General features: G+C 40.9%; 3 protein-coding genes across 10 annotated transcripts in view; 2 read left to right on the top strand and 1 right to left on the bottom strand.

The window, feature by feature from the left end:
• Positions 1-15838, top strand: part of fam160a2 (family with sequence similarity 160 member A2) — a 17118-nt gene extending 1280 nt beyond the window's left edge. Inside the window, exons 2-12 of one of the 2 annotated variants that reach the window (XM_026376395.1) lie at positions 2705-3159; positions 5259-5663; positions 5838-6068; positions 8126-8371; positions 8838-9005; positions 9458-9537; positions 9906-10075; positions 10686-12056; positions 12445-12623; positions 13123-13285; positions 13477-15838. In XM_026376395.1, the coding sequence (XP_026232180.1) occupies positions 3031-3159; positions 5259-5663; positions 5838-6068; positions 8126-8371; positions 8838-9005; positions 9458-9537; positions 9906-10075; positions 10686-12056; positions 12445-12623; positions 13123-13285; positions 13477-13787 (3453 nt within the window). In that variant the 5' untranslated portion in view covers positions 2705-3030 and the 3' untranslated portion in view covers positions 13788-15838. Of the gene's footprint in view, positions 1-2704; positions 3160-5258; positions 5664-5837; positions 6069-8125; positions 8372-8837; positions 9006-9457; positions 9538-9905; positions 10076-10685; positions 12057-12310; positions 12371-12444; positions 12624-13122; positions 13286-13476 lie in introns of those variants that run through there. The other variant, XM_026376396.1, reaches the window with a different exon arrangement.
• A 14622-nt stretch (positions 15839-30460) lies between these two features.
• On the bottom strand, positions 30461-44355 carry ankrd50l (ankyrin repeat domain 50-like). 6 transcript variants are annotated; one of them, XM_026376530.1, is made up of 4 exons: positions 44166-44355; positions 40534-41330; positions 35049-35275; positions 30461-34475 (listed from the first exon to the last, which is right to left on the bottom strand). In XM_026376530.1, the coding sequence occupies exons 2-4, from the start codon at positions 40980-40982 to the stop codon at positions 30943-30945; spliced, it is 4209 nt and encodes a 1402-aa protein (XP_026232315.1). In that variant the 5' UTR covers positions 40983-41330; positions 44166-44355; the 3' UTR covers positions 30461-30942. The 6 variants fall into 6 exon arrangements, with proteins under 6 accessions (XP_026232315.1, XP_026232317.1, XP_026232314.1 ...); XM_026376532.1 differs by having other exon boundaries at positions 40534-41325; XM_026376529.1 differs by lacking the exon at positions 44166-44355 and adding an exon at positions 41422-41716.
• A 7473-nt stretch (positions 44356-51828) lies between these two features.
• Positions 51829-55453, top strand: hpxa (hemopexin a). 2 transcript variants are annotated; one of them, XM_026377396.1, is made up of 10 exons: positions 51829-51946; positions 52479-52588; positions 52694-52771; positions 52929-53086; positions 53229-53382; positions 53484-53696; positions 53793-53888; positions 53974-54101; positions 54184-54331; positions 54916-55453. In XM_026377396.1, the coding sequence occupies exons 1-10, from the start codon at positions 51888-51890 to the stop codon at positions 55143-55145; spliced, it is 1374 nt and encodes a 457-aa protein (XP_026233181.1). In that variant the 5' UTR covers positions 51829-51887; the 3' UTR covers positions 55146-55453. The 2 variants fall into 2 exon arrangements, with proteins under 2 accessions (XP_026233181.1, XP_026233180.1); XM_026377395.1 differs by lacking the exon at positions 54916-55453 and having other exon boundaries at positions 52479-52570; positions 54184-54393.
• Positions 55454-71767: the final 16314 nt, after the last annotated feature.

Below are 71767 nucleotides of genomic sequence, written 5' to 3'. Positions count from 1 at the left end.
TTTTACCTATGAAGGTGGGTTGAGATGCTGTTTGTCGTAGTTAGGGGTTGTGGTTACAGAGCGGTACAAGAGATCAGTAAACAGTCTACAGGAAATAATTCTGGTTTGAGACCAAGTTTGCAAATTGTGATTTTTAAAATACGTAAAGCAAACGCCCTGTGTTTGCTGCTGTGAAGGCTTTCTGCCTTTATCACTGCAAAAATGTGTTATCCATGTTCTTCAATGAAAGCAGATAGTGAGAAAATTGAGGAATGTGAGGGACAGAATTTTCAGAGACCTCTGCCTGTTTTCATACCTGTGCACACTTGGACAGTTCCCTGCAGAATGTCTAAGGAACTTTGGAAGCAGGCTTTCCTTGCTCTCAGTACGTCTGACATTTTGAGAGAGTATTTTTTGACCTTTAGACTTTGTGGTCTGAGATTATAACCGTCAAGACAAGCTGTGCTATGGCGTATTGGATCACTAATCTTTGACAAACTCTCTTGACTCTATGAAGGCAGCCAACCTTTAATGGAACTTTTAGTTGATCTTTGAACTAATTATGGGTGTTTTTATGATACTCGGCGTGTGACCTGAAAATAAAATGCATTCTGCATTTCCGTATGCAGTATAACCCACATTAGCAGAGTCATGGATGTGAGTATGTGAAGGTTTGAAATGTTGAGGCAGACTGACTGATGTGTTCTTAAGGTAATTACGTTTATGGTTAATTATACACTGAATCTGGAATTTCAGTCAATGCAACTCAGTGACTCAGTGGTTTCATCTTCACTGACATATTATACACTCTATTTTGAGTGAGCTTATTCTCAGAGTAATTTTACTGTAATTATCTCTGTTTAAACTTGTGAGTTGACTTTCCTTCTGCTTTCATGTCGACTTTTATTCATATATTTGTCATTTTAAGAAAAGAGTGAATATTTTGAGCAAATGCAACAAGCTTTGACTCATCTGCTGACAGCTTGTAAATCATAGAGGTGTGGACATTCTGTTTTATCTGCCTTTTTAAGTTCTACTTAAACAGCTCCTGTATGCAACATTCAGTGAAGAAAATCACATAGCCTTGTAGAAAAGTCATCAGATCTTGTACTAGCATCTGACCCATTTGCTTTTATTGAGAATCAAATGTGCCTGTTGCTTAAAATGTGGTTCTGAAAAGTTCCTTGCTTCATTATGAAGGACAGCAGCTGTGATTCAGTGCAAACATAAAAAAACCACTCCTGCAGCATAATCCACTCCTCCACTGTTGATCCATCTGTTCAGTCATTTCCAAATAATCCACATGATAAATCACTAAATACACAACTAATGCCATACACTTTTGGAGCTGTGAAGATGTCATAGTGCAACATGGTAGTATTGCATTTAGCGACAGTATACTGAGAAATATTTTTAAAACTTAGGTGAAAGTTATTTGTGCTCAACAGCATTTTTGAGTTTAGCGTACAGTGTAAAATCTTTTGTAATGTAAAGTAATATTTTGACTGACTTTTGGGGCCGTTTGTTGACGTTTGGGTTGGTTGGAGTAATTAAAGCTTTCGGTATGTCATAATTTATTAAGCTTGAAATGTTTGATCTTTTAAAGAAGCTAGAAAAGTGATAGTCAATAACTTCTATGTTAAGCAGGAGGTGGACTGGCTGTAGGTGGACTGAATGGTTTCCCTGGAAACAACATACTGTAGAGGCTGACTTATGTTTGTTTAGGAAAACCTAAAAACACAGCTCTTCAGTGCAAATCATTTATTACCCAATAAATGGATGCATTATAGAAGACAGCAGCTGTGATTCAGTGGAAAAAACGCATCAAAACCACTCCTGCAGCATAATCCACTCCTCACTAGAAGGTTAGGTTGGGTGGCAGGGCAATGCATGCTGACAGAGATTTAGCCAAACAGTTTACACTGAGGTAGCCATCACTGTGATGTCTGGCTGTGTGAAACCATGTCATGCTATCTTGGAAATGAATAAGTGCTTACTGGAAATACTGTACTTATTATTTATTTAATTCGTGATAATGTGATGAATGATTGTTTAAATATATAATGTGCTGTATTAGCTGAAGCATACATTCACATGTGGTTATTTTATTTATAAATGTGTACTTAATGTGATAGGTTATGGAAGGATATTTTATATATCCATACTCCTTCCCCAAGTGTTTGCTGTTAATGCTGAAATTAAAACTAAACTCATGTATTTACCTGATTAGCCTCAGACATGTAAAACTGTAGGTTAAAACACTGCATGAGCCCAGATTAATACAGAATCTGATTGGTATTGATTGGTTTGATATAAAAATTCTCTAGTGTAATGACCACTGTAAATGGACTAAATGGGCTGTATTAGTGCATTACAGTTTCTTCATCCTTGCCTAATCATTGGGAGCAGTTGGAGTTCAGTGTTTTCCTCAAGGACACCTTAATCCACTGTACCTGCTGAGCCACAGCTGCCCTGTGTTAAATGTATTAGAAACCACTGTAGGCTTAAAATACGCAGCGACCAACCTAAGTGGAGTAACTATTCCATTACATTATCAGAACTCAAAACATGAGGGAATTATAGTATGTTTTAATGATTTAAACTAAATACAATTATACAATCAGATATTTACAGCTTTGAAAGGATGTAAATAGTTATTTTATGTTATTAATTCAGTTTTATACATTGATGTGTATTTTGTGTTTTTATGTTTACATCTGCGCAGAGTGCCCGCCCTGACTGGCTATGGAGTGGTGTTGGCTTCAGACTGGATGACAGGGTCTACAGGGAGGACAGGGTCACTCAATTTCTAAGGCAGCAGTGGACCTTTCCTAGCTGTACACTCACTGACAGTGCCATCCCATTCAGCTGACCTCCTTCACCACCTCCTTTCGATACACCTTCCCTCCCCTTTATCTTCCTATCCCTTTCTTCCCTTCTTTCTTCCTGTCTGTTTTCTTTTGCTTCTATTCACTGACTTCTTAAGTGGAACGACTTTTCTCTTCTTTGAGTTCTTCTGACTTTTGTGACCTGCCTGCCACTGGGTCCAGTATGAGCTGGCTGAGCAGATTGAAACCACCGGGTTCCGGGAGTCGGTCTGGTCGAAGCGCCGCCCCTTCCAGCCCCTGCACTGCTGACCCAGAGACCTGTCTCATGGTGTTTCAGAACCATTGGAGACAGGTGAGACACACCTCTTCTCTTGAACTTAGTAAACACACATTTTACCTTACATGCATGATCAGAATGTCCTGTGTTTTTAATAACTGTACCTAAGTCCTGTTCAGACCCATGTCTGAAGGTGGTCATCTTTTTTTCTTTATTTGGACATGAATTCATAATATAATTTGTGTTGTCCTTACAGCCAGTCTGCAAACACTTTCTCTAACTCTATCTTATAACAGTAAGATGCACTAAGTTAGAATAAAGTACAGAGCAGTACAGTTACTGACAATAACACTGCACATCCCTGTCTTCCCCACAGGATATTAGAAAAGATCTTCAATAAGAATGTTATCCCAACCACTTAATTGAAAATACTTACTGGTGCTATGTATGCACATAGAAGAACATGTTGTCCCCAACAACTCCTTTCAGATTAATTGGCTTGGATCTTTATATCAGCAGATGAAGTGGCAGCAGTGGCTGTGACACACAGCTCATGAAGACAGTTTTGGTACTTGAATCTCTTAGCACCTGATGGCAGCAGTTTGCATTAAACATCTTGTTTCTTCTTCTCAAAGTCAAAAACAATCTGAGAGTGTCAAAGTGATCTGTAAGGTGTTGTTTGTACATCGATACAATGACAAAAATTGAAAATAGCTACCTATTCTAATAGGCATTAATAATTCAGTATTTCTTAACTGTTTAGAGCAGCAAAAAATAGCATGTTTATTTGTTTAATGGAAACCAGTGTAAATTTCCCACAGCTCAAGGTCTTGTAATTGCTTCTTTAGTCGTAAAGCAAAGAAATACATTAAAATCATCACATTTAAGAAGGTAGAACATATTGTCTTTGTTTTGGTGAACGATTATATATCCAGGCACCAAGTGTGGACGTTCACACAGTCAGCTCGCAGTGCCATTGCTGACAATAAGTGCAGTGAGTCAGTCCACTTTAACAGTGTGACTGGCTCGTGTCCAGTCACTGACTGAAAGTTTTATAGGTCACAGAGCCTTGTCACTGCCCAACAGTACAATTTGCTCTGGGGCAATAAAAGATATCTGAGTGATTTCTATTGGTCCACTGTGGGGCGCTTAGTGTGCTCATTCGAGACCAGACATGCCTGCATGTATGTCTGCCACTTATGTAAGGGGAATTTTGTTGTAGAGCAAGCGCACAAACTTAATGGCTTGCAATTTAGTTGCATTAAATCAACAGGACTATAAAGTACCTAACATGCACATATTCAGAGCAAAAGAGGAGTAGAAGACATTATTTCGAAATGTATGTGTTGATGACTTGTTATATCTAAATGCATGTGACAAAATAAAATAGATAAGTGGTGTGTGTGTGTACAAATACATGTACTGTATGTGTTGTTCAACACTGACCAAATTGGTTCCTAAAAAGTTGTCATTTCACTGGACTTCAAGCTGCTACAAAACAAAGAAGCACATTTCTTATCAGCACTAGTGGCTTGCTAGTGCTATCTGCCAATTCATCTTCGTTAAAGTCATGCTGACTAGTAGACCTCATGATAAATGTTGTGACACCCCGCCTTCTAAATTTCCTCATTTTGTACACCACTATTATGCAGCACATTCTATCTAAATATGTTAGAGGTCCACTAAGTGAACCTCTAACATATGTTGTTGTTTATTTTGTTAATTACAAAAATATAATATATATAAGGATAGAAAATATATTTAAAACATTTAATCAATGAAACTGCAAATGTTTGACTTTTGGCAGGAAAAATGTAATTTAATTAATATTAGTGGCAGCTGTGCTATTGTAGTGTGAATCTTTTCCATATTGGCTGTGTTCCAGATCACTCGCCTGTTCACTCTCTGTGGTACTCCATATAACATGTTGAGTTTTGGCACTTGTGTGTCAGTGAGCACCAGGATCCTGAAAAGAAAACAGCTGAATGAAATTTAGCCACCACTAATTTTACAGTTGTTGTCTTAGGTAAAAAACAAATAAAACAAAATCATTCAAAGATCAGTTTAACAAACCTAACCAGTCTCATCTAGATTCTTTTGTTATTAAACTCCTTACAGAGAGATAGCAGTGATAAGAGTTAAATGTTACACTGAAACACTGTTTGTTTACTCAGGTCTCTTGGGTGTTGGAGCAGCACGAACCTTCATCCTCTAGCGATGACCTGACAGCAGTGAGGAATCACACCGACCAGATGCTGTGTCTTCTGGCAGAGGAGCGACCCGCTGAAATCCCAGAGGGCAGTGCCAGCGCACCACCCATAGGGCCCATACTGGAGCTGGTGGTCACTGAGAATATTCTTGAACACCTGGTTCAGTGGCACCTCCGCCGCGGCCTGGACCCAGACAGTCAGGGGGCGTTGCTCAAACTGTTTGAGATGCTCATCGGCCAGTCCCAGCAGCCTCTGCTTCAGCACACAGCTATCCTTCACCCCCTGCTGAGGCTGCTGGGAGCTTGCGCTGACCCAGAACTTGGTTGTCCTTCAGCCCTGGAGAACAGCCTGGTCCTGCTGCTGAATCAGGTAAACAGAAATGTACAGTCTAAAAACAGAGACTACCAAAAAGAATGATTTCAGTTAGTTACACAGATGTTTCCATCCTAATCACTCAGGACATGATAGTTTATTTCTTTTTTAATTTTCATTTAATGATCTAATTGTATTACTTTTTACTGTGACTCTTTCAATCCCCCTCAGGTCTGCGTGTCGATGGCCCGGCAGCCGGTGGTGCTAGAGATGTTGTTCCGGGCAGCACCAGCCCAGCAGGGGTCCACCAATCTGCTGATCTTCTCCTTACTCGTGCCATTTATTCACCGGGATGGAGCCATCGGACAACAGGCTAGAGACGCACTGCTACTGGTCATGGCAACCTCGGCTAGCAACGAGGCTGTGGCGCGCTACATCGCTGAGAACTCCTACTTCTGCCCAGTGAGTGATGGTGCTTGAGAAAACATATTGTCATGGATTGTGTTGTATTTTAGATGTTAACAGCTTCACCATTTGGACGTGTGGGTCTGCATTGTTAATGTGTGTACACATAACAGTACAAATCCATCTTTGCTTGGTGAGACTGAGCCTTTGGTGTTCAACTATGATACCTTCACCTCTTAACTTCTTCTGTCACTAAGAAATGTCTGTGTTTGGTATAAATAAGAATCCTGGTGTCTTTGTTATTGGACAAACTAAGATGTTGTCACAGATTTCCCTCCTTTCTGAGGTTTCTTACATTTTTGTTGTTGCTTCTCTTCTTCTATTGGAGATTTCCAGCTGTTAATAGTTGTTGTTGTGACCCCGGTCTGTATTTTTTGTATTTCACAAGTTGTTTTCAACTGTTTTGCCAGTGTAGCCAGCAATGTAGAACTGATCTTGTTTAGCTGTTAAATAACTAACTCAAGAGAAAGGCAGAGCTCCAGTAATTTAATGTTTCTTTTTAGCTTATCTAACTTTACTCTAATTCATATCAAGCCCACCTCTATTATTTATAGCCAACTTGCTTGGCTCCTGCAAAAAAAAAAGGTCATCAGAATGATATACACATGGATGTGACCTACCCTTCTAATGATTTGCTATTTGAGGATAGAGGCCCTGGCTTGTTTTCAACACTGCTATTAGGAAAGAGGTGTGTATGTGTGCATGCACACGTGTGTGTGTGTATGCGTGCTGTCTAATTCTGATGCATCATTGATGCTGTGTGATAATGTAAGGGGAAGGAGATGGCTATGCACTCTAACCCCACCATTCATCCTTATCTACATCCGAACAGCTCTGTCTCAACTTAGAACGCTTCCTGTAGGCATCTTTAAAAAAAATCACCATAGCCAACAGCACACATGTATAATATTTAAAATAAATGTAGAAATTGAATGATCTTCTGAATCATACAGACTTTAAAGATCAGTATTTAAACCACTACTAGCCAGGCCAATCAACAGGTTTAACTAAAACACTATTTTTGGGGGGAGGTGGAGTTTTACTTTTAGATCAAATGGCAGAAATTATGTCTATTTTTTAGACTTGATCTGAGAAAAATCAAAAAAGGGGGTTGGGGTGGTTGGTGAATAAAGACCTGTTGTGCTGTAGTGTCCTGCAGCTTCCACTAGGTGTAATTAAAGAGCTGTATTTTTCTGATTATACTTTAAAGTGTTTTTACTAAATAGGTTTGTTTTTCACACAGTGGATTTAATTCAGATTGTGACTCAGTGCAATGCCTACATTTGTTCATCAAGGCCATGTTTCTAAATCCAGTCTTGGCTGTGAAAATCAGGTGTCAAATGACAGCAACTGAGCAACTTTTAGCTTTAAAACTGCATATGCATGTATGTTTGTATATCGCAGTTTACGGCTGTTGTCACTATTACTAGTACTTTTCCTTTGCTTGTTCACTCTGGTGTTAAAGAGCTGGCTCGGCTATTTTCTGCTTGTCCTACTTCCAGCAGGTTCAGTCTGACCTACTTACTGGTTAGAAGGACCAGTAGAGATGGCATCAAGAACCAAATGCTCCTCTCTGTCTGGGTCTTTCTACTTTCTACTCATATTTTCATAGTTGTGATATGGGTCCTTAACATAGTTTATACCTGGACTGACTATGTATATTATGAAGCAATTTGGTATATATGAACCCTTTCTTAATATTAATGTAGGTATCTAAGCTGTTGAACAGAAATAATAGCACATCACATTGTCCGTAAGCCTTCACTATTTGTAGAGTTTTAGTTGTAGATGATCAGTGATCTAGTGGTAATAATAACGTTTTAGAATTTATTTAAAGTGAAAACTAAAATCTCTCTCCAACAAAAGTATGCACACATTGAATTCAGTACATTTGGAAACACTTTGAAAAAGGGTACAAATAAGTAGTAGTAAGTATAAAATAAAGAAAAATAATTTTTAAATGAATTTAAACATTTTTATAATTCTCACAGCATGTTTTACTATCATTATGGTCACTTTATCAGCCTAACTGAAGTGTTTTTGTCTGAACTCAGGTGTTGGCGACAGGTCTCAGCGCTCTCTACTCCTCTCTGCCCAGGAAGATTGAGGTTCGAGGAGATGACTGGCACGCCCTACGGCGGGAGGACTGGATAGGCGTGTCGTCACTTGTGCTGTTCATGAACTCGCTGGAGTTCTGCAACGCAGTGGTGCAGGTTGCTCATCCCTTGGTCCGCTCCCAGCTCCTAGACTACCTCCACAACGGCTTCCTTGTACCTGTCATGGGCCCTGCCCTGCATAAGGTTGGAAAAGAATTACAGGGCGTACCTGCCTGTTGACAGTTACCTATTTATCTTTTAGAAAATAACCACCAAGATTTTGTTTTGCAATTTAAGCATAAACTGTATGAAGAAACGCCATTGAGTGCATGTGGAATCTTTTTTAAGCTTTGGGTAAATTGACCATTTAAGCAAAACAGAACAAGGTTGATGACAAGTTGTTTATCAGATGAATACTGATACCTCAGTAATATAATATAACTCGCTCCACAAGTTACTGGAAGACATTCTTTGTTGTGTGGTTAAAGTGAATTTACAGACTTTTGTGTCGATTGATTTGTTTCATAATACGAGTCTGATTCAAAGCAGTTATTTCATGTGAAGACGATTGTCTCATTGCCTGTTTTTCATCTTATTTCAAAATATTCATAGGACAGTTGTCACATTACCCTTCTTTGCAGTTTTGAAACAAACTCTTCTGTGTTTGTAGTCGTCGGTGGATGAGATGATCGCCAGCACCGCCTACCTGGACCTTTTCCTGCGCAGTGTGACAGAGACTTCCCTCCTCAAAACCTTCCTGCGTTTCATCCTGCTGCATCACCACGACAATGATACCATCCTGGACACGCTGCTCACACGCATCAGCAGCAATTCAAGGGTTTGTATATACAAGTGTGTGTTTGTGTGCGTGTGTGTGTGAGATAGAGCCTCGAGGCTCTCATATGAACTCGGTAGTGTGGGTGGCGAGTGGGCTAAGAGCAAACATTGACTGAATGTGACTCCAGCAGAACACAGAAGTATTTGGTTTTTCAGAACAAACATGGTCTGAAACATCGATTGACTGTCTTGTTACACATTGTTTGTTTGTAGTAAAGCTAAATCCCATAAATGCTTATTCCTCAAATAAATGAATTCTGAAGCAACCAACAAAAAGACCCATGACTGAATCAAGTTTCTCTGTATGAAAGAGGAGTTTAAATATCTGCACAATAAACTACAGTCTTTCATCATCTCTGTCATAAGCAAAACATGTAACTTAGCAGTGATATGCATTACCCATCTGAGTACTGGGAATCTTCTAATTGTTTTTCTAATACATGTGTGTTGTAGCTCTGCATGGTATCGTTGAGCCTCTTCAGAACTCTTCTTTCTCTGCACTGTGAAGACATCATGCTGCAGCTTGTTCTCAGGTATATCTGCATATCTCAGCATATTTTTCCAAGTGTTACTATTTTAATAGGCACATATTGTTGGTAATTTTGTCATCAGGACTAGAGCGGAACATCCAGCTGCTTAGGAATTTGGACCTCTTGGTGTTTTACCTTCAGGCTGTCTGTGACTCGTGGTTAACATGTTAACTAAAGTTTGAAACTGTGTATGACCTGGTGTCGTGTCATGGATAAATACTGTAATGTTAACCAACATTGCCAAAGCAAATGTGAAATCAAAATGACAACGACAAATTCCAAAATACTAAAGTAAAAGTCCTAAAGTCGGAATAAGCATTAACATGTGTAAATCCATATTAAATGGTTAGTTTTTTTGTCTTTGCTCCCAGGTATCTACTGCCCTGTACCCATGTAATGCTGAGTCAACGTCGTGCCATCAAGGAAACTGACATTTATGGAAAGTCAGCAGATAAGTTCCTGTCTTTGATCCCAGAGTGCTGCCGGATTAATGCAGTGCCGTCTGCTGAGCGGGACGAGGACGGTGCATTCTGGGGCAAAGGTGAGCAACAAACATCTGTGGAAGAGAAGGAATTCACACAACTGTGCAGTGGTTGTAAACATGAAGTGAAGAACTAGCTGTAAGCTCAAGATATAATGTTTCATATTTGTTTTATCTATTAAGGTCATCACTTTGTTTATTGTAAAGGAGGATCATTACTTATAGTCATAAACCAGTAAACCTGCCTGCAGATATTGCAGTAAAACTGCCTTGTAGATATTAGGGAACTGAAGATACTGGTTGTTGTTGCTGTTTCAGTCAGTGAGGGAGGAGCATTAGTAGCTGTGTCTTTTTTGCATAGTGATACTACATTTGACACCGTAGCAGCAGCAGGGGCCAGGTTTGAATAGAGCTATGTAGCCAGAGCTTTGCAAAATAAACTGAAAGTTGTAAACAGTTAATGCTGTAATCTTCAATAGACCAACTTTCTACCTAATGATTACAATATCGATCCAACACAAACTTGAAAGCTCTTTTTTCATCATGTGTTTCCTGTGAATGTGTTTTTAATATTGTAAAGCTACTATATGATATAAAATATTAACTTACTAAGTACTAATGGTATTTGAATGGTAACACCTGTTTGCATATGTGTGTTGTTATGCTTCAGTACTGAACAGTCCCAGCACAGAGTCTCCAGCCCCGCCCAGACCCAGCACCCCGTCCCGCTTAGCTTTCTTTATTCGCCAACAGAGCAGTGGAGGAGGATCGGGTGGAGTGGGTCCATCTACCCCCACCAGCATGGAACCACTGCAGGCAGGCCCTTCCAGCTCTCACTCCCTGTCCCCTGAGAGCCCAATGCACCAGCAGCAGACACACACAGAGTGTCTGGACTGGGATTCGGGTTATCTCGAGTACCTCAGAGATTCCAGGCGGGACATTGAGCTCTGTTCCTGGGCCTGCCGTAACTGGTCAGCCCCCTATGATGGAGAAAACCCTTCACCAAACTCAGCCCCTCCACCCCCACCTCCACCAACCTCCAACCCCTCCATAGCTATGTTCCCTGAGCACTTCTCCTTACAGCAGGGAGGAAATGGTAACACCCCTCCCGGCCAGCAGAGGGCAGCCATTGTGGCTGCAGCACGGTCTGAGTGGAGCAGCTCAGAGCGGGACAGTGGAGAGTGGGACGTTACCATCGGCAAAAACAACTGCATCAGCCTCACACCACGCTCCAAGAAACGTAGTCTGCAGAGGGAGGAGCTGCTGCCAAAACCTGTACCTCCTCTCATCCCGTCCACTTTGTCGTCAGCCACCCAGTTATCGACTTCCCATCCCGTCTCATCCTCAGCTCCTCACATTCCCTCCTCTGCCATCACTGTTAGCTACCAGGCCATGTATAATGGAACGATGGGACAGGGTGACGGTTGCTCAGACAGTCGTGATAGAGGACTAGAGGTAAAAAAAGTGAAGAGAGACTTGGGTGAGCAGCAGTATTTGGATGAGAATGCCAATCAAAATGGATCCCTTCTCACCTGCCCCTCCCAAAGCTGTACTACTCTCCCACAGCCCATTTTTAGCAGCAGTGACATCAATGATGCAAACTCTCTTTGCCCGAAACAGATTCACTCTCAGAGCTCCATTACGCAGGCAACGTCTGATGCCAAACTGCTGACCAGTGACACCTCAAAGTTAAAGTCAAATCTTACAGAAGACAATCAGATGCAACAGTCTGTAGAAAGTCTCATTGAGGAGCTGCTGGAACAGGCACCTGGAGACCCACAACTCCCTGGAGAGTCCAACGGTCAGGGCATCAGTATCGAAGCCTTCACACAGGAACTGAGGGAGCTGGAGGACAGGGTGAAGGAGCGCACCAGAGTGGCCTGCCAGCAGGAGGAACCTGCGTCAGAGTCTGTGACTGCTGAGCGGCAGGAGGATGAACAGCTGTCCTCAGCTGTGGAGGCAAAGCTGACAGGCGAAACCAAGGGAGACATCTGTAGTCCTGCCAGACCACTAAATCAGCATTCCTCTCAGCCATACACAGGTGAGCTCAACTTGAATTGTTGATATTGTTCAGTCATTTTTTTTTACTTGTGGAATAATGCTATCTACAGTAGTTTTAATGTAATGTATACCTTCTTGTGCAGGATGAGCTCAGTTAACAGGTTCTGTTCTATTTATATTTAGGTGTGCATATCTCCTTGAAATGGGATCAATTTGCAGCATCACAAATTAACCTCACAACTTAAACTGTCCCTATTAAACTAGTTAAGCAACCCTGCTGCCTATTTTTCACAGTACGGCGGCCTCCGCGCCACTTCACCTAATTAAATAAAAGCTGTCAAAGATGCCTAGGATTTCATCCTGCATGCAGGTCAGCTTGGATTGTTTTATCTTTCTGTTCAGTGATCCATTAATATTTCCCTGTGTAGGCCCATTCATTGTGGTTCTTTTTGCCAAGCTGGAGAACATGCTCCAAAACTCGCTGTACGTCAACATCCTGCTCACAGGCATCGTGGCCCAGCTGGCCTGCTATCCTCAGCCTCTCCTACGCTCCTTCCTGCTCAACACCAACATGGTCTTCCAGCCCAGTGTCAAGTCACTAATCCAGGTACACTACACTCTGCCACACCTTTAATATGAAGGTCTAAGAATGCCCTTCTTTGAGCTTATGTGTAGAAAATTGTTCAGGAGAAACTAGAGAAAATCGTAATGTATTTGCCCCAGAATTGAGGAATTTAATTGTTTTTAGGTTTTTAGGCCTACTTGTCCTTTTCCAGCCCACCTTACTTCTGTGCTTGCTTTTATTCCAAAAGCACCAGGCCCACAATGAAATTTACATAATTTATTTCCATATTCAGTTCCTGTACAGATTCTAAGTTACTGTAAATGAATATCTGGATACTTGAACTTATTGTAAGTTTTTGTAGAGTGATTTATTTATAGAGGTAAACGTCCACAATCGTAGAGTCAAATGAACATATAGTTAACATGTTAGTGTATAGTTGTAATAGTCTCTGTGTTGAATTGACTGAGCCAGTAATTAGCTAAAACACGACTGTCATTGATGATCAATTAAAAATCAAACTTTGTTCCCTAACTCTCTTCAGGTTCTAGGTTCTGTAAAGAACCGCATTGAGGCATTTGCAGCTTCCCACGAGGACTTCCCTGCCATGCTGAAGAAAGCCCAGCAGTACCTGGTGGCTCGAGGCAAAGTGGACTGGACTGAGTCACCAGCTGCTGTTCCCACCTTACGGCGCTCGGATTCTCTAGGTGAGTACAGGAACTGCTGCATTCATAAATGTAGGTCAGAAAGATTAGGAAAAGGCTGTGGTTGAAACATAAGTGTATTTAACAAAAACAAAACAAAACTCTTTCCCGTTTTATTCATAATTATCAAAACCTAAACATGTGAGATAAGTCTTTACTTCTTCCCAAAAAACAACGCTGTTTTGTTCTTTTAGTTAAGAGTCGTAAGCCGTCTCTCGGAGATCTGATCCTTCGTCATACCAACAGCCCGACACGAGCTCGACATGCCGCTCAGCTGGCTTTTGCACACGTACGGGACGGCGGCCAATCGCTGCACAGTGCACTGTTCAAGGGTGGTGGCGGTGGAGGGGCGTCTAGCCTGGAGAAGCAAGCCGAGGCGCTGCGAGTGAAGAACGCTGTCTATTGTGCTGTTATCTTCTGCGAGTTCCTCAAGGAGCTGGCTGCCCTGGCACAGGAGCACGCTGTCAGTCTGCCCTTCCCTCACAGCCAGGAGGCAGAGGAATAGACGGAAAACACAGACTCCTCAAATTTACTGCATCTCCCGATCACCATTTCTTTGTGCTTTGGCTGTCAAAAGGAGTTCTACGATTGTCCTACCACCAGAGGAAAAGCTGGAGCACTGAGACTTTTCTGTCACTGAAGCAGGTCGTCTGCAATCACAAAGACAAAAATAGGAGGAAACTGGCATTTTTGTACCAAAATCATTACAGGATATCTATAGGACTGAAATAATTATCCTCATCTGTAAACATATGATATTGTGCATATCATGTACTATATTTGCATTCTATACTCATAAAATCTCTGTAAACTTGAGATTTTTGAGCTTGTATATACACATACCATGCCATGGTATAGTGTGACACAGTAAAGCCACAGTTAAAAGAACTAGGCGCACATATTTGGTGCTAGTTGATACTCTATCTTTTTAGTTGAAGGGGTGCTTTCAGCTGGCACAGAGGTGAAACTAAATTCTAACAAACACCAAAAAAAATTGTTTGGGAAGAAAACACTGAAAATGCAGGTTAAGTCAATCAAATACGAAGGAATCCAATCAGCTTTGTCTGTACCATAAAGCTCATCTTTGCTTTCATCACAGAGCTTTGTGTCCTATCAAAGACTGGCCAATAGAGAACAGTTATATAACATTAGAGCACCTCAGGTGTCTATTTTGTGTGTGTTTTTATTTTTTTTGACTACACTGCTGCAAAGACTAGTTATCAACGATCAGGTTAAAAACTGGAAAACAGAAGTGAAGGAGAGTGGTACTTTCTGTCCTGTTGATCTGCTCGACCACCGCACATACTGGAAAAGCTTGGGAAGTGAATGCCATGTTAGAGTATTTAGTTTTAAACGTGTTTGTCTTTGCACCATATTCTAGACATATCAGCAGCAGCTGGGAGCAGTTGTGTCATTGTGTACGTTTATTTTAAAAGATGACTCCTTTTGTTGATGCCAGTTCTCCAGGCCATCAATAAGCCATTGACCTGTTGCCATTAAAGAGGGAATTTAAAAAGGCAACACTGCTTTACAATTCACACCGTTAGCGTGTCATTTAGAAGGGATGACATGTTTTTCTTGGGAGCGTTATTTTCTTTTACTTTGAACTGACATTTGAAAAAGAAATTCACTGACGTTTCTTTAAATAGATCTTTGTTTAGATATGAGGTAAAAATTAAGCTTGTAAAAAGCAAACTCCAAGTTAGTTTTTTCATTTTTCTCCATTATGTCTCTTTGTAGTGAGACAGAAAATTCATCTTGGAACCTAACATGCTGCTATTTTTTTTTTTTTTTTTTAAACAAACACTCATTTTTGTTGTGTAATAGTTATACTTGTTAGTTACCAAGTATAACTGAGTTTGTGAGGATTTGGAGGAGTCAGTGCCATGTAAAGTTATTTTATTGTGTTCATTCGCACAGTGTTAAAAGCTTTTGTTAAGACATCATAATCTTTCAGCTTGTTTCCCCAACATAAAGCATTTTTAGGCTTAGAATTGTTGTTGTTGGTAGTTTTGGTCTGTCTTAGTTTTCTGTTGACTCCCCCAGAAAAACTTCTGAAAATGATAAATCTGTAAAATGAAACATTACCGATTTAACCAGTTTTTCACCCATATTGTGATTCCCTCTCAACTATTAGCTGTTCACAAACTGCCTGGCACCCTGCAAAGTCTTGTCTTTGAAACTGATTTTTAGAAACTTTTCATCTTCTCTACCCGTCGAAGCCATAGCTGTGGTCGTCCTGTTGTAAATGTAATACTTCATTACTGCTATAAGTCACTTTTCTATGGAATTTCTAGACACATTTCGTAACACCCACTTGATATTTGTTTTTGTTTTTTTAGCTAGCATTAGTTAAGAGTTTTTGCATGTCAATTAAGGGGCAGGTTTATAACTACATGATAATTAAATACTGCATAGTAGATTTTGTGCAATAGTGCCAAGTTTAAATAAGCAGTATGTCTTAGTGGTTAGTGAGTGAGTCATCCCAGTTTCTGCACAGATCAGCAGCAACAAGAACCTGTTTCACACCAAATGCTTGTGCTTGGTTAATTAAACTGATAAGTCTCTTTTAAGATTTTTTTTAATCCACTGCCATCCGTATGTCCATCTGTTAACTTAGTCTTCTGCATATCTGTGTGTACAGAACAAGATTGTTTTCTTTGTACAGAAGAAAAAGGCCAGAGGGTCTCACTGCTCATCAGGTTTCATTACTTTTATAGTCAAGACTGTGATTTTTACCTAACCTGTTTTTATAAACGGTTCTTTTAAAGATGGGTCGTGTTCTGAGCATGACGGGAAATGCTCATTACTTGGTCAGTCACACTGTAACTAAGCGGTTTCAGTGATGTGTATTTATGTGACACGTTCATGAACACCAAAGACAATCTCTCAGATCCCTGTAACTTCCAGTGTCTCTATTTAAGCGATCAGTTTCGTGTTGTGCTTTTCAAATTAGCCCACAAAAAAACGTCAATGCCTCAACGCAAAAGATTTAACAGTCAAAGTGGCCAAATACAGAGCAAAGGTTATACTCACTAAGTTTAGCTGGTGTCGCAGCTTTGGCAGATGAGATGAAAGAGCTGACCTCAGCTGTAATAACCAAAATTATTATTTCAGCTGAATATTCTCGGATAGAATAAGGTTAAATTTGAAAATCTCAGTAACCGTGTGTTTAAAAACATAAATTGTTGGCAGTGATTCTCTGAGGCTGTACATGTTTGTGATTTGACATTTTTAGCTCTTGTGCACCTATGGACACTTCCTGCAGTCATTTTTCACTGCTCACTGTTTTTATTTTTTCAAGTACTTGCTTGTATTTCATGTGTTTTTTAAGGGATTATTTCATTGTGGAGTGACTGAAAGCAGAATATAACATACAACAACAAAGTAGGGTCCATTGCCAGGGGGACAACCTGATTTAAGTTTATATTTTTTAAAAGGGATTTTGATTTAAAACGATCACCACAGCTGGATTCTGAAACTAATGCAGAAACATCTTTAACTGCAGGTCGTCTATTGACCAGCAGAAAGAAAGAAAGAGGAAACCAATTAATGACCTCACTAAATCACTCAGCTGTGGTGGTTGTGAATTCCTTCTTTCATCTCAGCTCTACTTTTTTACTGAGTGATGTAGGGAGTGGTAACCCCAGAATTAAGCTTCAGATTTGTTTTAAACACTACAGCTGATCTTTCAATTAGTTAAAAACCTTCCAGTAGAAAATTTCCATTGATTTTTTTTTTTTTTTTTTTTTTTGCTAAACTCAGAACATGTGAGTTTCTGTGTTCTGCTTATTAAAGGGTACATCAACCTTACTGCAAGCGAAAGTGTTCAATTGTCAATGGCTTTGATTGAATTTGGCTATAGAAGCTCTAAATCTGAGCTTCATGTAGCAAAGCTGTTTGCCAGACAAGACTTCCACTTTTACTTTAGCAACATTTCAGTTTTCAATGCATGTGTGGTTAGATTAGTGATTTTGACTGAATATTACAACAGGTCATCTGAAGGCCTCAGTTTCTGACTAGAATAAGGTGACTTTCTTCACACATTGCGTACACTTTGTGCCATGTTTGATATTGATTTTTCATGTCTTGATTTGTAATGCTTATCGTGGGATGTACAATATTTTTCTCACTTATGACTTTTCACTAATGTTTCCCCTGTGATCTATGCAAAAGATGCTCCAATGTCCCCTTTTTCAAGCTGAGAAGATGATGAGTGATGTAATGTGTAAATACTGTAAAAAAGAAAAGAAAAAAGGTAAAAAAAAAAAAAAAAAAGTACTAGGTCAGACATGCAGAAGTATGTGAAATAACCAACAGGACAGAATGGAAATCATCCTAAAATAATGTAATGATGAATGTTGTCAGATATTTTTCTATATTTTGAATCATCAGAAAAAGGACAAAAATAAAAATAAGTGGGAAAGAACTGTCAGAAGAACACTACAAAGGGAATGTTTTTATTAATTTATAAATTCTTTGCCTAGCAATAACACTTTTGTCCTGGTCTCTTTTTTTGTTGTCTTGCGACTGTGTGAACTTGTCCCTGAGGTGAGTCTGTGAAAGTCTGTGATCCATTCAAACTCTTCCTATCAACCTGAGATGAGTTGTGCTAATCTCAAAGATATTTGGAGGCGATTTAAAAGGTGAAACCCCAGTATTTAACAGGAAATAAAGGGGAAGAAACTATATAAAAGCACAGACAGATATAAATTCTTAATACTATATATATTTCGTTTTTAAATTATCACAATGAATTAACAACCTGGCTGTACATAAAGTGGCTAAATTGACCTTTAACAGCTGCAACATCTAAATATCATAAATGTTTATACAGGAATGCATCAATAAGTATAATAGTAACAGTAATACCCATCATCCTGCATAATGAGCAGGCACCTTCTTTGGTGTGTTTTGATGCTAACCAACACTAACTAAAGGGTGAATGTCTGAATAGAAGAACTTAAGTTATTGTTGGATATCAGGATTTTGAAGCTGTTCTCTCCTTGAATTAATCTGAATATTTCACATTTCTGCAGGAACTTTATCTATGATGCACGTGTGGAACAAATCTTGACCACACTTACACATTATACAAGTTTAATAAGCACTAAAGAACGTATTAAAGCATGTTTGTATTAACTTGACTTCTACCTGTAATTGAGTACTTTTTAGGCAAGTTGGACACCTCTGCTGATAGTAACCAAGATACTACTCCAAGTGACAGCTTTTCCAGGTTACTAATCTTTTGCCTTTGATGTCCGAAGGTGTCTCATTGAGTCCAGTTGTGGCCTCAGCTACTGCACATCCACATACATGTATGTATCCTCATGAATAGTGTTTAGACCTGAAGCGATTGTCGAGTTTGCATGCACGGGAAACTGGAGCTTACTCTGTGGTCTCCTAGCAACAGCCAACAAGAGGGGAGACGACACAGAGGGAGGGCCAGAGGTTGATGGTAAAAGTGAGGAAGGAGAGGGGCATGTGGTGACGAAGAGTAGAGCATAGGGACATAGCAGCGCTGGTACCTGGCTACAGGTAAGAAACTAAACTGATGCGTTTTTCATCACTATGTATTTTAATGGTGCTGCAGCCTATCCCTGCTGTCACAGGGCGAGAGGCAGGGTAAACCCTGGACAGATCGCCAATTTGTTAATAGGCTGACATAAAGAGAAAGACTAACATTTACACCTCGATTTAGAGTCATCAATTAACCCTAAGTCTCAAGACTGTGGGAGGAAACCACAGTACCTTGAGAAAAATCAAAGGAGACACGAGGAGACTCTATAAAAACTATTGAAAATCATTCACTTTTAACATCCTTTTTATTTCTAAAATTTAACCTTTCGAGAAAGACGTAGTATTAGCATTGGGTTGTAACCTACTTATTCCGAGCACTCACAAGATGAGCAACTGGATCCTCCTTATGTATAATTTAGTTTGGTAACAGGAGTGGAAACCTGGACTGTGACACAAAGAGATGAGACTGGCACAGTGCCTCAGATACATACAATAGGTAATTTACCTCCAACATAAGTTCACTGGCCTTCAAAGACCTTCACTCCTTCATTTCTTTAATACAAGCAGCTGCACCACAACAAAGTTTAAAGCAAGTAAAGTCATTATTTTAGCCAAGTAAAATAGTTTCTTTCAGAAAGTTAAATTATTAATGTGTAAAGCAGCTTATACAGCAGCGAATGGACTTGATGTAAACCACTTCAGTGCTTGAATTATTAACGCCCTGGATACAAATGTCATGAAATCTAATATATTAAATTCACTCCCTTGGTTATATGTTGGTGCACCGAGATGCAGGTACTACAACCTCTGCATATGACTGTTCATATAATACAAATACTACTATAATTTACTGTCATTTGCCCCAAGTCAGCTATGTGCTAGTTTGTCTTTAGCTTTTTCTCAGCCTGTCCGTGCCCCTCAGTCCTAAGCCCATCCATTGCTACTGACTGTAAATGTGCAACATCATAAATACGTATTTTAATTTTAACAGCTCATTGAGCTCTGTGCCACAGTTTTTAGAAAATGCTACTCCAATTCAAAAGTAAATCATGGATTTGTTGGCAGATATTCATCCGTGGATTAATACACGTTTAGTGATAGAGTGGGTATTTACATCAGCAGCTCAGTGTTTGTGGGTTTGAGTTCAAATAAACTACAATGTGTGGGTTCATGGAAATGAAGAAAATCCAGTGTAGCTGTGTGACTCATAATGAGCTTTTAATTTAGGCTTTTTATCAACAATTAGAAGTAGGTTATGAAATGAAAAGTCAGTTAAAGGGTTAACTGCCAACTCTCACTAATATTAGACGTGTTCATTTTGCAATCATAAGGCTAAAGTTAAAACAAAATGAAAACATTGCAGTATTTTAATAGGTTCTTTTTTATACCTGAAGAAGAAAAGAAAAGTATTATACTAAATATTCACTGGTTATTAAATGTAACCATACCACAGCTAATATTTAAAGTAAAGTGACAGTATGTCACGGTGACACGGCTGCTTAATATGTGCCACAACAAGACTAACAAATGATTACTATGCGACAGCAGGCAACAAGACGCTGTAGGTGGAATTGAGGCATAATGTATTAGTGTTCATGTTAATGAAGTAACATGTGGCTCACTGCTGTATTTGTAGTTTTTAGAGGTACAAATTAACATCTCTGGTCTTTACAAAATAACCAGTTTCTTAAATTATTTAAATTAACCCCTATTTTTGAGCATTAGAAACTAATGCTCACAGGTAAAATGACAGTTTCGTATATAACATCTAACTTTAGCAATCATAATGCTATATCAAATGATAGCAACAGTATTGTCTTGTAAACATGTGATCCTCAAAGCTCACCTGTATGCAGATTGGCAGCTATGATTAACAACAAGATTTACAAAATAAGGTTACGTCAACCCGTGTACAAGAGATAAGGCCAATGAAATGATATAGTGCCATATACCGATAGATAAGAGGCGTACTGGCCACAGCCAAGTCCAAGAGGTCAGTGAGCCCCCTTTGTTTACACTTAATAGCTTTTTACAGATCACAAGTTGTGGCTGAATTGATATAAATGTTTATTTGTTAAAGCATTTTCCCCCTTTAGAAATACTTTTTTTTTTTGCAAAGTAGCACAAAAGCATTTCCCACAGTAGCATTTGTGCATATGACTATAACTATACCATTACTGTATTTTATTTGGCGTCATAAATTTGCTAATGTATTCCCGGTAAGGATGCTGCTCTTAGTTTATCATAGGATGGCTCTCTGCGGTTCCAGTATCATCACAATCCATCACACAGAGGACAGACAGCCTTCAGTGCCGTTTCTCAACATCACTTTGTTCTGCTCATGAATAAAATATCAAAGCGGGGCCTATTTGCAGATCTGGGGAGTTGAAAAGTATTGTGGAGTTGACATTCGGGCTGTCTCTTTACCTCCCACTCTGGATGCTTCTGGCAGTCTGCCACTATTTGAAATGCTAATAGATTTCTCCATGCAAAACTGAAAACTTTCCTCCTCCTCTGTGCTAGTTCTTTCTGCCCACAGCCCTGTCTCTCTTATGGCCTCCCTGCCCAGCTGTATGACCTTTCCATAAGCAGCTGTTCACTTGGCACCATAACAGTAGCTCTAATAAAAGAATCTGGTTTAAAAAAAAATAAAAAATAAAAACTAAAAAGCGGTAACTCATCTGACTTTGAGTTTACCAGATTTGAAAAAGCTACATTCTTTGATTTTCACACACTTATTCATAAAAAAAAGTCATGTTTGATGACAGACTAGTTTTCATTGTAGTAAAGGTTTTCATATTTGTATGTCACTACCAGAATGGTTAGCACAGGCATGCAACAGATATTGAATACTATACTACTGCAGTCCAATGACTGCTTTATATAGAGATTTTAGGTCCCATTCTGAAGACACACTATTTCTGGACCTACAGTTTATAAAATAAGAATAGGAATAGCTTACATGGGAACATTTAAAGAACTTGATTAATAAGAAAAAAAAAAACAGTTATTTATGAGTGCATTTTCTTCCCTTCTCTTTCATATGTGTTTCTGCAGGAATTAACATTATTCTTAAGAAAGAAGTAAAGATTCAATTATCATAATGATGTTTGTGGGAACTCCTTTGGATAGCAGTCTCACCTCCCCTGTCCCAGCCTACAGCCCCAGTCCTGATCATCAGTCAGACAGTCCTTCTCCTGCCCTCTTGCCTCAATCTGTTCCATGCTGGGCAACACAAGCACATTATGACCTTGCCCAAGCGGAGGCAGAGCTGCATCAACTGCAAGAACGTCATAAAACTGAGACTGAATCTGTTAAGCGAGGGGTGGAACGGGCCATCTTAGGGGCACGCAGAGAAGAGCGACGCCTGCTGGAGCGGGTGGAGCAGGACCATCGGGACACTCAACAACGCCTAGAGCAGGTCCAGAGGGAAAACATGGCAGCAGCCCGGGTCAGCCAATCCTTGTTGGACCAGAGGCTCCGTAAACTCTCCCAGCTTCAACAGCAAATCCAAGAAGTAGGTCAGCAGTCAAGCCTTGATCAAACTCCACACCACAACCCACTAATGAAAAAGGTCACAGAGTTCCTCCAACCTTGGGAAATATCTGTTTCCTTAAAGAAAGTGAACTTCAAGCCCAGTTCCCAACCTAACGCTGTCACCTTTGGAGACATTCGAGTGCAAGAGCAAAGTCTGTGTCTGCATGTAGGAGGTTGTGGACCACATGGGCGGATGTGTGCTCTTCATTCACAGGAGATGAAATGTGAATACACAAACCATCAAGGTGCTGAAGAGGAAAAAAGCACTCACGGACAGGGGTGGACATCACCAACAGGCAGGGTTGTTAGAAAGATTAGCCTCTCTGCCCGGAGTGACCTGGAAGCAGAGGAGGAACAAAAGCTCTCCTCAAAAATATGTCACTGGCTTCCAAAGTGTGACCAGTCTAATGAATGTGAATCATTCCAAGATGATGAGATTGAATCATCCTTGATTCAGCCACAAGGTGAGGATGTATTTCTGGCTGTTCCTACCATACATAAAAAGATTGAGACTGAAGGCAAGGAGCACAAGATGAATAGTAATGGGAAACACTACTCTCCCAGGAACCAAAGGAAGTCACTCGCGGTTTCTGGTAGAAAGATGTCCCCCTCACCTGAACGAAGACAGGAACATACTAAGCTGAGTCACTGCTTAAGTTTGGACAGTAAGAAAAAAGATAAAGGAAGTCAAGATTCCTATAGCAGACATTTGAGATACAGTAACAGTGCCCTAACAACTGTCAGGATGACGCCAAGAGAGACTCTGACCAGCCAAAGTTGCCTAGATCTCTCTTCCAGGGGCCGTCCTCATTCTTGCCTCAGCCAGTCCTCTGATGAACACTCTCTAGGGACACTAGGTGACTCTGGTCGAGCTCCGTCCCCGACAGACAGCCTTGACTCCAGCTATACTTTCATTGTTAGCCCATCTCACGACTACAGCCTGAACAGAGACTCTATGAATTACAATTGTCGTCGATCAAAGTCTGCAGTGGACTTGTCAAATAAGACACACCCTCTGATCAGCAGTGGAACGAATGAACCTGTTGAATTGTGGAGGGTGAAGTATAGCAACTCCAACTCAATGTCAGGCTCCTCAACAACATCACCAACTCTAAGTAGGAGACATAAAATCTCTGACATGGGACAAGTCCTTTCATACTCAAGAGGTCAAAATGTTTTACACCAGCAACAAAAAGAAATCACAGTGGTTGGTTCAAAACAATCTTGTGTGGCTAGATCCTTATCCATGTCTGTCATAGATGGTTCCTCTCTAGAATCAAGAAGAGGAAGAGGAGAGAGAGGGGAACCTGCCCTGATGGAAATGGAAGAGGAGGGAGACCTGTCAAAGACAGCTTTCAACCCGAGAGGGGTTCATCTCATCAGACAGTTTGGGAAGCAGGGTTCAGGTCGGGCTGATCTTACCCTGCCAAGTGGCATCCATTCGACACCACAGGGCCAACTCTTTATAGTGGACTGTGGAAATGCTCGTGTCCAGGTATGTGTTGTGAGTATCATCTTTCAGACACTTCAGTCACTACAATACATTTACTAGAACAAATTTAGCTGTCAATTATGTTGACAAATTATGTCAATGTAAACTCTGAAACAGGTGACTGATCCTCGGGGTAATGTTCTCCAGCAAGTGACCTCCCCAACTTCTGATTGCTCCGCCCGTCGATGCCGGAACTACTTTGACATTGCTGTCAATGCTAAGGGTCTGATTGCACTTAGCTGTGCAGCAGAGCGGGCCTTACTTGTTTTCAGCCGGCATGGGCGCCTGCTGCAAACCTTTGGAGGGTCAGGATTTGGCTTTGCAAAAGATGACCTTGAGGCTCCCAGGGGTGTGACGGTAACCAGGCTGGATGAGTTCTTAGTAGCTGACATACGGAAAGGTACACTCATCGCCCTGAAGCTTGACCCTAAGACAGGCTCCCGTCTCGAGCGCACAGTGGTGACTGGATTTCACCGCCCCTACTTAGTGGCAGCTTGCTTGACCTCAGGCATGATAGCTGTTTCTGAAAGGGGCAATGAAACCGGTCGTGTGCCTTGCATCAAAGTGTTGGAGCCAGGCTGGAACACAGTGAGAGTTCTGGGTGTATGTGCTGCTATGGGGCCAGTCCTGGCCTGCCCCTGGGGCATCTGTATAGATGCAGATGGTAATGTTTTTGTAGCAGACTGGGGAGAGCAGCACAGAGTTCTCTTCTACCCAGCACAGGGAGTGGGATGGCCAATAGTAACCCAGGGCTTGAGTAGTCCACGTGGCTTGACCCTGCTACCTGAAGGCCAACTAGCTGTGTCCGACAGCATGAACCACTGCGTTAAGATATACCAATACAAAGAACTTCAGGACTACAAAGAGTGAGTTGCTGTTTAAAAACAATGTCTACTAAAACTGTAGTGAGGTAACAATTCACACCGGAGCCCTAATGTATATGTTTGATCCAGGTTCTGGATCAAAGTGCACCTAGAATCAGATGCAACCCATGAGCTGACACTAAAAATGGCACTTGTGACATCTAGCAGCATGTAGGCTTGTACTGAGCAGCATCAGGTGTCCACTTAGATTTGTAACCCAAAGGATATATTCATTCATTCTAAAAGTAAAAGGTATTTTAATGAATAAATTAGTTTATTTTTCCAGGATATGCTACCTGTTTCTCTATTCCAGTGCTGCATTTTTATTTTGATGTGTTGAAATAGGACATGTTTGACTGTTTCAGTCGAATCTTGTCACAATTGGCTTCAGTAATTCCCACAAATTCTACATTTCATTCACATTGTCATTGATCTTCACTGACGACTAGAGCTTGGTGGCTTTATTCAGTCCTCCCACTCCCTTCTTTCACCAGCAGTATCTCCACCGCTCTTTGATGGATTCTGTATTTAACACAAGGAAAGACTGATGCTGGAAAGTACAGAGTGGGTGAATAATCTGCGGTAAAACCAGACTGTCATCCAAATTCGGTTCTGTGAAATGTGTCTGTTCATAGCAGATGTTTAATTCAGGAGGCCATTTGGGATCAGGAAGAGGTGTGTGAACCTATTGCATACAATTACACAAGTAAGCTATAATTGCAGTAATGACACTTCAACATAATATTTCGTTTTTTGGACACTTTCTACTTTTACTTTGTTTGGAATCTGCATGTGTGGTTACTCTTACTGCTCAGATTAAGATTGTTTTTTACTGTTGATCTTTTCTTTTTTTAATGAGTTTTGAATTTGTTCTAGTATTGTGGTACCGCTTACCTTTACTTAAGTAAACAGCTGGAATCCCTTTTAAACCACTTGCCTTACATACAAAATATTTCAATGCTCCCGACCTCTTCTAGATTAAGTCATATATATGTACAGCTGATATCCTAGCAACATGTGCAGCTGTGGGTGTGAGATAAAAAGACAAGCTGGTTCATCTACTATTTTTGTTTCCATGACTATAGGATGAAGAAATTGTTATTTAACAGAAAACATATTTATTCCTGGATAATCTACTGATGTGATGGCTTGTATGTTGATAGAAAATAAAAAACATGTTGATTAACATTTTGTAAATGTATTTATATCTTTCCCTCATTTGTCGTGACAAAAAAGATTTACTAAATCCGGGTTTTATTATGTCTTATTATCAGGAGCATCAGGAAAATTACAGGCCTACCAAGTCTTTACCACTATAACGTTAAATATAGTTCACACAGATCATAGTTTGTACTATAGAATTTTATGAAATATTTGAAAAGTATAGTTAATTGTGAATAGAGCAGTCTGAGTTTTGGTGTATAGGAATACAGCATGTACAAATTCAGTTTAAGTAATTTCATTTTCACCACATTATATCTATTATAGCTATTATCAAAGTCGGATGAAATACACAAGCTCAATATGCCAGTAAAAGTGTAAAGTGCAAATCTGTCCAGAAAAAAGTACTACGCTAATAAAAATGGTGTATTTTAAAGAATTTAAAGTAGAATTTAATGCTGAGAACTTCTCAAAGGTAAATATTATGACCAAAATATGACTAAAAATAGCAGTCAGTAAAGATGATTTCTATTGGAGTAAAAGAAGAGTAAAATAATAAAATGGATGTATTCCAGTAAAGTACCTCAACACTGTACTTAAGTGCAATACTTTAATAAATGTGTTTAGTTACTACCTTGTAGACGTACTGTCCCGTTCTGTGCACTTACTATAATAAAGTTTGGCGAGTTCAATTCTATGAAGTACATAAACCACAATGAGAAGGAGGTTCATGCCTAAAAAATGAACTATAGAATAGAATACCATAAGAGCTTCTAGTGCCTGTACATGTAACAGATTCATACAAACCTCTTCACAGATCAAACACCCCCTCACTACCTAAACCAGCCCCCCAAAAGCCAGCCATGAATCAGCAGTTCAACACTCACAGTCTGGAGATGTGATATGACTGACTGGCTGAATTTGACAACCTGCCTTCTGCTGCAACACACTCTGTACAGACTGAGAATGATTTTGAGGTGGTGTAGTGAATTCATTTGCACGGTCATGATCCCCAGTCATGCCAATTGGCCAAATTTGGCTCATGAACCAACAGTATTTTACCATGATTCTGTATATACAGCCTGGCCAGTTGACAGGCAACACTATTATCTATCATACTGTATCTACTCAGGTTAAACTATAGTACCAACTAGTGGTAGGAAGCACAACCACCATCGATCAATATCTGGTTCCACTAACCCCACTGAGAAACCTCTGTTGACCAATAGATACCAATTGAAGAATGCATGAATTTGTATGTGAGAGTAAGAGGAGAAGCCACTTCAATCTCAGTCCACGTGCACGCTAGAGCAGGTTATCTTCAAGGACCTCTCTGTATCTGGCTGCATTCATCCTTTACTCAATTCCCTGCAATGTCTCGGTCAGTTACCTGACCTGAATCAAACTGAGGATGCATTTCACTAGCTCAAGGCAAAATACTCCATAAACAAGCAGGAAGTCCAGACAGCTGCAGTAAAGGCCTTCCGAGAGCGTCAGCAGGTTCACGCAGTTATTGACAGCAAATGATTGCAACAAGATATTAAAGCTGACAATTACATTTATGATTATATTGGTTGAGTCGTAAAAACTGGATTCTATGAGTTTAAATGGTTTAATTTCTGCACATTTCATAAAAAAAAGATGTCAAGTGAAGTCAAGGCCGTTTTATGATTATTTAGATTTTATACTGTTTTTTCACAAGAATGGAAACATATCAACAGAACTGTGAAGGTGTTTCTCATCCATTCAGGAGATTCCTGTGTTAGTTGGTGTTCAAGTTCTTTCTGGAAAGGCTCGACATTTCCTAACAATCTATTTCTGAGAATTCATTTGCACTGGAAGACAAATTTAAGTACCTAGGAATCTGTGTTTTTGCTGGGATTGCTCTGAATCTCAGCCACCATAGAACGCACTGTCCCACATAGGTAAACTCATCTGTTGTTGATGACACAGCAAATCTCAACTCAGAAGTTTTTATTACAAACATTATCCAACGGTTCAGTCGTATCAGATACAGGTATTAACAGCTGCTTGAAACTTAATATTCAGCATGTTAAGTTTATAGCTCTTATTGCTACAGCTTCTCTTGGAGACAGAAACATACATGTAAAAAGGCAAATACGTCAGCTATAATTAAATAAAGAGAAAAAGGCCTGGCAGACAGTAGCGAGGGATGTTACTCCAGAAATAATTTATAACCAGTCCTCCACACTAACCATCATAATTAGAGTCAATGTTTGAAGGAGTATACTGTAGATATTTTGCAAACACTTACCCACGAAGTGATGTAAAATGTAAATTTAATTTATCTATTTACTCTAGTCTACTCTATGTATCTGATTGATTTTTAACATTTTTTTAATCTATTTTATTTTATTATCTCTTTCATATATTTCTATCATTCATCTCTGGCCAAAAAACATAATGTACAGATGAGGTGAACAGACAAGGTTTCTGTTGACATACTGTTATCCTGCTTTCATTCAATTCAGTTGCGGCTAAATTAAGCTGGGATAACTGAGAAATCCCGGTTTGGATGCACAGAATAAATCTCCATTGTAACTTGACTGGGTTTCATTTATTCTGCTTTTGTACAACCAAGTCAAGGCTAAGTCAAGTCAGAAATTCATACCAGTCAATATGTTGGAGCACTTGCTGACAAGGCATGTTTTTGCATTTTTCTGCCACTGCCACTAGGTGTTACCAAAGACACATTTTAGCAGTACCTCCAAAGCCTGGACTGGCTATCTTGAACTCAAGTTGACTCCAATTCCCATTCTGTGGAGATCTTGCATTTGCAGAATGCCTCTTTTCTCTGTGAACTGCACCACCTTCTTCTCCAAAGTAAATCTTCCTGTTTCCATCTCAGCAGATCCACCTGCTTCCCCATCAGCTGTTTCCTATCTGATGAACTATCCGGTTTCTCCATTGTTCTCCGGTCAGCAGCCTTCTTGTTTTGTAGCCCACTGGTCAATCTGTCATCCAGCTTTCCTTTTCCTCTGTAAACTAACCCCCTTTCCCAGTTCAAAGCCCCGACTCCCCCTTTTACCTCTTCTGTTATATAGTGAATGAGTTGGAAAATAATAAAACAAAGAATAAGAGCACTCTCAACAAACTCCTTAAGTAAAGCAAAATAAACTGAAAAGTTATTGAAATGATTTCATTATTCAATCAGCATGTTAAACATGAAATACACTTGTCAAACAAACTGTTAACTTCTCCATAAGCTAGAAACAATGAGCTGATTTATGTAAGAACTCATAACCTTGTGGTTGCTGCATTCATTGATGCTGTTGCTTTAATTCACACTCGAACTGTGGAGGAAGAATTATGGAAATGATCGGGCTCCTACGCACAAGACACAAGCATACATTTACCAATTTATTTACAGGGTGCATTTGTAGAATAAGAAGGTGTCGAGAGTTTTTCCACCAGCTCCTTTTGCCCTTTTGTTTGTGAGTCTGTGTGTGCACCTGGTGTTTACTGTCTACCATGCGGCGTATTTGATCCTTTTCGCAAATATTACACAAAGGCATTTCTCTAAACATATTTGGTTTTGTACTTACAATGTGCAGACTGATGTTTTCCAGAGAGATTAAAGAGATATGGAGCAGCTGAAAGCTTCAGTGCTGATCTCCCACCCATGTTCTTGACTTGCATGTGCATCTCTGTTCTTTGAGCTGAATATTGCATTAAAATAAAGTACACTCTGCTTTCACACCTTGTCATGGAAAGCCAACACTTCCTACCACTGAGTTTTTTAAAAGGCTCTTGAGTAAAGCAAAAACATTGATGGGTAATTAGCTTTTTTTTAAACACTGATGTATAGCTGTCAATCTCGCTGGACATATTCAAGAATTCAGATTTTAGCGAGTCTAAGGTGCAACATCAAATATGGACAAAGAAAGGTCCAATGCAGGCATTAAGCATTTTCATCTATGTATGATGCTGCCACATCAGAAGCTTTCCATGACATTTAGGTGTGAAGTGCATGAAATAAAACAAACTTAGTTACACAAATATGCAAGCAGAGAAGAGGTACGCAAGTTCATGGCACGGTTTGCCATTTTAATTAATGAATGTAATTACATAGTAATCCAGTGAAAAATGAACTAGAAATTACTTTAGGCCACATACAATTTTGAATTTAACAACCCTCCCACATCCACCCTCAGTTTTTATGGTCTGATTTTCCTTCCTGCTTGCTCACAGACACACTGTGAAGAATACTTTATCATAAACCCGACACTGGGTCAGGCTTTGGTAGCTTTGCTTTTCAGCAAACTGCTTTTGGTTGACCTATAGGGGATGCAGGACAGTTCTAGTAAATATCAAAGGCTCTAATAAAGATCAAGGCCACAAACGTAAAGCTCTTGAAACATGATTGTTGGCTGCTTAACACAGAATCTTTACTAGCAAAAAATAATTATAAATTAAAACACTGAAACACATCCATAACAGCGAGGGTTCAGTCTTGTTAATCTATGTTTGGCTCTAAACTCAGTCCTACAGGGCAAAATAAATAAAATAAAATAAAACTGTCTGTTTTCTGTGTGTTAAACTGGTAATGATCAAGACTACAATTTTACACTTTAAATGAACGCGGCCTTGTCTGTGAGAGCCCTGCTCTACACATACAACACACAACGGAAAAGCAGGAATGTAAGCTTTGATGCCATTCACATGGTTCTTCCTCTGGTTTTCTGCAGGATGTGGAGAAAGAGATCAGTTCCTCCCTCATCTGGAACCAGAAAGTCATTGTACGTGGTAAAACTCAAAAACAGCCTTCTGCTTGAACCACAAAACAGTCTACACCTAAAACAAAACTGGTGGCATTAAAATGATTTCTGTGAATTCTGATACCAAAAATAACTCTAATGGATATTTTCATAATCCACCAATCTGACACTAGGCTATTTGGATATTTGGCAGTTTTTGCTTGATAAATGATTTACTCTACTCTCTTGTTTTATATTGTATTTACTGTTAATGAACTATTTCAGCATTTATTCACATATGGTAACAAATAATAGAAAACAGTTTGTGAAGAAACTGTAGCCAACTTTAGTCTCTTCCTTGAATACCAGTCACAGCGGTGTCTCTCTCTTGTATAAGGCTGCACTGGTGGGGCCTTCAAACTGCAGTTTGATGGCCTGTTTCAAATTAAGCTGTGGGTCTGTGGTTGTCATAGTGTCCATGACATCCTCTGGCAAGGCACTGCTAGGTGGGACTGGGCTAAAATTGTAGCAAGCAGGTGACAAAATGTTCTTCTGGGGTACAGAATCCCAGGTTTCCCCTTGAAATGGGCTCTGTAGCCTATATGGGTAGCCTTGAGGAGGGCTCTCTCTGTTTTTAGCACCTACTGCAGGACTGTCTTGCCCTGGCATTATCCCAAGAGAAGCCATGACAGAGTACCATTTATCACCACTGTAAGGAGTCCTGTCTGTGTTTTTTAAGTTTGAGTTTAGTTTGACCATCTTGTCTTGATATTCGTGTCCAGATGACAAGCCTTTCTGAGGCAGTTCGCAGTTGTGCACCATTGCAGTGACTGTACAAACAGTGGGAGGAGGGCTGGCTTTGGGATGCCTCTGACTACTTCCGTGGAGGCTGCCCATGCCTGAGCTCCCTGGTGGTGGGAGCGTTGAGGGACGGCTACGACTGCGTGGCAGTGAATGCTGTTGGATCTGCTGAATAAAGCTGAGGCTGTCCGCCGGAACTGTCTGCACTGTGGCCAACGAGTGGCAGGTAGATGAGGTCTGGGAGCTCTGCATGGAGTGGAAACGTTCGGCAGTGGAGCCAGGAGAAGATACAGAAGAAGAGGAAGTAGCAGCTGTGACTGCACCTCCATTACTTTCTGACATGCCTGAGGAGAGGATCTTATTGGGTTTTGCAGGGGATACAGTACTAGAATTAGGTAACAGACCTAGGTATGGCTTAGCTCCATAGCTTTCCAACAGCCTGACAACGTCAAAGTGCCCATGTTTCCCAGCCACTTTAACTGGACTACGGCCATATTTATCTATATGATTGGGATTTGCACCTCTTTCCAGAAGCATTGCAACAATGTTTGAATGTCCCTCCTGGGCGGCAATGCTTAGAGCTGTTGCCCCCTGGTGGCAAGCAAGGTCGATATTGACACCACTGGCTTCTAGGAGACAATGTCCTACTTCAGAATGTCCTGTCCAAGCCACTGAATGCATTGGTGGTCTCCCTGCTGTATCCTGTGAATTGGGATTTGCTCCATGCTTTAAAAGTAGGCCTACCATGTCTATGCATCCCTGCCAGGAAGCCACATGAAGGGCTGTGCGGCCATCAGAGTCTCGGGACTCCAGGGGCACCCCTCCTTTCTCTATGAGGAGAGTAGCCATGTCAAGGCGACCCTCCAACACTAGGAGGTAGAGCAGAGGCCTTCCCTCTGCATCCCGTACATTGGTATCAGCCCCTCGCCTCATTAGTAGGTCTGCAACCTCAGCATGGCTCTCCAGGAGGGCAGCACTCAAGGCCGAATGTCCATCGTATGCCCTGTGGTCAATGGGAGATCGTCTGTCTAACAACAACCTGACGGTGCTCCAGTGACCTTCCTGGGAAGCCAGTATAAGAGGAGTGCGCCCTTCAATGTCCATCTCTCCAACACGTGCCATGCTGCCTCGCTCAGTCAACGCAGCACAAACAGCCCGATGGCCTTCACAAGCAGCTGCGTGCAATGGAGTCCAGCCAAGATCATCCCTGTGGTTCTCGTCCAGGCCTCGGTCCAGAAGGGCACGGACAACCTCAACGCTGCCTCTAGCTGCTGCCAGGCAGAGTGCTGTCCTCCCTTCGCAATCAATGGCATCCACAGCTGCTCCCCAGAAAAGCAGCCGGGACACTGTCTTCATGTGACCCATTGCTGCAGCTGCCAACAGGGGAGTAACAGCAGCTGCAGCAGTCACGCTGCCATCCGGCCCAGCAGTTTCATCTACATCAGCACCAGCTTCTAACAAAAGTTCAACTACATCATCGTTGCCCTCATAGGCTGCAAGAAGCAGCGGTGTCATGCCATCATTGTCTCTGTGTCCTGGATTAGCTCGACGCTCCAGTAACAGACTTGCTACCTCTCCATAACCTTTGATCCCGGCTGCTGTAGGGACACAAAGGGCAGCTACAGACAGAGCAGTCCGCCCATCTCCGTCAGCTAAGTCGACTTCTGCATTATGGTCCAACAATATCTCCACAACTTCATGATGTCCCATATATGCAGCAGCAATAAGTGGTGTACGACCCTTGCTGTCAGCTTTGTCAACTTGTGCCCCATAGTCCAGCAGGGTCAGAACAACTTCCTCATGACCCCCCCATGCAGCAGCTCTGAGAGCAGTTCGGCCATCACTGTCAGACCCATCCACATCTGCTCCTGCATCCAACAGAAGGCGCACAGCCTCGTTGTGTCCTCCCCAAGCTGCAGAACGCAGCGCTGTCCAGCCTTCACTGTCAGCATGCTCCATCATCTGCACTGCCTTTTCTGAGTCTTGAGTCTTCATCCATTCCAGGAGCACAGACAGTACTCTGACATGACCCTGCCTGGAAGCCAAAGTCAATGGCGTTTGTCCCTGATGATCACTCATTAGTGCATCAGAGCCATGTAGCAGATGAAGTTCAACTACATTTGCAGAACCATCATGGGCAGCACTGAGCAGTGTCTGTCTAACTGTAGAACCAAGCTGATTTACCCCACTGTCTAGAAACTTCTTCACAGACACTTCTCTTTCTAATGGATGCCGTAAATTGGTTGCTTCATCACCTGTAACATGTTTTCCAACACTTGGGTCTGCTGTAGAAACAAGCCCGCTTCTCATTAAAATCTGATGGACTGTATGGCTGACCAGAACAGGAAGGTGAGACAGAAATGTGGGAAGGGTCTGACTGCAGCTAGAAGTAAGAGAAGGTACGCCTGCCCATAGCATCCACAGTGCCAACAATGAAGGCTTTTCTTTATGGTGACCTGAGCAAACTAAATGTATGGCTAGCTGGCAAGTGTCCTCAATGTCCAGATGGGGTCCTTGCAGAGTCAGAGCCATGGCAAGCATACTGTGACCCTCTATTTTGCTACACAGGTACTTCTGTGTGCAGTACTTAACGTCGATTAGCCACTCTGCAAAGCTGGCATGAAAAAGTAGTTTGGTGCTTCCAGGACCATTGATCAGGAGTGGAGAGAGAGTTTGGAGCTTTTCCTGGAAGACCTGTATAGTCAGCGAGGTGTCTTGAGTCCACACTGCTGTAAAAAGCTGCTGAGGTGTGAGTGGCCTTGGGGCAGCTAAGAGCACATTGAGGAGAGGCTTGACATAGACAAATAGCCCCCGAGGGAACAGTCTTTGGCACAGCCAGAGGTAAAGTCCATTCAGAGTCCCAGGGATGTCCCGGATCTCCCGCAGACCTATCAGTGCAGTTGCCACACCATCTAGCACACGCTCGAGGAAGAGAAAGCAGCCGCCACTCTTGATGTGCAGTAGGTTAAGCATGTCAGCAGTGTCTGGGGTGAGCTGACGACGAAGGGCCCCCTCTTCATCAAGCCGGCAGAGGATGTACTGCTGCACATCACGGACTGGAAGGGGCTTTCGCAGATCATCTAGACAGATCTTACGGAAGTCTATAACACAAAAAGAGATCAAGTAAGTTGTTAAACCCCAATATAGTTTCACATATTCAACTCACATTATCAGTCTTACAGTAAATTATGTTATATTATATCAAATTGTTTGTTTCTTCTAGTGCTGTAATTCCCACTGATAATTCTAAATCTAAATAAATCTCATAAATAATACAATTGTTAGTACATTTACTTTGGAACATGTAACCAGGTTTATTTGCTGTAGTTGTAAATATGCTCTTGGAGGACATTCCTTGTCCTATGCTTAGTGAGACGATGGACAATTGGGTTTTAAAAACTTAACTCACAGTATCTTAAATCTGACATCATTTCACATCTACATCATACTACGGTATGACTGCAATTTTAGCAATTTATTAATTCGGCTCCGTCATTGCATTTTAAGCACATCAGTCACAGCAGTTATCAAAGTTCAGTAATGCAAAATTGGTTAGTGAGTCATTCAAAATCTAATTTCCATCACACATGTGCCTCAGGTGGTTTATGTTTATATCTAATCCCATGAAGGTGCAAATTAAAATCCTTTAAAAACTGTTTCTATTTTGCTTTCACCTGAGAACATCTTGCACACCACTTTGTTTTGACGGCGCACGGAACAGACCAGCAGCAGCCAGCCAGGCAGCAGGTGCCGATTGGCCGCCAGGAGTTCTGCAATTGAACCACTCTTCTCATCTCCTTCACCGAGCCCATATCCTACATCCACAATATCCAGGGAGTCCACAACCAACATCAGAGTCTGGGCAGGAGGAGGAAGGTCCAACAGCGGTCCTAACACTGCTCTACAAGAGACAGAGACACCCAAGGAAGAAATTACATTTAAAACAGTACTGTAAAATACTGAATAGGATGTACTTCCATCACTGATAAATGCATGAAATGAAATGTCTCTCTCAATGCTTCAGCTGAGGTTTTACTTTTGTTTTCCATGTCTCACATTTTAGAATCAATCATATCTAAGCTTGTTAGCTGGCACTGTAGTAATCTTCTTTACACAGATAAATGTAATATTGTGACAGCATTTATCCTAAAACCTTTAGACCTAACCTTTGAGAAACAGCTATGATTACGAAACAAATATGGAAAACAATCTCTCTTCTACTTTGATTAAACAAGGAAGCACCCACGCCCTGACGTGATCTGACGGTGACTCAGGTTAATGGAACCTCTTAAATTTTCTTGCTCCGCCTTGCACACACACAAACACACACACACACACACACACACAGGCCGGTATGTCTACACACACAATCCTAACATATTTTTATGTCTCTCTTCTCCACTGACTATAATTATCACGTGACCCCTAAACCTCCTTATGAGATGCTTGACCTTTGATTTATATTGTTCTCTCCTCACCTACGTTAGTTTAAATCTCTTTAAAATAATAATAACAGAATTTCTGCAATATTTTCTCCCATGCAGAGATACAGCCTAGAGCGGTTGAAATAACAATGTATAATGCATCAGATAGAAGACAGCAAGTCCGGTGTGAAGAGCCAGTGTGGCTGTAAAGATAGAAAGTGTTTTTAGAGTCTTATTCTCTTATTCATCAATCTAGAGTTACTGGAGAAAGAAATCCATAATGAAAGTGAGAGTTTTCTGACACGGCTTTGGCAGCGGTACAGTCATGCTGGTTATTACAGAAACCGTTGTTCACCCTGTTCTAACAGTGCCAATTTAACCCGGGAGAGCAGGTAAGTTGTAATTACTTGCATACCATGTTGTGGATACTAACAATAATTAACACTGGCAACAATAAATCTTATAATAAGTTCTGTAAATAAAGAAGCCTCAAGTGTCAAGTGTAACGTGAAATTAAGACTTTTATTAGACCTGCTTCTCAACAATGGGTTAGCTACCACTGGGCCAAAGTACAGCCTACCACAGCCACTAGCCTTTTGTCTAGTTTGTGCACATCTATGTTTTTGGACACTTTTCTGATTCAGTTGCCCTGTTTTATTCGTACCCTGTTCTCTTTAGGTCAGATTAGAGCTGCTTGGTTAAATAGGTGAAGGCTGGCGGACTGTGAAAACATCAGGGACTGTGATGGAAAGTCCAAGTCTTTGTTGATCTGTCATTAAATACTATTTAATAAGCTGCACTTTATAAACATACTGTATAAAACTGTTGACACTTCCTCATAGAACAAATACACACCACTGTACCTGCAGTGGCATATTTAATTATGAAAAAGAAACAGCATTTAGTAAATATGTTTGTGCTAGACCTACATTAAGGTTCTGCTTAGCACAGACTTTTACAGAGCTTCACAAACATACAGGGATCTTGTTTAGAGAGTGACAAACAATGATTAACCTGTGTCAGTGGTCTGCTGTGAATGGGTCACACAGAGGCTCAAGTCAATTACCCTGCAACAAACACAGGGTGTGTGCTGTTATTAGTGTTAATGTCTATGTTTAAGAATGACCAGAAGGTCCTGTCACCAGGTTTTCTTGAAAAAAAAAACGCAAACAAAAACAAATCAAAACCACAAAAAAAGCCTCAAAGAGCCTCACGACACTCTCGAATAACATGTGCAATGTTGTAAGAATATGCTGCAACCAGGAAGGAAGCAGCAGCAGTGTTTAGAAAACACTGGGAAGAGGTCACCCAAGCTGTAAACAGAGACGTTATACCAGAAATGCATGAAAATGTCAGGTTAATCTGCCTTAAAACAGACGCCTGTGAAGCTAAATTAATAAGCAAAAGCAGCAGTGCCAATAACCGAAAGTGTTCAATAGCAAAATATCAGGATTAATATGCGTGGGGAGTGAAGATGACATTTCATGATGATTAGACTTGGGTAGATATAAATAAATACATCTAATGCATGTGATTTGTTTGAGCTACTCTCACATTAATGTGTATTTGCCATTGTGCAACTCTGTGACACATGAACCCTGCTCTCACAGCTCACACAACCAGCCGCAGTGTGTGTGTGTGTTCCAAGAGACCATAAATTAATATATCTGTACTTGTCCTGTCGTGGTGTTAAGTTTTAGGAGTTGCTGTGTTGTTTACTGACAACCTGCAGGCCAGGTCAGGGACTGACCCCAAGAAATGATTCAGTTGAGTTGATAACAGCCCTAACACTACGGACAATGAACAAAAATCTACAAGGATTTAAAGAAATGAAAGAGGCCGAATTTCTGACACACAAAACCGCACATATGGAGGAGTACTTATCACACGTTGACCATTCCTTTGGTCAGTGGTTCATATCAGACTGGTTTAATGATATTTACAGACCAAGCCTTAGGATGTTTGTGAATCATCTCACTACCTTAACTACACAGTAGCCTTGACTGTTATCATTGAGCATTTCCTGCAAATAAAAGCAGCCTGAAACCCTGCCCTGGGTGACAGCTACATTTGGGTTACAACAAGCTTATCATACAGTGCAGTTAAAGCAAGAGCGGAGGAGGAAGTGTAATGGACTCTTTATTGTTGCTTAACGCTTTCCACTTCATTCAGCCCACGAGCAGAGCAATGTAGTCCTGAGCGCAGGTTTGCAGGTGACCTTTGACCCTCAGCTTTGGAGGCTGGTGGAGATCGTCTCTCTGCTGAACACTTATGTGACTAATTCTGAACTCACTCGCAGACGTCCAACTCCTCAGGTGGTGATTCCTTTGTCATGGACCTAGAATAAGATCTAGTGATGTGAGGTGATTTTGGTTCCTTTGGTCCTGTTCCAGCCTGATGACCACCCTCTAAACTGAAAACTATTTACTGTTAAGGTTGTGGTGTGAAAGAAAAGCGAGCCACCCACAGGATTATATGATAACAGATGTGAGATGTTAGTATTAATTAAAAACTAAACTTACTTAATATTAAATGTCAAACCCTGGGGATACAGTACAAATTTACTGTATCATATGCATACTGTCTACTCTAGATAAAGATATTAAAGCTACTTTAGTACCCTTGGTAACTTTAAAGAAGTGATAGGAAAAAAGGATTTAAGTAAAGTAGCAATACCATAGTGTAGAAACACTTTGTTAGTATGCATAAACACATATAAAGCTACAGTCTCTAACCTTTTTGAATAATTCATGTAGAGAGAGGCTGTCGAAGCCTCCTGTGATCCAGACTCACTCTGAGATATCACTTTCTAAAGGATTCCAACTTGCCTTTCCGACCAATAAGAACATTTTAATTAATTTAAATATATGTTTGCAGAATCATTTATTGTCATTTTAGCTGCTTAGGGTTGGGTTACTACCTGACGCTAAATAAAACAAAAAGAAAGAAAGAATTGCACTGATCTCGACTAAATCTACTTTCCACCTGTGTGTTTGCGCACGTGTTGTCATTTGGTATTTGTCTAAAAGAGCATTAGAGACCACACAGCAACTATCCCCTCATTAACATTACAAGATGCCTCTTTTTTCCTCCCATTTGTATCGTTTGTCACTGTCACCACCTATAAATCCGCTAACAGTCTTCACTAGATGCTCATAACCAGTAATTTCCTCCTTGGCTTTCAGTCACAGTCGAGAAGATAAAGCAGTGGATAAGTGATCTGTCAGTCCATAATATGACTCATGATATGTTTCTTCCTCTTGGCATGTTTGTAATAGGCTAGGGTGAACATGAAATTGACCAGAACTAATAGGCAACAAAATATAATCTCTTCCCAGACAGCCTGAGCAGAAGAACAAGTGTGAACACATCCATGTCAGTTACTTTAGTGTTTTATCATTTACTGTAAATTTAGTCACCGTTTTTTTACCTTTAAATCTGACTACAGACATTTTCAGTGAGAGCCAGCAGAACCACATAAAAGTTCAGCAAAGACTTGCGCTACTGATTTTTTAAAGCGATATGTCCCATGTGTGTCCTTTCACTGCCGATTCAAACCCATGTTTCACTAGTTTGTTGACGGCTGTTCTCTTATGGCAGCGTTTCGCTTCTGGCTGTGAGCCCGTCTGAGGGGAATGTGGAATCCTGCTCGGTACTTCACACCAGTGAAGAGCAAACACAGCAGGAGAGTAATAGGGTCAGACCAACTGCAGAGTAAACACACTAACAGAGAGAAGCGAGAGTAAGAAGGTCTTGGAGAGGAGAGTGACCTCGCTGACTGGTGCCGTGATGGTCACTGGAGACATTTTTCACCTCTTTGTTCTTTTATTTCCCCCGTTTTCTGAAAGGATGTTGTGTTGTAAATAACACAGTAGCATTCATTCACACTGGACGCCCATTGTGCGAGATGTGAATGGGCAGCATTATGAGAGGAGAAATAAATATAAGACAGGGAAGAATGGCTGCTGCTTTCTTTTTTCCTGTCACTGTCCTGGCTCCGTAAAGGCCACATACATTTACATTTACAGGCTTCGAGGCACTTTGTCTATAGTCACTCTAAACACCTGTAAAGAATCATTAAAAAAAGAAACGTAAAGCTTTTCCCACAGCATGTGCAACAGCTGCGACTCTCTCTCTTTCTCATGGATGTTTTATTACAGTGCTACTGACAGTGCACCTAGGGCTGATAGTTCAGTGTCATCATTTATCAACTTTTAGGGGTTGAGCAACAGGCTACAAATCTAATTCAATGGTATTCATGTTATAATCATCAGGCACCACAAAATGAATAATCAACATCCAAAACTGATGGACCAGGTGATTTCCTGTGCACATGGTTGTTGTTGTTTACTGATAACAACATGCTGGAACCCAGCAAGGTTTTCACCAGGTTGTTGTCACTGATGCTGGAATCTGATAAACCACTCGTTGCCTCCTGGCATTTGTAATTTTGTTTAGCTGCTCCTGCTTTCATCAACAATATCACCATTTACAGTATGACACCACACATAAATCTTGCAGAGTTGCTCTGGGAATGAGCCACACTCTTGAACATGCACACACACGCCGAGCGCCTACCTTTCAGCAACTTTTCTCTCCCTCTCATTAGGCAAGCTTGAAATTTCCCTAAAACCTGAATCAATAAAAAGTTACATTCTTCACATCAAGTGCACATCTTTCACAACCAAATCCTGTCCTCATGTCAAAGTAAAACCTTTCAAAATGTGATACAGACCTCCTGAAGGTGTCATCAGGGTCTCTCTGACAGGCGAGTGGATCCAGAGCAGACGACACAGTCGGGCTTTTGAGAATCTCTTTGTACCCAGGAGAGAGGAGAGGTGAGGCCTTCAGCTGCTCAACCAGGCCCAGAACAAACCTCCAAAGCACTGTACTCCTCTGGTCCTCCCTCTGGCAGAAATGGGAGGCCAGGCAGCGTGGTGCCAGCCCGACTGCCAGCCCAGCCTTTGAGGTGGGCCACACCACCTCGGTGCACAAGGCTGTCTTCCCAGCGCCAGGTCCCCCTATCACCAGCAACCCTGGCGGCTGTCCCGGCACGGAGCGCGCATCCAGGCAGCGGCACAGCTTGTCCAGGGCCCATTCCCGGCAGTAGAAACGCCGGCCCTGCAGCAAACTGGAGCTGCTGCCAAATCCACTGGGACTCATTTGTTCCTCGTGACCTGACATCCAGAGGACTCACTGCTCTGAACTCCACGTCCCATGCTCCTCCACTAATCTTACTGTGACTTTTAGGTGGAGCTGCAGCTGATGACAGCTGGGGGTACGTGACAGCTCTTGGCAATACCTGGGTATCTCCTCACACCACGAGTTCCTGAAAGTGTTGCATCAGGTGATTATTATCAGTAGTTGTCCGTCCCCTGCAGGTCTTGAGGTGTAAGGCTGACAGGAAGAGGTGTCAGGAGAAGGAGAAATCAGCTGCTGCTCCCGTTCATCATGTTTTGTAGCTGGGTTTGAAAAGCGAAGAGGGGGATCTGTGATTACCTCGGTTCATCATTCCTCTCTCTGAGAGCTGTACTGTCAAAAATCAAAAAGACAGAGAAGGAAATGAGCCAAGAAAAAAAACTGACAGCATGCTTTTCACAGATATAATGGCACTGTAGCTCACCCCGGACAGTCGTCCTCCGTCTTCCAATTACAGCTACGGTCTATCCTCCTCTCTGCTTCTATCCTGCTTTTCTAAGCATTTCAATCCCGAACTGCAGCTCTAGAATGAAATTCTCTTTTCCTTTCTCGTGCCTTTAGCTCTTTCCAAACCTCCCTTCATACCTCACACCTCCCTCTCTCTCTTTCTCGTCACTGTCTCTCATGCTCTCCGGTTTTTCTTGTTTTTTGTCTCCTCCCTCCCCTGGTGCTTCTCAGCATGTCAAGACATGCACAGGAGAGCAGAGTGAGAGAGCGAGGAGAGAGAGGAGAGAGGGAGGACCTGTGGCTCTGAGCAATTCCACTGGTGACAGGTGGGAGGGGTTACCTGGGGTCAAGGTTCAGTCACAGGCCAATATGACACCTCATGCTTTAGTTTTAGATTGTAAGGACACATTTTACACTAGTTTTGCTTCATGAAAACTATATTTTAAATCTTTTGAGCAGCTGCAGTCAGTTCTTCTGCTGTTACGTTGGGAAAGCATTTTTGTTTCCAATTTGTACAACATATAATTGGTTAATAAAGAACAACAATAATTTCATAATTAAGATGCTATTAAGTTAAGTGATTTATTATGATTTAATTTGATTTCCTTGTCTTATTTCTGGAACGTTATGTCACATTGTAGCATCTTTGTCTTATATCCTGTCTGCACATTACTAATTGAGGTGGTAATTGAGGGGATGTGACAACAGGGTGCACTCAGCACACAGAGCGGCTAAAACATTTATGATGAAGCTTCATCTAATGATGTGATTAAGAAAAAGAAAAAAGCTTAACAAAGAGGGAAAAGCGTCAAAGTACGATTAAACATCTGATAAAAAGCCTCGGAGAAATCCAGACGGCGAATGTTAAAGGCTCCTGTGACAAAATTAACATGCTGATGAGAGTGCATACTGCTCTGCATGTTGAGTCAATGACTAATCAAACATCAGCTACACTAGCATGAATCTGATTAGAAGTGTGATTTAACACTTTGAACCGAGCAGGAAAAAAAACGAACCACAGTGCATATCATCTACAAACTGAAGGCTTGATAACAGCATGATCTACAAAAGCTAATTGGAAACTAACGAGCTAATGTGTTCTTCACATGTGCAGCATAGTCGGATAGTTTCGAGATATACCTATGCTCCAGATGAACAACACACATTGTGCATTTCTACTAGAAGATGACAGCCAACAGCCACATACTGAAAATGAGAACATGTTGTTGGTTTAGCGGGTCAGTGATGACAGTAATGAGGAGAAGTGGCACCAAGCAGTGAAGTTGTCTACATTCTCATCATTACTTATGGTCTCAACAAAGCCCAGTAAACCTGGCAGGCAACCTGGTGTAAAGACGCTGGTGCAGCAAACGAAGCCAACAGCAACATTTTTATAGAGCTTTTTGTCAAATCAAGCCAAGGTAATTTAATTTACATAGCCCAAACAAAAGCCAGAAACAGTGACTTCCAGAATTGTTGCCATCACAGTGTTCATATTTACATGCACAAAGGAAAGCAGGTCATCAGGTTTAGCAGGAAATCACAGCTACACATTTACATGCACTGTACATCCGCCAGGATCAGATTTCTATCTTGCTCCAGACACTTTGTGTGTGTGTTAGTCATAGTATTTATTTTAACAGTTGCAATACTACATTTCCTGATCCTTGTTGCACAAATGTTTCTGAATGTAGCTGGAAAACATATTACATACATTCCACCACCCTGCTGCTACAACTAAGTCTGCAGAGAAAAATAAGAAGTTAATAGGTAGAAATGCCCACATGATGTTTTATAGAACGGCATTTAAATGCACAGAATGAAGGCAACTAGCAGCGACAGTGTACAGAAGCATAGCATTAAGTTAACTTAGCCTGAAGACTGAAAACATGGGGGTAACAGGCTACAGGATATAAAATCTCTGCAGGTTTTGCCTAAATGAATTAAAGAGATCTGGATGCTGGATTAAAACATGGCGGCTATTCACCCATTAGTGTCAAATCCTCTGAAAGAAAAAAGGAAAAATAAAGGTACTTTTGCCCTTTTTAAAGATTTATAAAGGTTAATGACAACAACTCTTTGTACAATGTAATTTCTGTGCAACAGCTCCCCCAGTGGCCACACTCAATGCCAGAAAGGGACTATATTAGCTTAGCATTAAGTGACAGTGTGTGTTGCTGGTTCTTTTCAGTCAGAATTATATGTTATGTGTTTTGTTAAGACAAATAGACTTTTCCACATTTTATTTATTTTTTACATCATTTATAATATGAAGTGTGTTTATAAAGCAGCTGAATAGATTTTTTTAATCACCATGTGATGATTGGTCAGTTTGGATCTGACTAATTGATCTTTTTTACCCCCTCATATTATAATTTTATTTACCTCCACATGTTTTCTTCTCCTAGAATCAACAACTGTGTGTTTCCCCACATCAGCACTTTCCCCGCAGGTGGCTCACCGTGGTCTCGGATCTACAGGTGATCCTGATCCTCTGCTGGGATTTCCACACACACTCGATGATCTACGTGCTGGTGCGTGTTTAAACTCAGTGACCTCGTTAATCAGTCGACGCCAGTGAAAACACAAACACCGTGAAGCGCTGCACACATCCTACTTTGACACGTTTGTTACCGACAGAGCCTCCAAAAGTCAGAAATACCCTCAATCCAACCCCAGATTATCGTGAACGACTTGTTCCTCCGGCGAAGACGGTCTTACCTGACAGACACGCTCCTCCATCTCCTCACCGACAAACCCGCACTTCCCCGCACTTCATCACTGCGCCCTCTCCGACCACCTCTCATGCCACCACATCAAAGGTGAACTGGTTATTTCTTCTGGGTTGTGCACGTTTCAAAGTGTCCTTTTCTCTCATCCCGTCTTTCAGGGGGCTGCTCTCTCTCTCTCTCTCTCTCTCTCTCTCTCTTTATCTGCTTCCTTGCTCCACCTTTAAAAGGATGTGGTGGAGGAAAGAAAATGAAGGACTGGGACATCCTCTGCAGGCCTGGTTTAACACAGATGTTAGACTGGATTACAGCTGCAGACTGTACTCTGCAAGTCTGTGTGTATGGAGGCCACGTGGTGCCAAAAAATGTAATAAAAAGAATTATAAATAAAACAAAGATCAAAAGAATGAAATCAAATATGCGAATATTATCCATTAAACAAAGAGACAGTTTAAAAATGAAACAGGCAAAGGGTCAATTTTTCAAGAAATTACATTCAAATTATTTTATTATTAGTTTTTTTACTTTGCAACAATTTGCAAATTGAACTACAGCTCTAGGGTGAGACTCAAACTCTACCTCCCTCCTCCTGCTTTGATACTGCACCACTGCCAGGCTGTAAAATCACTAACCTACTCTAATAACAAAAAACTAAGCAAGCAAATTATTCTTAAGTAAGTAGTAACGCCAGCAAAATAGTCTGATGAGTGTGGACCTTTCCATTAGTACTCCTCTGACGATTGTAGCAGAACTCACTGCCAGCTCGACTGTACATGCTGGTTTTCGTCCGTATCAAAGAAAACCCCGCTTTAAGCCACCAGCACGAACTCAAACTGTCCCACGATCGCAGCTGAACTCACAGTGAAATGAGAAATGACCTTTTCACCCTGTTACCAATTCTGCACATTCTCACATGCTCTTACAACAGACCAATAAATACAGAAAGTATTTTTTCTTAAATAGACAAAATTTACTTTACAACAAATGTTTTTTCACCTCCACCCCCCCTGGTTTCTCTCAGGGACATCTCTCATGTTGTTGTCAGTCTTCCACTATATTTGCTGGAGAGACATCTAGTGGTTGTTTGTGGTAATGACACTCGTCAAATACGTTCCACTGAAGATGAATAAATAATTTAGTAGAAGCAACATGTTCAACCAAATGAAGCTTATATGTTAAGACTGAGGCTTTAAATGAGCTACTGGATGTAGATTGATTTCTGATTGTATTCACTGCATGAAAATAGGACAAAGAAAGCTGTTGAAGAAAGCTCTTTACACCATCTCTCGTGCACTTTGTATCATCTAGGAGGGGGAGAACACATTTAAAATGTGTTGCTGATGTTCTTTACTACAAAGAAAAGACTACATGCTGTCACATAAAGGATGTGTTTTCCTTGTTGTTCAGCACAACCAACAAAATATGTATTTGCAACACCTTCCAAAACTCTATTATTCTTCTGGGTCTTCTATACTTAATCACCTGCTGTCGCTGTGCAGGTTCAGGCACAAATGCACTTGGTTCCAGTTTATGAAAGACTGCAGTCATGGTTAATAGAACCCAACATTAGTCTCGTGTCAAAGTCACATGCTCTATTGATCCATCCATCCATGCTAATAACATCAACAAGCTATTCCTGCTGTGTCAGACCCACATATACAGTGGGACTGAATGTGAAATTAGTCATTTTTATGTATGTATGTTTTATGTACTTGTATCAGCAATATAGCCAAAGGCCTTAAGAGAAAGTTTGAGAAAACCTCCTGCATAAATAACCCAAAGTTTGTTACCCTGTGCTGCATACGCTTCTGGGAATCAACATTTCCAGTCTGCAAGTTGCTCAGTATTAAATTTTTAGGTTAAAAAAAAGAGACTCAAAGTGAAATTCTGCAGGAATAGTTCATCCTCCTGTCACCAACGTATCTTCTGTCAGCTTTCATGACATTCAGAAATCTCAAACAACCTGTCTGCACCACGTGTCCCTTTCCAAAACCCATTCCAGCCATTATGTAACATGTTGGGTTTATGTTGAAATCATTTCTACCATCTCATGTCATTCTCAGAGTAGAGTAGTGTGAACTGTGGAGCAGAAAATCCAAACGGTGTCACCGGTCGTAGCAATCAATCAGATTATTTCATAACTTGTTTATGATCAATGCAGCATGTGTTGGTGGAATTTAAACTTCTGCAAAAGGTCATAGCACGTTCGGCAGTGTCCAGCTCGGTGTTCTTCCAACTACTACAACGAGATCTGTCCAACAGCCAGCTTCTTTGTTCCTTTTCTAGACTGGACCTGCTCAGACTTTCTGTTACCTGCTGTGTTGAATGACTTAAATCAGCATGAAATGCCCTGTTCTTTGTTGATTGCTGCCCTTATATCTGCTGTTGGGTACTGCTAACATATAATTTAGACTTAATTTAACCAGCATGGTCTCCTGTGTTTGAGTCTTTTTTGGATAAAATTGCAGCATAATTATGTTACAAAACACAATAAATCAACACGAAGAGAAAGAAGAACGAGGGGAACAAACTGTAGAAGTATGTGGCTGCAAGCATGACGCATGCTGTCAATGAAATGAAATAAAAAAAAGATTCAAATGATTCAAGTGTTGCAAGTAATTGAAAAAGGTATTTAAATAGACAAGTCTTGAAAATAAACATGAACTTGTCTCTTTGCATTGTACACACTGACAAAGATAACCCTTGTTATTCATGTTATTCGTTTGCTCATGAATGTCAGCAGCAATGAAGGCCATTAATCCGAGTTCAACCGAGTTCAGAGCTGCAGACAGAAATATCACAAATATGCTTCAAGATATTACTGGAGATCATAACTCACAAGTTACACAAAGAGATACTGAATGATTGTTATTATGTCTGAGTGATATTGTAAATATTCTAACATGTTTTCCAACGGGTAAGAGATGCCTTTTTGGGATCCTACAGTTGTGCATGTGATGACTTGTGCACCGTCCTTTATAATTTCCAAAATATTTGGTTTTACTTTTCTCCAAGAATTTTGAAATGACTGGTTTGAATAGTGCAAAATAAATATAGTGCATTTACTTTTTACGTAATAACCGTTATCAGATACTTAATGTACCTGCTCTTTATTTAAATAGCACTTCACACACAACACAAATGATCCAAAGAGCTTGAACCACTCAGGAAGAAATGCAAAGAGACACATTTCATGTCAAATTTATTTCAACACATGGAATAAAAAGTGATGTAAGACGGCACGTGATACCTCATCTGATTAAGAACTTAACCCTAAATGAAGTGTTGTGTACATTTAGAGCCAAAATAAAATTCAATGATATTATTTAGAACCACATTACCAACCAAACTATTAAAAATGCAGGAATGAGAGTTCAGAATCAAAAGAACAATCAGATAAAAAGAGATTATGAGGCACCAGAAATAATGTGTGCTGCTTTCCAGAAAATCCTCTGTATAATAAAAAAAGATACGATCATATAAAGATAAAAAAAATACTGCACAACCATAAATATTCAATAGAAGAAAACATAAACAGGCTATGAAAATTGTCACTTACTACACAAATCGGCATGAGAATATATCCAGCTTAGAGGCACACAAATACAATCACAAAGTAGCTTAGGTATTAAAAAAAAGGCAATTTACTTTGTCTTGATTCAGAAAAAGATTCAATGTGTGGTCAGAGAAGGCAATAAATAAATCCAAAACCCCAAATTAGTGCATGCGTGCAGCTAAAGTGGAGCTGAACACAGCAGCCAATCTGGAAAATGTGTGCATATTGCTGAGGGGCCTGCTCATAGACTGGGAAGCTGACTGGGGAATAGAGGGCAGGTGTGCAGGCAGGTGATGCTGAGGTAACTGCAGAGCTGCAGGAAGAGCTGTAGACACTGGACAGTATGCAGAACCCCTCCCCAAACACGGATTGTCCAATCATAGTTTAGCAACTGTCTCTAGGCACAACAGACCTGTCAGCTTTAACATTTCTTAACGTGTTGAACTACTTTTCTGTCCTTTCCAAAACCAAAACTGCAAACTAGCGTTCAGCCCCTTAATGGCCTGGCACCCAATCTGTTCTTGTTGTGATCAAATAAGAAAACGTGTAGAATTTAATTATTTAAAAGAAAAAAGAGTGACCCCAGAGTCAATTAATCACAATCTGAGGACTGTCAACTTTCAAACACTCGGTTTGTTGTCTTGTGGAGACACGACTGTATGCGGTTGCACTCAGGATGCTGTATCTGTGCTCGCGCTCGAAACTTGTTCAGCTGCTACGAAACGGCCCCCGGGAGCACTGTGTGCAGATTGATTTTCTCTGCCTCAACACTTCAGTTGATAATGATCTTCCATAAATTACGAGCTATGATCTCATAACCCTGTGTGGGTGTGAGAAAGAGAAACTGAGATTAAGAAGTAGATTGAGAGTTCATCTGCAGGGAAAAACATTTTTTACAGGCTTATTTCCATGTACTGAATAATTTTTTTAATAATTAAATAATCTTTAGATGTTTTTGTTATAAACATCATTTTAAATTAGCTGTGAAATATAAAAACATAGTTCCGATCTGATGATCAGTCAGTTCCTACCATGCTGTACATCACCACACAGGACTTTAGTGAAATTTAACTTAATCCAAAGTCTTAACTTCAATTTAAGTTTTCATGCAAATGTCAGAGAGTTAGAATTTTACAGAGAATCAATGTTAGGATCCAGAATTCAGCAGCCACATGGGCCTGAACCAGCCTTTTGTCAAAGCAGAAGATACTGACAAACCTGTCAGCTGTCTCCTAACTTTGAGATCAGGAGGAGTGGTTTTTGGGATGGCTGTATCCTGACCACGATTTTACAGCACCTCTACACATTAGGATAAGCTTGGAGGATAATAGTCATATATCATAGACCTCATAAAGACTGACAACCACACACTGTCACATATACGGGCAATTTAGAGCCACCAGTGACCCTCAGCTCCACGACTCGGGGTGAGGAGAACTCACCCCAGCTGAAAGGTTAATTTCTGCTGAACAGTGACAGTCATGATTCAGTATTAATGGTGGCAGGAGTTAGAACCAACAGTCTGACACACAGGCTAAATTAGTTTACTGAACTATGATATAGATGATGATGGATTTTCACTACAGTAAACAGTGTATTCAGTTCAAGAAGATCCTGCTCAGTTTGCAAAAACAAAGCAAAACTATGTTCACAAGAAATAAAAAACTTCAAGCCTGCATCTGCAGAGGGTATACACTAAATGTGACAGTGATCGTAAAGAATAAACTTGTTATTTTATTTTATTTGTTTATATTTATGTTTAATATTAAAGAATAAAACAAATCAACTCTGTTAAAATACAGCCTCTGTCCTGCAATGACATTGCAAATATTAACATGGAAGAAAGTAAAATAAAGTGTTGCAGTTTATTGAAGGTGCACTTTCAAACCTTTGCTAGTCAGTACGTGCACAACGTGCCTCTCTTGGAGTATCGTATACCTCAGTCAAGGTTGAGGCCCCAGGCCCCAGTCAACACACTGATTACTCCTGTGTACAGATCTCTAAACACAGTCATTGCTCAACATGGCTCACTGAATGTTTGTATAGTTATTTCTGTCTCGGCGCGGCTGTCTGTAATCACTGGTAATCACTTTGAATTAAAAAAATTAAATCAAATGTCTGAGTTGGTAAAATGTTAGAATATAATTTATTATGTATATGTTTTAATGATTTTATGTAGAGAAGAGAGGAGTTTACGGAGCCCAGTCTAATACAAGGGAACTCTTTTTTAACAAAAAGGTATAGAAATGCACCTGCAGACAGAGGTTGATGGAGGGGAGGAGTGAGGGGGAAAAGGTGGTGGAAGAAAACAAAGGTGGACTGGGAAACACATGGCACATGGGAGGGGGTTCAGACGTGGATGGGAGGAGAAAGGAGAAAGGTGGAGAAACAGATAAACAGAAAGAAGAGTCGTTTTAATTCCAGAAAGAAACCTGCTAAACCGCATCGCTGCAGATTCAGACTGACTGAGACACAAACAATGTTTTTATGATAAACATAATAATATTTTCATCGGTCTGCTGAGCAAGAAATGAAGCGCTTCATGTCCTTTATGCAGGTTCTAAAATGTATACATCTCCATAACCAAACCCATTTCTGCCAAATGAAAACAAATCGGACTTTTAAAGGACATTCAAATGCAGAAGTTCTTAATTGAAACAGCATCTTTTATTCTGTATAGACACACTGAGGTCTGTCATGAGTAGTTGCTGCTATGAAAACAGTCAGAGGTGTCAGTTCATTATCCAGAGTTTTTTATTTAAAATAAACATTTCAGTACTTTGAATATCATGAAACAAATCATTGTGTTCTTAGAAGTCCATTCATAATCTTATTTTTAATTTAGCTTTACATACTGCACTTTGTACAGTGACACACTGTTTGTTTAATTGTATGCGCCTTTAGTTTAATGCAGCTCTTGCACGTGTTCACCTTCTGTTTGCAGTGTACATTGAGTTTATTGGAGCTGGAAACCAAGAGTGTAAGAAGAAACTGAATGGAGTCAAAACTACGAGCTAAAAAAGCAGATCTGCAGTCAGGTGCTATTTCTTAGCTGTATTGGCTTAATTCTGATTTTACTCTTTCTGGAATGTTCTTGATAATATTGACAATGCTAACACGATTAGCATTCATAAACACAGTAACATGAAGTTGAGCATCACAACCTCATAAGAACTGTTGTTGAGTGATGTGAAGCTTCTTTTCATCTCTATACAATCTGTAATTTCTTCTATGTTTATGACGCTTTTAATAGTTTATTTATTTGTACTTCCACTGGATCCTGTATACCAAGAACTATTAATGAACTGCAGCCAGCATGAATTCATGCCATACAAAGAGGCGAACCTTTAATTTCTCTGCTAAGTTTTACAGTGAAACCCACTATTCTCTGTTAATGTTCACCATACAAACATTATACAAGACTTGCTTCGAGGATTATTAAGTGCAGTGGTCAGCAGTTTTTATTTATTTTTGTCGGTTCACTGGGTTAGTTATCTTTCGGAGTTGGACCAGGTCCGTGGTACAGATCCAGCTTTGATTGACCAACATCTGGAACGTTCTGGAATAGTTTTTGATACAGATTATGGTAATAGTAATAAAATAGATAATAAAAATTTAAAAAATAATGCCTACTTTGTATTACTTGTGTAAAAAAGACAGTTTGAATGATGCCACTTCAATAAACTGCAGAAGAAATTCAGAAGTTCACAACCAGTGCTGCATAAAGAAGCTGCTGTATCTTGAGCTAAGTGCTTCAGTTTGAATGTGACAAATAAAAATATATACAGGTATTCATGCATTAGCAGAAAGTGTCATGTGAGGGGCACAAGATACACATCTATTGATTGGATTTTCATGGTGAAAAGAGAGCCTTCTCAATTCTATGAATCTCTTCTGCCCCGCGACTCACTTTCCTGGTAGCTGCTCTGAGCAGTGGAATGACTGGGGTAGAGCTCTCTGGGGCAAAGCTCTGGGGAAAACATCGCCAAACATCGTAGGCGTCTTTGATTTACCTAGTGCGTCTGCACATTGTCCACTCCTTCTTTGGTGCCCAACGTGACACGGATCACGTAAACTGAGCTACAATATAAATACCTGTTGCAGCAGCAGACAAGGTACCTTTTGCCCAGTCTCTCCTGGTCTAGAGGACTGCTCACCATGAAGCTGCTCGCCCACATCCTGTGTCTCTGCCTGGCCCTGTCTCTGTCATGGGCTGAGTAAGTAGTCTTACGCTTTACCTAGAGGGACAACAGAAAAAAAAAAGAACATTTTAAATGTTTAAAAGTAGCTTTTTTCCCTTGTAGGCAGCTGCTGCAGACTTAAAACTTCAGTTGTATTATTGTTGCCTTCAAGGCTTCTAAAGTTTCTTACAGTACTTAATATATGGAAAGTAACAGCTGCCTCAAAGGAAGAAAAACTGCATAATAAACAATAAGAATGATGAAAATACTACTGCCTACTCTGGTCATTTTCAGTAAATAGCTACAAAATTCAAATGTATTGTAATGTCTGTTTGATACAGTGGAAGCTCCATCAGTTCAAATTTATTTTAAACCCACAAGACTTTCATTTAGATTCTGTCAAATGTTGGATAAAGTGTAAAATAACGCACGAGAGATCAAGAGTTTGTCAGTTATTCAGTCTTTAGATGTTCAAACATTGCCGCCGTAGCTTTTCTATGTAAACAAACATGTTATACTGCTAAAACTGAAAAGAGAATAATTATTTTGTTCCATTCTGTTCATCCAGCCACCATGAACCTGGACAAGGACATGGTTCATCCAAGCACCCGGATCATGGACATGATCATGACCATGCACATGATCATGACCATGCACACGGTCATGACCATGCACACGGTGAGTTAATGTAAAGCATTCATGTTGACACCAGTGAAAGATTTGTCTTCATAAATGTTTTTATATAAAACTTTCTTTTCACTTTTTCGTGACTTGCACCTGCAGGTGGCCCTGACCGTTGCAGGGGCATTGAGATGGATGCTGCAACAGTGAATGAGGAAGGCATCCCATACTTTTTCAAGGGTAAGTTCACAGATTTTGTGGAGTTGTGGGTTAGATTAAGATAACTAAGTCATGCTTGTTGTGAAACCATGTGACATTCTGGTGTTACTGCATGAAATTTAAATAAAGCAGAACTTTTTGTGTTGTCTGAACTTGTGTGTTCTGTATTTCCTACCAGGTGACTATATTTTCAAGGGCTTCCATGGCAAAGCGGAGCTTGCTAATAAAACCTTTGCTGAGCTGGATGACCATCACCACCTGGGCCATGTAGATGCTGCTTTCCTCATGCACTATGAGGATGAACCCACTCATCACGACCGCATCTTCTTCTTCTTGGTATGCTGCACTCTATTCATGTATTCACTTAGTTTTTAGGTGTTGCTGGTGGTGAAAGCAGGAGGTTAACCGTTATGTAGCAGAGCACATTACACTACACTACACCACACCATTTAATCTGGTACTTGGTCTTTTGATGCAGGACAACCACGTATTCAGCTATTATAAGCACAAGCTGGAGGTAGGCTACCCCAAGCTCATCTCTGAAGTCTTCCCTAAAATCCCCGACCACCTTGATGCTGCTGTGGAGTGTCCCAACCCAGAATGTGATGAAGACTCTGTCATCTTCTTCAAGGGTTAGTGTATTTTGTATTTTCTTACCTTTTCCAGGCTGAGAGATAAAAGAAAAAAAGGTTCAGGTCAAACTCTAACACCGTGTATTTTTCTTGTTCTGTAGGAAACGACATCTACCACTACAATGTCAAAACCAAAGAGGTAACCGAGAAAGAGTTCAAGAACATGCCAAACTGCACCTCTGCTTTCCGCTTTATGGAGCATTATTACTGCTTCCACGGACACTCGTTTTCCAAGTTTGACCCAAAGACTGGGGAGGTGCACGGCAAATACCCCAAAGAGGCACGTGACTACTTCATGAGATGCTCCAAGTTTAGTAAGTGGGAATAAAAATAAACGGTGTCACTGTCAGTGATTCCTCAATCAAAAGATTGAGGAAAATAGATAAATTGAACACGCTTTGGTTGTGCAGGTGAAGACAGCGACCACGTGGAGAGAGAGCGTTGCAGCCGTGTTCACCTGGATGCCATCACATCTGACGACGCTGGAAACATTTATGCCTTCAGAAGTGAGATCTGACAGCAGACTACATATTCATTTGTTAATTTTGCCCGCTCTGTCACATCTCTAAGCCGTTTCATTGTTTTTTGCAGGTCATCATTTCCTCCGTAAAGACGCCAATGACACACTGACGGTTGATACCATTGAAAGCGACTTCAAGGAGCTGCACAGTGAGGTTGACGCCGTTTTCTCTTATGATGGTCACCTTCACATGATCAAGGTAAGGTGCAAAAGCAAGTGCACACACACACATTGATCCCTTTTCTCAAGAGAAAACTAAAATGTATTTATTTTCTCCTCAGGACAACCAAGTATACGTTTACAAAACTGGTGAGCCACACACCCTCGTGGCAGGTTACCCCAAGTCTGTGAAGGAGGACCTGGGCCTTGATGGTCCCATTACTGCCGCATTTGTCTGCGAGGATCATCACATCGCTCACGTCCTCAAAGGTAAAGACATTGCACAGTATGTATACACAGTATGTTCGAATGTCTAAACAAGGCTTATTGTAGAATATTAAAACAGTTCAGATGGTCAGAGGCACTTTTATCAAAGAACAGACACAAAACAGACCCAGTAAGAGCAGCTAATTAGACGCCAATGTCCTCATTAAAAGTTCAAGCAAGGTTGAGTTACATGGCTCCATGTATGTTGGTCCACCACTGTCTGAAATATCACATATTCGATGATATCCTGACCTTTTTTCAGCACCACAAGGTCAAATGTTTCACGTATCTTGTGTAATATCCCAAAGTCTAGTCTAATATCATGGCTTAGCATCAAGTTTTGCACAGTTTCAACACCATGCGTCCTAGTTTTTCATACCGGACTTGACTCTAGTGCCACCATGAGGCTGCGAAAACTGCAAAACATTTAGTGATGTTATGAAACAATCAAATACTTACCAAGTATTCTGCTCAGCCTCAGCTGAACTAGCACTCAACTCAAAACTCTCTCACAAAGACTGTGCTTTCCACACTTAGCAATCAGTCACTGTATCCATTTACATCTCTCGCTGCCTGCTGTCCTCCAGGTCACGACATCTATGATGTGGAATTGAAGGTCACCCCTCGTGCTGCCACCAACAAGCGCCCAGTTTCTGTCTTCAAGAAGATTGATGCTGCAATGTGTGGCCCTGGAGGAGTTAAAGTGATTGTGGGCAACCACTTCTACCACTTTGCCAGCACCATGGCGTTTGTGGCTAGCAAGGCCCTGCCTGAGGAGCACAAGGTATCACTGGAGCTGTTTGGCTGTGATCACTAAGAGGCTTACTTGACAGAACTGAACGGATTGAGCTGAATGTCACATTGCACACAATGAAACATGGAAAAACAACAGCACCAGCAACATCGTGCAGGAGGCCCTGTAATAAAAGGTCATGCTTACAGACAATGACGTGTCTTACCTCAAAAACCCTTCTGTTTTATTTCATTTTTGAGGGGTTCCTACTTTTCATAATTACGCTCACTGGTCCTCTATGTAAAGTGTGCTTCTAAGAAGGGTATTGCATGTTTTTCTTTGATTCATTTTGTACCATGTTGATATGAATAAAGAGGAGAGACAACATACAACACCGTGTCTTCTTTGTCTAGCAAGGATTTTTACAGTGCTGTTTCTAACCTGCAAAGAATGTGGACTGTTACTTGTTACTTGTTACTTGATTACTAAATTGCTTAAATAACTTCACGAATGTCTACAGGGTGAACTAGTTTGACAACATACAACCTTCTATAAAAAGAACAAGAATACACAAATGCATATTCTAAGAAGCAAAATCAATGGTCTCATTGGATAAGTCACCATACTGCCATCATGTGTGTGCAGCTTTCCACCAACATTTCCCTATGATGTATAAAATATTTGTTTTCTTACTATTGGCAACTTAATCTCATCACTCTTACAGTGTTGTTTAGAAATAACAATAAAATTAGCTATAACACAACTCTTTTTATCCATTTCCTTTTGGAGTGAAGGGGACATAAGAGACCTTTTTAAAAATGGCAGAACAAGCACAAGTTCTGGATTTTCACCATTAGAGGGCATAAGAGTTCCACTTCAGGAACCAGGTGGATTCTCATGAATGTTGTGATGGTAAAACCTTGGACTTTTTTACCTCTGTGCCTTGTTTCTTTCTAGCAGAGGAACACAGTTAAATCAGTGCGGGTGTGTTATCATCATGAGTCGCACGCTGAGACTGACATTTAAAATGTCCATTCTGCACACAACATTTGTAATCTAATCTGTAGCTTGCCAAGCCGATCATAGACAGCTAAAATGTTCTTTGCATGTTTCTGCAAAATGCTTATGATTTAACTTTCTAGCGTGTGATTGCTGTTGTAGAGCCGGGAGACATTTAAGGTCCACCTTGTAAGGATGGGAGAGGTTGGACCAGCAGAGAAAGATACAAGCATGGCAGTGAAACTTGGGGTTCTCCCTCCCGTCCTGCTGCGCATCACGCAGCTCTAAACTGAGGCAATGCGGTGATGTCAGCTTCATGACTGAGGCTAAAGTCTCTGATAACAGCACGCTTCAGTGGGCCACACAATCCCTTACTTCACCCCACTGCCTGCAGGGATGACAATGGAAGGAGAAACACTGAGGCCCTTCAGCAGCTCGTATATGATGCCAACACAACAAAACACATGCAACAAATCTCAGTAATGTATCTAATGAGAATAACATGAATTAACATAACCCAGTCTTACTTCCACTGAAAATAAAATCCCTAAGTTTGCAACTGTATTAAAATATGTAGTCTAAACCTTAACAAGCAGACAAGACTCTTAAATCTGTCTATCTGTCAATAATGAATGCATAACTATAACTATAACTACAACTATAACTATAACTACAACACACAAGGACATTGGACTGTCCGGCAGTAGGTATGTACAGTATGTGTGTGTGCGCGTGTGTGTGTATGGTAGCTGTCTTCCTGCCATTTGTGATGCTGCTTAATTAACTGGACTGGGAGGGTTGACGGACATCTGTTCTCAACCTGTCATTTAGGATAGCTTGACCCCCAGTATGTGTTTGTGTGTGTGTTATGAACAAGCAGGTATGGACATTGGCCAAGACTGTGCCAGATAGACGTTAGATCTCATGTCCAGATGGTGCCAGCTAACATCCCCTCTGTACACTGGTGACCGCTAAGAACACTCCCCCCAGAAGTAACCCGGTGCTCTGCCTCAAACTGTCAGAGAAAGCCAGTCTGGTAAAGACTCATGGAGAGGATAAACACACAAACACAACCAAATGATGTGACTAAAGCTCAGGAAAACAATCTAAATAATGGTTCCTGTGATTCAAAAGAAGTTGTCAATTAATATGTCAAAGAAACTGAAAACAACAAACTGCTGATTTAAATGATCTTCATCAAAAACAGAAAGCTAGTCCAGCTCCCAGTGCTATTTGTGTTTTGTATTTTTTTTTACTGTGTGCAGCTGCATGTGGACTAATCCCTGCTACCTATGGCTGAACTGTGACATGACCACTGAGACACTGAGACGCTGGATAAACACCAGACGATCAATAACAGTTACTGAATATAGTCCTGTCGTGTTAAAACCAGATGTGCACTGTGTAAAACTGTTTTCCTCTATACTTTAAAGTTAATGAAAGTCATTTGTAAACTTCACAACACTTTTGGCATCATAAACTTGTTTTTTTTTTTGGATGATGACGTTCACCCTACTTTCTTTTCCTCTCCTCCCCTTTTTACTCTTCCCTCTTTTATCCGTCTCTAAACTTTTTCTCGGCCTTACTGTCCACCTCAAACTGCTTCTCCCTGCTCTTGGCAGTGTGCCTGGTCTCTGCTGCTGTATTTGCTGCCTTGCTGTGAGCGCTCTACCCCCTCCTTCCCCTCCCTCACTTAAGTTGCCACCGCCTCCACATCCCTTATTATCACCTCTCTCCTCACCTGCATGTCTAACCTTCCTGCCCCTCCTCTTTCTCCTCATCCTCCTCAGTGTCTTGTGGATTGGGTTCTGCAGAGCTGTCAGTCCCTGGCTGGGCCTGCCAAGCTGTACATCCTGGCCAGAGAGAAGACCAGGGCAAATGGTCGGGGCGTCGTTGTGGGCCCGTCCAACCTCCCACCACTGAGCAGTGGACCCCCTCAACAGATTGAGCCTCCAGCTGGCCGGTACGGGGCCCACCACTGCCCCATGCTGAGGGCACACATGCCACAAAGCACAAATTCCCACTTGCACATGAACATGCATTCATACACTAACATGTACATGTACATACAAACACCAATCTGCAGTAAATGCACTTATTCACTGAAGTCGTTCGTGAAGTTTTGTGACTAAACTGGTATTTTTTTTTACAATATTTCTGTTTGTTTGGTGGAAAGTTTCTGGCTATTTGAAAAAAAAAAAGTTGTGTTATGACTAATAGAGAGTTTGGTTGAATTTGTGCCAATTCTTGACTTTACAAGTTTTAAATATAGCGATAAATGTGATATGTGATCACAAAGAAATGTAAAATTAGATGTGCAGAAATGTGATTGCAGAGAATTTAAGTGATGCAAACTAAAAACTAAAAAACTAAACTTATCCTAAATATACAAAGATGAGAGGAAGGAAAAGTGAATAGCTTGAGGAATATCACATAAAGTCATAAAATCATCACTGTTATTGTTCTTTTAAGTTCTGTTACTGTAGATTTGTGTTGTTAAGGAGCGACTGTCTGTCCATCCTTCCTCTAATTTACAGTTAATTCCCAGTTCGCCCTTGTTGAGTTCACTAAGCCTCTCAGCCAGGTGAAATTCTCATCCTATCTTCATTAGCTACACTTGCAGAGGGAGCTTACCTGCCTGCCAAGGCCCCCTGGGCCCCAGACACCAGTGCAGAGGCCTCCAGGGGCCGGAGGAGCCAGGCTGCACACTGTCGGTCCACAGTCTGTTCTCCAGTTGTGACAGTGAACACATCCTTATGATGACAATTAGTGGCTGTTAGAGTGCACAGATGAGCAGGGGAGAGAAAGAGAGGGAGAGGTTGGGGGAGGGGCAGGTGTTGCAAAAAGCAGGACACAATTAACAAACATGGGAAAAATACCCGCTAATGAGGATGGGCGAAGCTCAAGGGACCTGGTGAGACGAGGGGGGGGGGATTATGACTTTAACTCTACATCAGGCATATACTGTGGATGGGAGGAGGGGGGAAGCAAGACTTACTTTGTGACAACACACGGGTGAGACTGACAGACTTCATCGGGGGTCTTCACAGATCACATAGGTCCCTGATCTTGGACACGTGTAGTGCTGCAGGTCTCAGGTCTGTGTCACCATGTCTGAAACTTGAGTGGAGCTTTTATCAACTCAGAGAATAATGTGCTGTGTTAAAATAAAGACTGAACAGGCAAAATAGAGACTGGAGCACTGGTCTTTATGTCCCACAATGACATATGTTTACATTTGAAGCCCTCTTGCACCTGAAGTAATTATAAAGGAAGGAGGAGTCAGTTGGCTTCATTACAGAGACAGGAGACAGGAGACAGTGCTACAGTACGTCTGTATCCTACAAAGACCTGAGGTTCACACTTCTGGGAATATTTCTCTCAGGTTTTAATGATTTATTTAGGAGAAAAGACTCTGCAAACATTAAGGCCTGAAGCGATCACCAGTGTCATTAAGAAGGCACCTGCTTATTTAGCGGACAGGCGTGTTATCCGAATGGTTGGACGACTCTGAGGAGTATCAACACACATAATTACACTGTACAACAGGCTGACACTGCGAGGCAGAAATCACAGCCTCGTTAGGGCACAACTTATCAAAAGTCTTACTTGTATAAAGAGAGAAAGCAATATATTTCAACTTTGTAAACTATGTCATTCTCTGAATTAAGAGGGTTATGTCTAATTAAATTTAACTTTTCATTTGCAACAGGAGGTTTGTTTAATTTCTTCTTTCCAAGGTTGGTCTCACTTCACGTCCAGCTCGTCTCTGTTTTACTTTTAGAGTAAACTTGGTGCATTGTGTTTGATTCTAATGACAATGTGACACCCAAAGCACAGATTCTCTGCAATCCATCGTAGCTCTTCTTCTTCCCATGACCCACATCTACTGTAGTCTGTGTATGAGCCATGCATCATCACGCACCGCATCTATTGTCTCCCAGCCAACAATGCAAGGATTAATAACCTTGGGAGACATGTAGCTAAAACAACAACAACAACAACAACAACCCACAAAGACCTCCCTCCAAAAAGAAGGAGAAAGAAAAAAAAAAAAAAACGGTGACAATGATGCCATCCAGGGAACACAAGTCCCCCATTGTGGAGGGCTGACACGCCGTATTGTGCCTGGCAGACTACATTGCCTCATAGCAGCTGGGATGTGCTGGCAGGGGAAACAGGCCTGACTGTCATCAGCTGGGGGAGATACAGTGTGATGCAAGCAGCATTACATCACATTTGATCGTCCAGGCGATCGCTTCTACACCGTTCAGCGCCGCTTGGTGACCTTGGACTACTTGTAAGAGATTCTATGAGTTCATTTGAGGACTGAAACTCCACAACACTTGATGATTTCATCCTCACGAGTTCATCGACATGTTTCAGAGAAGCAAGAATGTAACTGTGTCATGTAGAAGCAAACGCCACTGTTACCACCAGACTTTTAAAGCTATTGATGGATGCTTTAATCAATTTTGTACCTTAAACACCTGCAAGATTTTCTTATTCAGTTTATATCGAGTCAGCACTTTTGCAGAAGAGAGTCCAACAGGACTGTGTAATTACAGCAGCACCACCCAAACTTCACGTAGAAATATGGAATTTTTTTATTCACATATTAATTTGAGAAACATTACGCACTATTCTATTACTACAAATGTTCATGTTTTCCTTTTTTTCTGAATTAATACTATTAATTATTATTATTATTATTATTATTAAGGTACATTTGGAAGTCCTCACCTTTCATATTCAGATTCTAGTCATTCCTTAAAAGGAACAAGTTGCATATGACCAAAGAAATGAAACTACTTTTATACACAAGCAAATAGTCAAAATTAAATAGTCTCAGTGTATCTTTGTGTGTAAACATGTCTGCTTAGATACGAACCTTGTAAAATACACAGAACTGAATGTCTACAAGTCAGGATGCAATTAAAATAATGTCTCTCCATTATCTGCATGCAAACAAAATTAGCTCTAGGGCTGTTCTGTCAGTTTTGAACTGATAAAAATGTCGTCCTTGCTGCTGTACTCGCCACACACACACACACACACACACACACAGATGCGCGCAGACACACACATTTTTCTCAGGCAGGTCCTAATTGCCTATAAATGTCAGTGCGAGTCAGTGTGCGATTGTCTTCTGGTAAATTAACTGGTGGGACTGGCACCTCCTCATTAGACAAGAGATACATGACACAGTGAGAACACAGCACACTGGTCAACACTTGGTTTGCAGCTAGAGGCCACAACCCTCGGCTCCCCTGGGATTCTATCAAAGACAGAAAGAGGTGGTGTGTGTGTGTGTGTTTGTGCCTGAATGCATGTCTGTGTGCATATGTCTGTATATGTGTATACATTTTAAATTCATGCATTTGTGCTCGTGTGTGCGTACGAGTCCTCCTGAGGGAAATTAGTTGTCTCTGCCCTGCTCCGTCTCCAGGCTCATCCCTGATGTTTTCTCTCTCTGCCAGGACACTCCCACTCCCACCGGGCCACACTGTGGCTAATTGCTAAATACACTGGCTGTTGTTTCAGATGTTGGCAACAGTCTCTGCAGAAATGACTGCCTTTCTGGCTAATTGGGAAACAATACCAGACATGGGCCTCAATAGTTTTATACTATCATTCATGTGTGGAATGTATCAGAAGTGCTGATGTGTCATTTGCAGTCTGAAACGCTAAATGGCCTTAATTTGTCATGTACATCCAGATCCTGATGTCTTCTTACAAACCTCTGAACTGTTCTGAATTAAAACAAGATCTAAAACCTGCTAACATCAGCATTGTGAAGCATACTCAGGCATTAACATTAACACAAAGTGCAATTCATCCATGATAGTGTGCTTGAAAACATGAGTATGTCATGTAAAAATATTTAAATAGTCCAGCTGTACTGACAAATACACAACTTAATTTGGGTCCAAATATTATGAGAGTGAAAACCCACTAACCTCAGTTTGGTTTGAAGTATGTGTGACTGTTCTGTCTTGAGGTTACAACTCACAACTCATTATTTGATTGTTGACCTATATTTGCAGGTACAGTGTGAAGTTTAGGAAAGTATTTCTGACCAGAAGTGGACATGATGGGGACGTGCAATTCCTGCATCTTTAAGCATACCCAGGAAATACTACACTTTGGAAGTGTTCACGTAGAGCACAGCACCGCTCTTCACAGCACTACTCCTCTCACCTGATGTGTCTTCAGTTAGTGTTTTATAGCATTTCCTAGAACAGCAGTATCTGGCGTTTGTCTGAAGAGACAGTCAACATGTGAACTTGCACTAAGGATACCGTCGATGGCTAGATGTACAAAACATGCGTCACTTCACTAACAAGGACAATGTGACAATGTGAGTTTAAAGATTTAATGAGAGGGAGAAGGTAATGATAGTTAATGAGTGATGGGAGTGAGGATGAGACGATTGTTCTGCTAGTTGATTGGATGAAGGTAGATATAGGTAATGAGAGCTAGTTCTAGGAGAATGAAAGGATGAGAGGGAAGGAGGGTTGATAGTTAAATAGATCAGTGCTAGTGAGGTATGGTCCTGCTCCTTCATTTATTTCAACCAGATTAGGGTCCTTTAAGTCAAAACTTAAAGATACAATATGCTAATTTCTTACTGTTTGTTTGTTCAGGAAAGAAGAAAATGATTTATTTATTGCCGTGTGTTTATTGTAACGCTCCAGCTGAGAATGTGTTTTCTGTCATTAATGGCTTAAACAAACAAGCATTGAAACAGTTGCTGCTCCTTGAAACATCTGAGTGTGAGAATAGAGGGTTTTCAGGCCGAGCAGCATGTATGAGCCATCTGTTACACAGTGAATGTGTCTCTGCTTCCCTCACTGTGACAGCACTCACTGTGAATTACACTGTTACCACCAACTGTCTCTCATACTGAAAACAGGGATTTCTCTGTATGCTGACGGTACACAGATTATAGAGGTCGGCCTGTCGCTTACAGTCCAAGAAAGAAGGAAAGAAAAGAACGAGACAGAAAGAAAGAACTGACACCATTCAGACCGTCAAATAAGTGTCTCCTCTGTGGGTCTAGATGCAGGTGTGTATTTGATTTCTACGGCTGTGTTGTCATTGTCTTCGAATTGAATAAGGACAAAACACATGCATGCTCAAACACACACAAACACCCTGTGTTCTCCAGTCAAAACGAACATAAAGCCTTTTTCTCTGACTCACACTGATGAAGAAATGTGTGATTTCAGTAAATGCATTGGAAAGCATCAAAAGGCACGGTGTAAAATGAAGATGTTTTATTTTTCTGATTAAACAGTTGATCGATTAGTGGATGAAAGCTGTTATTGCTGGAATTTACCTATAAACGCCTCACACGACTGTTCTGTGAATCTGTGCAGGAACTTAATTCAAGGTAGTTTCTCTGAGAGGTCCCAGCTCTTTTACAGAAGCACCTTGACCCCATTTACACCCAGAAGCTGACCAGTAGCACCACAGTCCACCACAGGTGGAACAGGAGGGGCTAGGAGCCTACTCAGCAGCCAATACTCCCAAAACAGGAGGCAAAGTCAGTGAACAGGCATGGAGAGGACCGAGAAAAGGGCAAAGTCCAAAAAAACAGGAGGCCAAACACATGGGCAAAAACAACCAAGTCAGACTGTCTGGTACACTGTAAATAATAGGTGTGAAACACCGGGGTTACTGCAGGGCAGGTAGGAGAGGTAGGAGGAGACAAGGACATGACCATGATATAATTATTGATAATAGATGAGAACCCTAGTCTCAAATAGCAAAATAAAACAAATTGATTTTGAAGAGACTGCGCTCTGTGCCAAGCCAGAACCCCAGGTCTCCTTTTTAGTCCACTGAAATGTAGTATAAAACAGTAAAGCTGCAGTAAGCGGTGCTGATGGAGGTCATCGTCTGGGCAAACAAAGCAAAGAACAGCGTGTGTGTGAGAGTATGCAGCTTACTTCAATTTGCAAACCCAGAGGAATCTAATATGCGAAACTGTTTCAGGATCATAGATGTTTTCATTTCCTCGTCTTTTTTCCTCTTTACTCTTTAAAGTCAATACACACATTTGACCACTGGCTGATTTGACTCTGTCATCTTAATGTGGATGACCGATTGTATTTTTTTTATCATTTGGTTTGAGTACAACACATAACCTGAGTCAGAAAGTTAAAGAGTTAAACTAATGAGACTGAATTTAATAAATTATATTCACTCTTGTTAAAGCTTTCACACCTTCAGGCTTTAGTTTGTTTAAATCAAAGTCAAGTTCGCTTTCCTCTTGGTGCAGTTTGTTTCGTCTGGTGTGAACACGGTAATCTCACTCGAGTGTTCACTAAAACAACTGCACCGAGACCCCCAGAGACCTTCTTCTTCCTTTTTTTACACATCTGACCAATAAGCAGAAAGACAGTTTTCACATGATTCGACAACTTATTTTAGTTCACTCAGATTTTTCTCAGTGTGAAATGAAACAGAACCGAGAGGAAAACGCTCCAAGTTTACAAACTCACAAACTGAGTTGGACCAAAGCAAACACACCCTCACACAGGGGAGGGATGTGTCTGACGTACTTTATTCTTTTACTCTGTTTTCACACAGACACACACACTCAGAACTAAAGTGACTTTACTCTTTATAAGGAGCAGAGACAAAGGGTGTGTGTGTGTGTGTTTGTGTGTGCATGCATGTGTGTACCAGCAGAATAAGATCGGGTCACCATACAGCCATGGTGACAGTTGAGTATTGAAAGGCTGCTGAAGAAGAGAGACGCCTCTGTGTGTGTGTGTGTGTGTGTGTGTTAGTAGAGTACAGAGATTTTAGTTATTCTTTGCCATATCACTAATGTATTACAACAGGCCACTAGATCATTTGTATAATATCAATCACTGTGAATGTGTGTTACACTTTTACACTTTTGATTAATAATCTCTCGTCTGTTTAGTCATCGTCAGGTCATGTTTGGTCTTTCAAATATTTTTTATGCCTTCAAAATATCAGGAAAATGTGGAAAAATACTGTTTATTCTCTATCACGTTTAAAATTATGCAAAATATGAGCATTTTTTTTAGTGACGTTATAAGTTGTAATAAAAGGAAAATAGGAAAAGTTCAAAAGTATGTTTGAAAAAGAATTGAGTTTGATTTACAGCTACTAATAATTTCCTATTTGATGTCAACCACTCAATGAAAATTGCTGAGGGACATTGATGCACTGTGTTAGTTTGCACATGTATGACAGTGGGGTGGCTGTGTGTTCTGGGGGTGGCATCAGTGTCTGTGTGTAGGACAATGTTTGTACTGTGGGGGTATGCAGACAGATGGCCGGGACACTTGTACGTCTGTGGTTGAACAGTCCCACTATTGTCTGTGTCACAGAGAGAGCGGAGTGTTGTGGCGGCCGGTCACACTGTAGTGTCTGTACATCTGACATGTCCGGAGCACCAACGCTCTGTCTGACTCCGGCACCGATGCTGTGAACCAGTAAAGGCAAACACTCCGTTACCAAAGCTGATTATGTTCTGATGCAAGATTTTGACAAGAAAATGTATTTGTTAAAGGTTAGGATGACACCGGAGCCATCCCACTGCCAAAGTATAGTTATTTTCATGGGAGGGCCCTGAATTTCTAAAAGAATATGTCTATATTCTGACTGTTAATGAATCAAAAGAGCAGAAACTTTTATGTTGTGTGGGGTAAACTTCCTCCATCCATCCATCCATCCATCAACCCAGCCTCCTTTCCTCTTAAAGGTTGATGGATGCTGGAGGCAATCCCAGCTGTCACTGAGTGGGAGGCAGTGTATGAGGTAAAATACATTCAATTATTATTTATCAGAAGAACCATATGATACAATTCACCTTGTAAATTATGTCCCACTAGTTCTGAGTACTGCAGCACTACACACAGAGCTACACACCATGACAAACAGTGTGCTCCTTAAAAAGGAGTCTGTTCAGATGTCTGTCTGTTCGGTCTTGTGTCCTTTTGTAAGACATATTTTTATTCTCTGAAGCCTTTGACTAAATGTCAAATCAGGCGATGCATGATGTTCACAGAATCAAAAGTGTATTTCTATCCTGACAGCATTCACGCTGGAAAGCCGTCTAGAATTACAGAGACTCGGTAGGATGTGGGTTGGGGAAAGAAAGGTAACGTAAGGTAACTTAATGGCAAATGTTTTTACTATTCACCCAAACTACAATCTTTCCTTCATTTTAACCACAACCAAGTGCCAAGTGGTCTAAACATAACCATGAAAAAGTTTAATATTGCTGTAATGACAAAGCTGCAAAAGTTTTCTGGCTCTACATTACACCGTGGCCTCCAAGACCAGAACCCACAGCCCACCAATTCGTTCCTCCCACAGATCACCAAAGCAGCATACTGTACTTAGCAGCCGGCCTCTTTCCCAAGCAGCAGCATCTTCTATCACGTGTGGTAAAAACTTCAAAACCACAAAACCACAACCTGAATCTCACCTGTTACAAGACACCTGATTCAATTACTCTAGTTTAATCTGCTCTACCAATTCATATCGATGTTCTCAGTTTCACTGATGACGGTTTTCTTCTACGCTCTATTTTGTGTTGCGACATCAATTTGAAATAGCACAAACATAATAAAAGTCTTGAACACCTGCTTCCTAAACAGATGGACACATCCTCTGAAGTTTGGAGCAAAGGGTGAAAAACGTCCCGTTATTTTCCAGAATCTAAAAAAAGTCCCACTCTTCTATTGACTATTTGCACTGAATCGGAGCAGACGTGTTAAAAGTGACACCTCATTCTAAAAGTGTACAGATGGGAAGCAACACAAAAGAATTTTGAACCAATTATCATAATCTCTCTCTCTCTCTCTCCCTTCGTTTCCCCTCATGATTAAACATGGGAGAGTTAAATCAGACGATTAGCATGCTGTCAGGGAGAAGTCTAACTGCTGTTGTGTTTCACAGTGTGAGAGACAAAGCGCTGGCCTACACACCGACAAGCCTCCCTGGCCAGCTACAGTAAACTGGTAAACACACGTCTGTTTGGCTCAACGGGGGATGACAAACACCCGCAGAGGAGGCAGAGATGAGAGGGTGGGAGGAACTGAAGAGAGAGCCCGTTTTTGACTCTTTGGCTTCTGTGTCTCTTGGCACCTAATGTCCAGAAATCTGGGGCCAAACAAGTCATTCTGAAAGGTCCCGGCACAACTGCCAAAAACAGAATGGATGGAGACAAAAGAGGAAGGAGGGGGTAAAGGGTAGTTAAGCTTGGGCAGTCACCTTCAGTTTATTTATTTATTTATTTTAAAGAAGGAGGGGAGTGTAGGGGTGATGAACCAACAATGACCAAGTCCTGCTGCTTCTATTCTAGTGGATATCTTTAAAAGAGATGTAGAAGACATGTTGTGAGGTGCCTAAAAGTCTGAGAAGAACAAAACATCACTGTGAGTAAAGGCGACGACGGTGGTAAAACACAAGGTCCATCACTTTAATAACAAGAAGACACTAGATAAATAGTCTGGGGCAGAATGATGAAGTGGACACACGTACTATGAGTAACATTACACTGGTGCAGGCACAAAAAAGGGGATTTTTGGGTAGTTTGCGTCTCAACGTCACTGTAAACTAGCACTCAGTAAAGGAGCAACCCTCACTCAGTGACATTTGGAGGTCATTTCTGTCCGCTGAAAGCTGACGGTCTCATCGAGACTGATCAGCCTGGCCGTGATCCCGCTACGTTTGGCCATGCCGTGTAACCATGCCGACAAGATTGGGCCGGGGTCCAGGAAGACAGTCGGCTCTGGAAGATGTCAGCGGCAGCTCCGTTTGACAGCATGCAAATATATGCAAATGAAGAGGTCCAGCCATGACACCTGCACACAGGAGGAATGGACTGTGCCCTTCCCAACAGAGGACTCAGGATGGTCGGTACACTGCCAAACACACACATCCATACCCACACACACACACCAGCAGCTTTCTTTATACTGAGATGGGTTATTTATACAGATCATCCAGTCAAGCTTATGTGCACATCACAACAGCTCTTTAAAACATTTCAAGTGGTATAGATCCTCTGTGTCGCTGCTTACTGGATGTTTGCATTGTGCCGTGTCAATTATCAGAACAGGTAACATTACACAAGAGTGAGTTTGTTCCATCCTTTGGCACCAAAAAGGTGAAACAGGCCGTGCGGTGTTAAACGGTCTAACTGTAACTTATCATTACTCAGACTCAACATCTATAATTACAAAAGCTCCACACCTCCACCTCCTCAGCTCCTGGTTGATTTCTCTTTGAACCAGACCTGTGTTTTTCAGAGCTAATAGCTAATGAAGGTAGGCTGTTGCCACATATAAGCGAAGAACAACGCTGGTTACATGAGCCTCCTCCTCACCAAAAGTCCTCTGATAAACGTGGGAGGTCAGAAAGAAGAGTGTGGAGTCCTAAATGTCGCAGCGACACAGCTTGTGGGACAAAGTAAATACAGGTTGTGGCCCTGGAGATGTTCTAAACCTGACCCCCTTGGTGTGTGGTACTATTCCTTTTATGTACTTCCTCTTTGAATATGAACTCTATGTGAACTATCTGCATCCATTTTCCCCTCATTGCATTAATCTACTGACCAGGTTAATTCAACTGAAGTTAATTTGTTGTCAACTGTTGTCATTAAAGATGCTGTACTCACTGTTTTTGCTCGTTCTATCAAATACTCACTCTTAGGGTCATTCTGTTGTTGATTCAAAGGTGAACAAGTACAAACTGTGACCTATCGGCTGTCTTAGATTAATTATCTTAGATTAAAATCAGGATTTGCCCAGTGCAGAATATTACCAACAATAAATAGCCAAAGCACAGCCAACGAAACACCTGATTAATTGATCTACCACCTTTAGAGCCATGACACCAGTGTGACTGATAATTTCAAACAAGCATGGGTTCATAACAGATGAGAGCTCAGGACGTATGTAGAACTCGAACGTCTCCTTAATAAACAGCCAACAGAACATACACTCCTATATAACGGATTTCTTTTCACATAAGATTGTATATTACTGAGAAAATACTTTCTCCCTTATTAATGACCTCTAAGGCAGCACAGTTAACACACGTTCTCCACCTTTTAACTTACGGTGAAGCTTTTTTTTTTCAGGCTTCAAAGTAAAGTCATTTAGACTTATTGTTCAATGGGTCAAAATCATGTACCTGTGTGATAAAAATGCACGACGCTGCTTGGCCTCTCCTCGTTTCTCTGAAGTGTTTTGACTCCTGCGTTGACCCTTCCGGCTGGTTTTGGCATTCCAGCAGGCTGGAGGAGAGGAGAGAGCTGTGGCCCCCAGTGAACCCCTGCACACACACACATGCCGTCCTTGGGTTGAGGTGTCCGGCGTTTCTGCTGGTCAGCAGAAAGAGAAAGGCTGTATGATAGCACAAGTGTGTCCGTGTGTGTGTTTGAGGGGCTGTAGCTGTCAGAACAAACCTGATGTATGTATATGTGTGTGTGTGTGTGTGTGTGTGTGTGTGTGTGTGTGTGTGTGTGTGTGTGTGTGTGTGTGATTTAAAAGTAAGGAGAGGTGGGGCAGCCTCTGAGAGGAAGCTGAAGTCTAGTGGCTCTGGTCCAGACCTTGTACCATGTAATGTGGCTACACACCCAGCCCTTTCAAAAAATATCATATTCATAACACTCACATCCGCACACACACACAAACAAGGACGCTCCCCTTTGCCCTTGGTTGTCTGTTTTGGTGTGTGTGAGCAGATGGACAGGTTCATGGACCCTCAGGGAAGAGTAATACATACTATAACAAGATGATGACAGCAATAAAGCAATAGAAGCTCTTATTTTGACCTGCACTGTTACTTTTCAGACATAAGTATGAGATTTTTGCATCAGCGTCTACAGCTTGCAGTCATTTTAGGGAAATTATTCTTCAAATTCAAATTATACAGGTTTTCTAATATAACTTTACAACTGCAACCAATAAAGCAAATCTCCTAAGTACATTTACTTCAATACACTACTACTAAGTACAAATTTGAGTGATTTCTACTTTCTACTACTTGACTATTTCCATTATTCTCACGTTTACTCCACTACCTTTATTTAACTAAATTTATTTTATTTTTCAGAATCTGTTTAATAATACAAAATACATTATAATCTAATATAAAAGTCTGCATTGACCCCAAGTGAGAAATTCACATAACACAGTGCAGTTTGCAAATAATTCAAATAATAAAACTAATAAAACAAATTACCTTCAAAATATATAATCATGAATGAGGCTGTTACAATAAGCTGAATGTATTTAAATTCCTATGATATTTAATTTGTTGATGTAAAATGAGACATTCTGCATATAGAATACTTTTACTTATGGTACTTCAAATATATTTTTGAGCTAATATTTTTGTACTTTTGAATGCAGATACTGAATTTTTGGATGGTATGGTAATTAATTAAATAAGTACTTCTTCCACCACTAGCTGCATAGTGTGGGACTGAGCTGAGCTTCAATCTGCATCCTCCTCTGTATCTACTTGTCTTCGCTCCGTCCTGATGATTGATGACTCTGCACACAGGCAGTGTTTGCCTTCTTCAGACCACTTGCATGGAGACAATATTTATAGATTTGCTAAGCACTTAGAACTGAGGACACTCTTGTATCTCTTAATAGTTCAAATCACAATAATGTATGAAGGCTTATAATATAGAAAAGCATAAATGAAAAGACCTATTAAAATGCAATTTTAACGTTTTCCTACAGTGCTTGGGACATCGGGGCAATAAATAAAGTGGAAGAGGAAATCTTAAATGTGCCCAAAATGCATAAAACTATTAATATTAGAAAAAATATTTTTAAAAATACTGTGAAATATTTCCTAAATTTTATTCCAGCTCCCCCTGTTCCTCATCTGGGCCATGTGCACTCATGCAGAAGTGATAGTGAAAAACTAACCCGTCTCTGGGAGCACAATGGCGGATGCCCCCCTGCCCCTCGGACTCCCCACATAGACGGTGCTGTCTGACAAGCCCGCCTGCCAAACAACTCAATTAAGCAGAAAAGAAGGCAAGAAAGAGGAGCCCAAACAGAGGAGCAGGAGAAAGGAAGGAAAGAAAGAGGACAGGAAAACAGAGGAGGGAGAGGGCTGGTGGCTGTCAGGCCTTGTCGACACCCAGTCGACATTTGGAGAGAAGCGACAGAAGCACAAAACGAGAAGAAAAGAAACTGATCTGTGATGTGTTAACTGGAATTCCTGCTTCCAAGGCCACCGTGGGTTCAGAGGGCAAACTGTGGGCCAGGGGTTCATTACCGCAGTGACACTCACATTTAAAAGATAAGACTAGAGGCTGCATGTTGGATCACTTTTTCGATCTGCTGTGCAATTCACAAAGACTGGTTTTAGCTTTTTTTAAATTCTGCTTGCCATATAACTGGTGCCTCATCTAAATTATTAAATGCTGTGTATTAAAAACTGTTGCAGAGGATAAATGGGTGATTTAGCAGTCAAGCTAATTACATATTATTATAATAAAGATTATTGTAGCTTCAGGTTGTTGATCAAAACAGAAAACAAAATCAGTTTTGTTAGGCTAGGCAATAAGTACTGAAATGCACATGAGAGGCAACAACTGTTTATCTGAAATAATATGTAGCTGCACAAATATAAGTCATAACGTGGAAGTAGTGTTGGCCACAGTTTACTTTTGTTTTGCCGTT

The sequence above is a fragment of the Anabas testudineus genome, chromosome 21 (assembly GCF_900324465.2).
Source record: "Anabas testudineus chromosome 21, fAnaTes1.2, whole genome shotgun sequence".
Lineage (NCBI taxonomy): Eukaryota > Metazoa > Chordata > Actinopteri > Anabantiformes > Anabantidae > Anabas > Anabas testudineus.
This window is presented reverse-complemented; position numbering and strand designations above follow the sequence as displayed.

Bases quoted from the DNA above. Each gene is read 5' to 3' on its own strand.
- ankrd50l (XM_026376530.1), bottom strand. From the start codon at position 40,982: ATGTCAGGTCACGAGGAACAAATGAGTCCCAGTGGATTTGGCAGCAGC. The intron at 35,276-40,533 runs GTCTGTATCACA...TGTCTCTTGTAG, and splicing joins CCTGATGACACCTTCAGGAG to AGCAGTGTTAGGACCGCTGT. The intron at 34,476-35,048 runs GTGAAAGCAAAA...TTTGTGTTATAG, and splicing joins GGTGTGCAAGATGTTCTCAG to ACTTCCGTAAGATCTGTCTA.
- hpxa (XM_026377396.1), top strand. From the start codon at position 51,888: ATGAAGCTGCTCGCCCACATCCTGTGTCTCTGCCTGGCCCTGTCTCTG. The intron at 53,697-53,792 runs GTAAGTGGGAAT...TTGGTTGTGCAG, and splicing joins CATGAGATGCTCCAAGTTTA to GTGAAGACAGCGACCACGTG. The intron at 54,332-54,915 runs GTAAAGACATTG...GCTGTCCTCCAG, and splicing joins CATCGCTCACGTCCTCAAAG to GTCACGACATCTATGATGTG.